General features: G+C 49.1%; 1 protein-coding gene across 1 annotated transcript; it reads right to left on the reverse strand.

Moving 5' to 3' along the window:
• Window positions 1-8,611: 8,611 nt before the first annotated feature.
• LOC309569121 (uncharacterized protein) lies at window positions 8,612-57,933 on the reverse strand (the record flags this gene model as incomplete). Its single annotated transcript, XM_082274883.1, has 20 exons — window positions 8,612-8,968; window positions 9,654-9,815; window positions 11,607-11,696; window positions 13,757-13,870; window positions 14,795-16,423; window positions 19,895-19,993; window positions 21,851-21,973; window positions 25,872-25,965; window positions 27,530-27,682; window positions 31,379-31,438; window positions 33,211-33,244; window positions 34,224-34,269; window positions 35,164-36,108; window positions 38,037-38,082; window positions 39,590-39,712; window positions 39,807-39,943; window positions 46,263-47,253; window positions 52,680-52,751; window positions 53,826-54,129; window positions 57,182-57,933. Coding segments are annotated over 20 exons (5,976 nt in total). The 3' UTR covers window positions 8,612-8,966.
• Window positions 57,934-72,089: the final 14,156 nt, after the last annotated feature.

A 72,089-nucleotide genomic window follows, 5' to 3' on the forward strand; every position in this document is an offset into this window, starting at 1 on the left:
AAGCTACAAGTATTTCACCACTTCAGATGAGCCTGATATAAACAGCGCCATCTTTAAAATGTAAAATACATGAGACTTTTTGGCAGTCTAGCCGCATACAGGACCCCAAAATCCAATAACCACCGTAAGGCTTTTGAAGGTCATTATTTCCTCATTTCACTTCCTTACTTCTGATCACAGTTTTAGAGGTGCTGAAATGCCAAGATAGCACAAATCCCCCCCAATAACCCCTTTCCAGGAAGTAGACACCCCAATGTAATTGGAAAGAGGCATGGTATTTTGCAGGTCTCATTTGTAGCCACACTTTTTTGGAAAAGAAAAGGAAAATTTATTTCTTTAATTTCCAAAACCAAGTTTGCAAAATACTCACCCTTGCCTATCGAATTACTTGGGTATTTACTTTCTGAAAAGGGGTCTTTTTTTTGGGGGGGGGGGAGTTGTGCTGTCTTGGCATATTGGGGCCTCTGAAACTGATCGGTAGTGACAAAGTGAAATGATCAATTTATGCCCTTTAAAATCCTGAAAGCGGTCATTGGTTTTCGGCATCCGTAGGCTCCCAAGAAAAAAAAAATCTCAGAAATGTGGTATCCCCATAATCAGGAGAAGCTGAGAATGCATTTTGGGGTGTAATTCCACACATACTGATGACATATGTGAATATATCACTTAAGTGACAACTTTGTGTAAAATAAATGGATTTTTGTAAAATCTTACCGTAAAATCCTTTTCTCTTAGCTCATTGACAGACGTAGTCCTCGGTGATACAGCACCTTCGGGTTATGTTGCCTCCACAGGAGTAGGACTAGACAGGAAATAAAATGCTCTGGCCACACCCTAGGGGCAGTCCCCGAGGGTATATCCTCTCTCTCTCTGCCACAGCAAATCAGTTATGTCACAAAAGCAGTGTTTAGAGAATTTAACCCAACCCAACTCAAAAACAGAGGGGCGGGTACTACGTCTGTCAATGAGCTAAGAGAAAAGGATTTTACGGTAAGATTTTACAAAAATCCATTTTTCTCTATCGCTCATTGACAGACGTAGTCCTCGGTGATACAGCACCTTCGGGAAGTCCCAGAGCAGTATCACAAATGAGGGGTGGGAAAATGGAAATCAAATCCAAATCTAGAAGGCCCAACCGGTGCCAACTAGAAGTTTACAATGCTCATCTTTAATGATGAGACTCAACAAAAAAAAATTTTCAACAGAAAAAAACCCTCGAGGTAGACCACCGGTCTCCTCAAATTGCGGCCTGCAGCACTTTGCGGCCAAAAGAGGCATCCGCCGATGCCATCACATCAATTTTATAAAATTTTGTAAAGGTATGTACCGACGACCAGGTGGCCGCCTTACATACCTGGACCACTGACGCCTGATGGCGAAAGGCCCAGGAAGTACTGAGCGCTCGAGTGGAGTGCACCCTAACAGGCTGCCTCCACCCGAGCCACCAAAGACTCCAAAACTGCTGTAAATGCATCCATACTCTGTGCACCGGCGGGTCCCGTGGCCCCCTAGAGGGAAACAGGTGGGGGTATTTGTGTGGCAGGGTCCATGATTATTCCAGTAATTTCCCGGAAAATACAATTCAAATTTGAATAAAAAAACTTTTTTTTTTTTTTTTTCAGACCCCCAGCGCCACAAAAGCCCCTCAGTGTTACCTGCTAGGGATCCCTATCGATCGAGAGAGAGAGAGAGAGAGAGAGAGATAGACCCCCAGGCTCACCACTTGATGCTCAGAGTTCACTGCAACAGGTTACAGCGCTGTGTTCACAAACAGGAAGTCTTTTGGCTGGCTGCCCAGGAAGAAAAGAAGGCGGCTCCGCCCCTCTGCACGCCTTCCGGCGCCTCCCCTAGCTCCACGAGGTGTTTGGATCACCTCAAACATGGCCGCCCCCATGCTGGAGACACGAGGCTACGCCAAAATGGCAGCCTCGTGCGATCTAGCAAACAATGGCGGCGGTTAGTACCGAATAGCGGCGTGACTGCAGAGCATCACAACACCTTCTCTACATGGGGATTTAGCCTGGTCGGCGGTACCGGCCCTGGCGGACCGCATGGCCGTTCGGAAGGCCTGCTATCGCTGGAGACTTGACTAGGAAAGCAGTCTACATGTCCGTGGCTACTGACTGGTAGGATACTTATATTATCACAGTAAGATACCCATACTGCCACTAATTACAATCTTTTTTAACAGGTTTACAATTAGATTGTCAGCTCCCAAACCAAGCCTCCTGGCTTTTTGCACATAAAATCACACTCAAAGTAGGGGGATCTGTGCCATGTTATAGGATAGAGGGGAACTCATCCTTACCATACAGAGAGGGGCCCGCGTTCACCACAAGACCCGTCAGGGGAAAAAGGGGAACATGCTACTCACCATACCGGAACCAGGCGGGCACCAACTTCTGACAGTACCCCTCTCCACCGGGGCGGGAGGGCTGTCGACCAATACGGACACCGTGACTCATGGTCCTTGGCGTTTCAGCGAGACGTTTAACTCGCGGGGTCAGTCCCTCCAGTGGGACTATGTCGCGGCCGACCCAGCGCGGAGCTATGGCCTGCACGCGCTCGTAGGCTGAACTGGGGTGACCACCGGATCTCAACATCCAGCCCGTCGCCCAGTTCAGCTTTCTTGCTTGAAGATCTCACAGGAACACTGGAGAAAAAAGCTGTCTAAAAAAAAAATTTTTAAGAAAAAAATCCTGCCAGGACCGAAGATCCCAGCAAGGTATCTAGGTCCTTACTCCTGACTAGACAGAAAAAAACTGATTTGCTGTGGCAGAGAGAGAGAGGATATACCCTCGGGGACTGCCCCTAGGGTGTGGCCAGAGCATTTTATTTCCTGTCTAGTCCTACTCCTGTGGAGGCAACATAACCCGAAGGTGCTGTATCACCGAGGACTACGTCTGTCAATGAGCGATAGAGAAAACTGGATTTTTGACTTACCGTAAAATCCTTTTCTCTTAAGCTCATTGACAGACGCAGGACTGATATCTTTATATCCGTAGGGTTATACTGCCCCCTACAGGAGTAGGACACTAGGCAGGAAAAAAGTTCTGGCCACACCTATGGGCAGTCCCAGGGGGTATATCCTCTCTCCCTGCCACAGGATGTCAGTTATGTAACAAAGCAGTGTCAGAGACTCATACCAACCCAACTCAAAATAGAGGGGCGGGTACTGCGTCTGTCAATGAGCTTGAGAAAAGGATTTTACGGTAAGTCAAAAATCCAGTTTTCTCTGTCGCTCATTGACAGACGCAGGACTGATATCTTGATATCGGTAGGGACGTCCCAAAGCAGTGCCATAAATGAGGGGTGGGATAACAGAAATAAAATCCAATCCAGAAGGCCAAAACGGAGCCGACAAGAGGACTCATCGAAACAAGCAGATGAGACCCACCTGACAAAAAACAAAACCCCCGAGGTAGACCAAAGGTCCCCTCAAACAGCAGCCTGCAAAACCTTGCGGCCAAAAGAGGCATCCGCCGATGCCAGCACATCAACCTTATAAAATTTTGTAAAGGTATGAACCGACGACCAGGAGCCGCCTTGCAAACCTGAAGCACCGACGCCTGATGGCGGAAGGCCCAGGAAGCACTAAGAGCCCGAGTAGAGTGCACCTTAACAGGGAACAGAGGAACCCGACCCTTAATAGAATAAGCCTGCACCACCGTCTGTCTGATCCATCTGGAGACAGTTGTGGCAGACGCAGGCAACCCCTTTCTAGGGCCATCCGTGATCACAAAAAGTGAATCAGCCTTACGAAAAGAGTCAGTAGTAGCCAAGTACACCCTGATCGCCCGAACCACATCCAAGGAGTGTAACGCAAACTCCCGAGGATGACTGGGCTTAGGACACAGGGAAGGTAACACAATATCCTCATTCAAGTGAAAGTCGGAAACCACCTTAGGAAGGAAGGATGGATTCGGACGAAGAACCACCTTATCCCTATGAAACACCAGATAGGGGGAACGACAGGACAACGCAGCCAGTTCGACACCCTGCGTGCAGAAGTGATAGCCACCAAAAAGGCCACCTTCTGGGATAAGGTAAGCAAGGGAATCTCCCCAATAGGAGGTTTCTGGAGAACCGACAACACCAAATTAAGATCCCAGGGCGGCAAGGGCGCACGCACCAGAGGAGCCAGGTGCCGCACCCCATGGATGAAATTCCGCACCAAAAGAATGAGTAGCCAGTGGCCTCTGGAAGAAGATCGCCAATACTTAAACCTGACCCTTGATAGTGCTCAAGGCCAGCTTCTGCTCAACACCCCGTTGCAGGAAGGCCAATATCCGAGCCACCGAGTAAGAACGTGGAGGAACCCCGAGGGACTCACACCATGCGATATAAGACTTCCATGTGCGATGATAGATCTTTCTGGAAGTCGCTTTCCTCGCTTTAATCAGAGTAGGAATAATTGAAGCAGACAAACCCTTGTCCTTCAGCACCTGGCTCTCAACAGCCAAACCGTCAAAGCCAGCGATCGTAAAGCAGGATGGAAGATCGGTCCCTGAGACAGCAGATCTTCCCTGAGAGGAAGTCGCCAAGGAGCGTCCGCGACCAGCCTGACCAAGTCAACGTACCAGGCCCGACGAGGCTAGTCCAGAGCCACAAGATGACGAATTCTCTTTGCCTCTATCCTGCGAAGAAGTTTCTGCAGCAACTTGAGAGGAGGAAAGGCATACAGCAGCTCATACTGCCCCCACGGAGCAACCAGCGCATCTGCGGTGTCCGCCAGAGGATCGCGGGAGCGGGCTACAAACCTCTGCACCTTCCTGTAGAGCCGAGATGCCAACAGATCCATGTCCGGGGTGCCCCAATGAAGGCACAACTGGTGAAACATCTCTGGATGAAGAGACCATTCCCCTTGATCCAAGGTCTGATGGCTGAGAAAGTCCGCCTGACAATTTTCCATGCCCAGAATGTGAACTGCGGAAAGAGCCGGAACAAACCGTTCCGCCCAATGAAGAATGCCGGCCACTTCTATGGCCGCCAGAACACTCTTGGTGCCCCCCTGGTGATGGACATAAGCCACGGCCGTGGCATTGTCCGACTGAATCCGAACCGGGTAGCCCCGAAGATGCTCGATCCAGTGAACCAGGCAAAACCTGATCGCTCTCAGTTCCAACACATTTATCGGCCACCTGGATTCTTTCAGGGACCAGAGCCCCTGAGCAGCCAGACTCCCTGGTCCGCTCGCTAAGCTGGATCCGATTGTCCAGGGAATCGGGATTCCCGTTCCATTTGAGAAGAATCTCCTTTTGGAGAGTCCGCGTATGAAACTGAGCCTGCGGAGACTCCGTACCGAGGAGGAGGTCGTCCAGGACCGATATGCCCCTCTGCCGCAACAGCACCAGAACTGGGGCCAAAACCTTTGTGAAAACCTGGGAAGCAGAAGCGAGACCAAAGGGTAACGCCACAAACTGATAATGGTCCTCTCCCACAGCAAAGCGCAGAAACAGATGGTGTCCTGCGTAAATGGCAACGTGACGATAGGCATCCTTTGTGTCTATGGACTCCAGAAAATCCCCCTGATGCAGGGAGGCCACCACTGTGCGAATGGACTCCACTCCTTGTTGCATCCAGTCCTGCACTGCCCCCAACAGAGCCGTTAGGCGATTCGGGGACAGTCGCATATTGGAAGGGAAGAACCGCACCGGTGGAAGCGATCGAAACTCGATCTTGTATCCCGACCGTATGACCTCCCTGGAGAGCCACGGGTCCGGGAACCGGAAAAGAAACCCCTGATATAGGTGGGGGCGCACCTTCAGGCTGAAGTGGTCTTATCCTCAGGTCTGGAAGGACCGTATTTTTGCTTACCAGACCAGGGTTTCTTGAAACCCTGGGGGGGGGGGGGGGGGGGGCTTTGGAGGGCTTCGCCTTGTCGCCCGCCCCGGAAGAGCGGAAAAACTTCTTGTGAGCTGAAAAGGAAGGTCCCTGTCTGCGACGAGGTTCCTTACCCTTATAAGCCTGTGGTAGAAAGGTGCTCTTGCCCCCAGTGAGATCCTTGATAATCTCATCCAAGGTAGCACCAAACAGGCGATCCCCCCCTGAAAAGGGAGATCAGTCAAGGCTTTTTTGGAAACCTGATCCGCCGACCAGCGCTTCAACCATAGCATGCGCCGGAGGACCACCGCCGAGATCGACACACCCCAGCAATGGAGCAGCGTCCAGTGCGGCATCACAAACTGTAGCCCCTGCACCATCTGCTCCAGCAAATCCGTCACGGCAGGTGGGAGACTTCTCCCCTCCAGGTCATGGCGTAACAGCTTGGCCCATTCGGTCAACGTCTGTGAAACCAGAGCAATAGTAAACACTGGCCTTAAGGTCGACCCTGCCAGGGAGAATATGGAACGAGACCGATTCCGCCCTACGATCAACTGGATCCCGAAAGGACAGAGAATCCTCCAATGGGATAACAGTAGCCTTATTTTTAGTCTGGAAACCGGCGGATCCACCGAAGGTGGCACCGTCCCATTTTTTAAGGAGGGACTCTTCAAACTGGTAGCGCCTAGCAATCCGTTTGGGCATCCCAGGGGGTCGTTTTGGACGGACCCACTCCTTAATGATATCGTCAAAGCATTTGGGAAAGGGAAACACCTTCGCCACCCTGGAGGGCTTGCGAGTGCCAAAGGCAACTTCCGTATGAGCTGCATCCGCAGGTGCAACCTCCAGTTTTAGGGTCTCCCGGACAGACACAATCAGTGCGTCCAGTGCCTTGCGCTATGGCGGAGGCAGAAAGGTCATCCTCACTATCAGAGGAGACGGGGCGCGAGACAGCAGCCCCAGAGGAGGATCAGAATCTGAGGCATCAGACAAGACAGGGGTAGGCAGGGGTCGCTTTTTAGCCCCCCGTCCCTGACAGGCCACCTCCACCCGGGACACAAATGACTCCAGGACTGCCGAAAGCGCATCAATGGTGAGCAGAGAATCGGAGGGCCCTGCGGCCACCTCGAGGGGATCAGGTGGGGACACATGTGCAGCAGGGTCCATGGCAACACCAGAGGAACCCGTCAGCAAAATATGACAAAATTGAAAAAAGAAGAAAAAAAAAAACTTTTGTTGCAAAATGTCACCCAGCGCTGCAGCACCCCTCAATGGTCAGAGAGCGTGCCTCGAGGCCCCCGCAGAGAGAGACCCCCAAAAGGCTCACCACACGATGCACCAGAGTTCAACAGGACTGCTCTCAGTGTTTGTCTGCATGACAAGTCCTGTGGAGCAATCTTCCCGGGTCTAGGGAGGGGCTCCGCCCCCTCACACGCCCTCAGTAACTCCCACAGCTGCCCAGCTCTGCAAACAAAACGAGCTGGGTGTACCAAGATGGCCGCTCCCATGAGGGACTCCAAACAAATGGCGGCCCCGCGCGCTGCGGTGGGAAGGGGGGTCCCCACATTCACTAACAGGGGAACAGAGGGGAGCCCAGATGTGTGGGTCAGACTGTCCCAGGGAGGGGCCCGGGTCCACCCCAGAGTCAGCCATGAGGAGCAGGGGGGAAACATTTACTCACCATACCGGAACAGAGCGGGCGCCACTCCAGACAAAAACCCCTCACCGCCCAGTGGGGGGGGGATGTCGGCCAAAAGGAGACACTGCGACTCGGCCGTCGACCAGTCATTTAACCCGCGGGCCAGTCCCCGTCCAGCGGGACTATGTCGCGGCCGACCCAGCGCGGAGCTAGGGCCTGCACGCGCTTGTAGGCCGGCTGGGGTGACCACTGGATCTCAACATCCAGCCCGTCGCCCAGATCCGGCATAATTGCTTGAAGATCTCACAGGAACAACTGGAGAAAACAGCTAACTAAAAAAAAAAGGATCTAAAAAAGCTTGCCAGGACCAGAGATCCCAGCAAGGAACTTAGGTCCTTACTCCTGACTAGGCAGAAAAAAAACTGACATCCTGTGGCAGGGAGAGAGAGGATATACCCCCTGGGACTGCCCATAGGTGTGGCCAGAACTTTTTTCCTACTCCTGTAGGGGGCAATATAACCCTACGGATATCAAGATATCAGTCCGGCGTCTGTCAATGAGCGACAGAGAAATATATTTGTAATTTTTAAAAAAACTTGACAAAAAATAAAATCTTCCATGTGCTCAACATGCCTCTCAGCAACTTCCCTGGGGTGTCTACTTTCCAAAGATTAGTAATTTGGGGGGGGGGGGGGGGGGTTACTACCCTGGCATACTAAGTATAGATTGTAGACGCTATAACTTTTGTGCAAACCAATTAATAGACACTTATTGGGAATTTTTGTTTTTTTAACCAAAGACATGTTGCAGATTACATTTTGGTTTAAATTTATGACCAATTTGAGTTTGAATATTTTGTTTATCGCAAAAAAGTAGAAAGTTTTTTTTTTTTCTCATCAAATTTTTTGGTAGTTTTGTTTATATGGCAAAAAAAAAACCCCCAGTGGTGAGCAAATATCTCTAAAAGAAAGCTCTATTTGTGTGAAAAATAAAAAAAGGACATACATTTTTTGAGTACACCGCTGCAGGACCACGCAATTATGTTAAGTAGTGCAGTGCCAAATAGCAAAAAAAGGCCTGGTCAGGAAGAGGGGGAACCTTCTGGGAGGTCAAGTGGGTAAATTCTACTGACAAAAACCACCAACAACATTTTTATTTTTTTTTGTTTATTTCTTACAACTAACAAAAAAAGACAACAAAAGGCTGTTAAAAAGTACATACAAGTGGATGGTAACAAGAGCTGAAGTACGCATCAATTTAAAAAGTTTCAATTCAGAACTTTGTCCTACATTGATTTCTTAATTACACTCACAATTTAACTACGACGGCAAAAAAAAAAAAAAAAAAGCATTTTCAGTGTTTGGTTTCTACAGTTTAAGGAAAGGTGGCTTAAACAGGAAAATACAGTTAAACGCAGGGAAAATGCATTAAAATATACTGTGATGTCATTAAGGATGCAAAATGTTTGGAGATTCTCTCTTCAAGTTCCAGTTCTTTCCGGATCTCCTGAAAGAAAAAAGAAAAATTTAGAACATTTGCTTGTTTTTATATTGTAGTTTTATTATGCTGCTTGTATTGGTGATATAGCAAAAAAGGGAATAGAAATAGCTAGTAGGGGGCCCCAAGGCTGGAGGGGGCCCAGCGCTGATCCAGTCTCATTCCCTTCATTGGGCCAACAGAAATGCCCTCATGATGAGTTTATCAGCAAGAATTAGGCTTTTCTGCTCAGAGTTAATCTTGTGTGAGAGGTTTGTAGTAGATTTTTGTGCTGCGATTTCATTTATAGCATCTATTGGTGCAGAAAAGGTATTTTACACAAAGGATCCTGGAGTAGGAGAGGTGAGTACGTAATGGGATACCTTTAAATGAGGGGCTGCAGAGTGAGGGCCTTTGGCAAGGTCCGGTTTTAGTGCTTTTACGCACAAGATCCTGGCATAGGAAATATGAGTATGCAAAGGGGGGATTATTTACATAAGGGAGGGCCAATTTTGGCATTATTACACACAGGGTCCTGGCATAAGAGAGACGAGTATGCAAACATAGGACCTACCTTTACACATGGGAGGATCACAGTGAGAGCCAATGTGAGGTTTGGTTTTAATGTTCGAATTGGGGGGAGGGTTTGTGTGAAGGTTATGTTAGGGGTCCCAGGAAATTATTCTTTAACTCACAAATAGAGATCTGCACTTACATGAAAATTTTGTGGCTCCTTGACTTGCTTGGTAACCTGTTGCGCTGGCGCCACCTCCAGGATAGGTATCTGTACTAGGGGGCGGCATCTGACTGGGCCACTGGCCTTGATACATGTTGTATGACGTTGCCATGGGTACTGGAGGCGGCAGGCTCTGAGGTTCTGCAAAAGAACGTTTTATACATTACACCTGTGCTTTCCAAATCCCTTCCAAAGACCTCAGAGGCTCCACATATATTCCTTTGCCATTACCCTGATGGGGCCGTTTACATGTATTATAATGGGATTTTTGACTTACTGTAAAACCCTTTCTCTGATATTCCTTGAAGGACACAGCTCCTGATCTTATTAACCTTTGGGTTATACTGCCCCCTACAAGAGTAGGACACTAGGCAGAAAAAGTCTGGCTACGCCTATGGGCAGTCCCAGGGGGTATAATCCCCCTCTCTACTATAGGTACTCAGTTTTGTTACAAGTAATGTCAGAAGAAAATACAACTCCACAGAGGGGTGGGTGCTGTGTCTGTCAATGAACACCAGAGAAATGGATTTTACGGTAAGTCAAAAACCCCATTTTCTCTTTCATTCGTTGACGGACACTGCTTTGGGACGTTCCAAAGTTTAAGTAGATCAGGAGCTGGGTTAAACTTGGGGAGGTGGGAAAAGCAAAAAATCCCCAAGGCTAAACAGGGGGGAGGGGGGAACGGGTACTTGTTTTTGACAGGTACCCTTCCCCACTTCTGGGATATGGCGCTGCTGTGCCGTCCCTCGGAAGTTCGACTCCCTCCGCCGCTGAGCCAATAGGAATGCGCAGCGCGCAGGGGAACGGGTCAGCAGCTACAGATATTGTAGCTGCCGACTTTTAATACTAGGACACTTACCTGTCCTGGAGTCCAGCGATGTCGGCACCGCAGCCGATTTTTTTTATTGGCTGTCGGGTGCTGTCGCCACCATTGCCGGTAAGGGAACCCGGCAGTGAAGCTTTGTGGCTTCACGGGCTGGGCCCAACTGTGCATGCGCGAAGCGCGCTGCGCATTTCTATTAGCTCGGAGGCTGAGGGAGCCGAACTTCCGAGGGACGGCACAGCGGCGCCATATCCTGGAAGTGGGGAAGGGTACCTGTCAAAAACAAAATACCCGTTTCCCCCTCCCCCCTGAAAGGTGCCAAATGTGGCACCGGAAGGTAGAGAGGAAGCAAAGGAGCAGAAGTTCCACTTTTGGGTGGAACTCCGCTTTAAGGATGATCAGTGGAAACAGGATGCACCTGAGCTCAATTCTGAGTGTCATTAGCAAAGGCTGTGAATGTACATTGGATTCTTGTGTGTTCATTTTTAATAAATTTGCAGAGATTTCTAACAAACTTCTTTTACGTTGGCATTGTGGGATATGGTTTGCAAAATTGAGGAAAATGAATTCAATGCATTTCGGAATAAGGCCGTAACATAACACGATGTGGAAAAAGTGAAGCGCTGTGATTTTCCAGATGCACTGAACTTCTAAGAATTCTGACATTCACACTGACATTCACCTATCAAGGCATTTATATATTTGCATAACTCTTCTCAAGTGACAGCTCACTGCTAGCCTCAGGGCTAAGGGCTCCTAAGAGGAGTACTGAGGCAAGGTGCTGTGATGTTTTCAAGGAAGCCATGTACAGCCCCCACTACTGGCCATCGTCACCAGCCATGATGTGTCTACACGACACAGAGAAGCTCAGTGACCTAATAATGACATTATGGGTCTAAAATTAGTAGTCCCATACTGTTCCCAATCTGACAGCCGCGCAGATGCATGGCCCTTAACACAGACTGTGTGCGTTCAGGATCCTGCAAACCCAACATTGTCAGATTTGGGGACAGTATCTGTGTCCGTGCAACCACTGCGCCACAATTGACATAATCTGCTACACACTAAAGGCAGAATAATCAATTCAAAAGAAAACCCTATCAACATACCTGGAGGCCTGCTTGTGGCCAAACTCGCGGGATATGAGGAGCCATAACTGGAACCTGAATAGCCATAATAGCCATAACTGTCCGTGTATCCTAGAACAGAGAAATATCACATTTTCAGTCAATAGAGATATCCATTTTTTTTTTTACATATATTTCTCATATTTATACATACATGTATGCAGTGCCAGGACAAGATCATCCAGTTCCGAGGGCAAAGATGGCAAATTGCGCCCCCCCCCCCCCCAATCTTTCATTATGTGCAAGCTTAGGCAGGGGTGTGTGTGTGTGTGGGGGGGGGGGGGGGGGGGGGGGAGGGGAAGAGCACAGCCTGCACCACCTCCTCCTCTTGCCACTTTCAGCGCTGGGCTGATAGAAGTAGTGATGTCACTACTCCTGCCAGCCATACAGTAGAAGGGAACTTCTACCCCATCCCTACAATACCCGCTGCGCCCGTAGCAAGCAAATGCATTGTTGAGATCAATACATTGCATTTTACAGTTCAGATGAAGCTGTAGGTGCCCCCAAGACTCCATACTCAGGAGCAAGGGGAGTGCGACAGCACAATGACGAGCATGGTGGAAACATGAGCCTTGGTTAACCACTTTACGACCAGTCACTGTGCCTCGTTCCCATCCAGCGACGTAGACCTACGTCGCTGGACTCCTCCCCTTGTGGGCGTGTGTGTGTGTGTGTGGAGATCCGCCCGCTTGTGTAAACAAAGCGGGCGGATCTCCTAAGTGACAGACAGTGACAGATTGCAGGGTTCAGCATAGCTGAACATGCGATCTGTCCCTGTGTCCCTCTGTCACCTCCCCCCACACGTTAGTAAGCACCAGGCATACATTAACCCCTCCCTCTACAATAAAATTGACCCCTTCGATGCCAGTGTCATTTTTACAGTAACAGTGCATATTTATAGCACTGATTACTGTAGTAATGTCACTGGTACCCCCAAAAGTGTCAAAAATGTCAGTCAAGGGTCCAATGTGTCCGCCGCAATGTCGCAGTCCCGCAAAAAAAAAAAAAAAAAAAAAAAAACGCAGATCGCCGCCATTACTCGTAAAAAAAAAAAAAACACCAAAAATGACAAAAATCTTTCCCTTCGTTGGTAAACGCAATAACTTTTGCGCAAACCAATCAAAATACGACTTTTGCGATTTTTTTTTACCAAACATAGGTAGCAGAAAACAAATTGGCCAAAAATGTTAAAAAATTTAGATTTTTACATTTTTTTGGGGGGGGATTTCATATAAAAAAAAATGTGAAAAATATTGTTATTTTTTCAAAATTTACGCTCTTTTTTTGTTTATAGCGCAAAAAGTAAAAATCGCACAGGTGATCAAATACCACCAAAAGAAAGCTCTGTTTGTGGGAAAAAAAAAAAAGGACGGCAATTTCATTTGGGTCCGGCATCGCACGACAGCGCAATTGTCAGTTAAAAGTCGCACAGCGCCGAATCGCAAAAAGTGGCCCAGACGTAAGACAGCAAAATCCTCCGATGGTAAAGTGGTTAAACTGCATAAAGGATATAGCTCTTTATTAAAGCACAACTCCACTTTTGTTGAGAAAAAAAAAAAAAAACATTGGGTGATCTCTGTACATTGCAGGGATTTTAAACCAACTTTGTTGCAGATTCCAACCTTTTGTTATTCTAAAGAAATCATTATTTGTGCCTCTGTGCTGAGTGGATCAAATGGGAAGGGTTTCATAATTATCTATCAGCTGTGGCAGCTACAGGGCTCTAATGAAGAAATCTGCTGGGCCTGCATCCCTTTAGATGTGTTCCTATTGGGAGTATCTCACCAAAAATGACATTGTTGCAGGGGATGCCAGAAATCTGACTTGTATCTTAGTGCAGACTTCTGGGAAAATCGGTGAGCCAATCACACAAGCAGGAAATGATGTTTCTAGGGGTGTGGTCAGTATACATTCTGTGTACAGTACACATCCAGGTGGCCATATTGCATTACAAATTCAGAAAATTAATACAGCTGCAGATTGAAAAGGAAAGGTAATTTTTAATAACATTCAATTACAATATGATTTGTGTCGCAATTGTATACGCTATATTGTTTTTTGCTATCCCCCCCCCCCACGAACGTGAGTTACCCTTTGGTTTAAACTCCCGAGTAGAGAACGCCTGAACATACCTTCATATCTTCCAGGTACAGGTCCATAGGATGAGGTTGGGGCAACAGTGGATCCAACGTTCCCATATTGGATGTTGGGATAGCTCTCGTTCTGGGTGTAACCAGTATTAGCTTCTGTAAAATAGGAAAGATTTATTAAAAAGCTTAACCTTCCAGGGTAAAACAAATGTTAAAAACCGTATTTATTGCTAGAAAATTACACATCTCTCTCCATTCTCTCCCTCCCCCTCTCCCGCAGAGTCCCTACAGAAAGAAAGGCAATAGTTGCAATTTTATGTCACACCGCGCTTGCAGTGTTTTTTTTTTTTAATGCAAATTTATTTTTAAATATACTTTTCTGAATTTTAATGCAAAAAACAAAGTACATAACCCAATTTTTTTGAAAATATAAAGGATGTTACGCCAAGTAAATAGATACTCAACATATCACACATTAAAATTGTGATCGCTCGTGGAATGGCGACAAAGCTATACCCCTAATCTCCTTAGGTGACTCTTTATAAACCGGTAACCCGTAAACATTTTTTAGAGTTACAGAGGAGGTCTAGCATTAGAATTATTGCTCTCGCTCCAATGTTCGCAGCGATACCTCACATACACATACGATGTGAACACCGCTTACGTATGCGGTCACTGGCACCCTTGGTGTCCAACCTGCAGCCCTTTGGTATGCGATATGGGGCCCTCGGCAGTCTGTAGTGGGAACATTGATTAGGGTAATGGCATTGATGTCTACTAGCCTCATGTAACATGTTCCCAGCTTCCTATTGTCTTCTGCAGCATATCCCAATAGCCCTCACAAGCAATACATATTTTGAACATTAGTGCGGCCCTTTGGTGCTGTCAGGGACTGCATTTGATGCCCCCTTTAGCACATAAGTTGACAACCACTGCACTGACAGCTCAGTCTCTGGTGGGAATGCAGCGTACAGAGTGCTCAGCATAAACACGGCCGCACATATAGGCCGCATATGTGTACGCTTGATGGGTTAATAGACCAATATACTAAAGAAGCACCTGTAAATCTGTCTGACGTACCATAGTGTGGTCTTGGTTGATTTAAAGATGGTGGTGCAATGGAATTATTAAAAGGAAGGCTTGGCTGACTGAATGATGAGCTCTGTTGATTGAAGGTGGTTCCTGACTGATTTAAGGGCAGCCTAGATTCCCTTGGTTCTGGTGGTCTTGACTCAGTTAAAGGTTGCTTTGGCTCTGGTGGTCTTGACTCACTGTAGGGTTCCCTTGGCTCCGGTGGTTTTGACTCACTGTAGGGTTGCTTTGGCTCCGGGGGCCTAGACTCACTGTAGGGCTGCCTTGGCTCCGGGGGCCTAGACTCACTGTAGGGCTGCCTTGGCTCCGGGGGCCTAGACTCACTGTAGGGCTGCCTTGGCTCTGGGGGCCTAGACTCAATGTAGGGCTGCCTTGGCTCCGGGGGCCTAGACTCACTGTAGGGCTGCCTTGGCTCCAGTGATCTTGACTCACTGAAGGGCTGCCTTGGCTGCTGTGGTCTCGACTCGCTGAAGGGCTGCCTTGGCTGCTGTGGTCTCGACTCGCTGAAGGGCTGCCTTGGCTGCTGTGGTCCCGACTCGCTGAAGGGTTGCCTTGGCTGCTGTGGTCCCGACTCGCTGAAGGGTTGCCTTGGCTGCTGTGGTCTCGACTCACTGAAGGGTTGCCTTGGCTGCTGTGGTCTCGACTCACTGAAGGGTTGCCTTGGCTGCTGTGGTCTCGACTCGCTGTAGGGTTGCCTTGGCTCCTGTGGTCTCGACTCGCTGTAGGGTTGCCTTGGCTCCTGTGGTCTCGACTCGCTGTAGGGTTGCCTTGGCTCCTGTGGTCTCGACTCGCTGTAGGGTTGCCTTGGCTGCTGTGGTCTCGACTCGCTGTAGGGTTGCCTTGGCTGCTGTGGTCTCGACTCGCTGAAGGGTTGCCTTGGCTGCTGTGGTCTCGACTCGCTGAAGGGTTGCCTTGGCTGCTGTGGTCTCGACTCACTGTATGGTTGCCTTGGCTGCTGTGGTCTCGACTCACTGTAGGGTTGCCTTGGCTCCTGTGGTCTCGACTCGCTGTAGGGTTGCCTTGATTCTGGATGTCTTGACTCACTAAAGGTTGGCCTTGGTTGTGGTGGTCTTGACTCACTGTGGGGATGCTTGGTCTCTGGGGGTCTTGAATCACTGAAGGGTGGCCTTGATTCACGAGCCAAAAGTTCCTTTGGCTCTGGTGGCCTTGACCCACTGAATGATGGTCTAGACTCCGGTTGTCTTTGCTCTGGTGGTCTTGACCCACTGAATGGTGGCCTTGACTCAGTCAGAGATGATCTCATCTCACCAAAGGCTTGCCTGGATTCAAACTGCTGTCTTGAGTCATTCATGCCTGATCTTGGCTCATTCATAGATGGTCTTGACTGATCAAAAGATGCCCTCTGATCATTCCAGGGTGGCCTGGATTCATTTGTTGGTGGTCTCGACTGATCAAAAGGTTGGTCCCATGTATTCATTGAAGATCTAGAGTCATTCATGGTTGATCGTGGCTGATTAAAAGTTGGTCTCTGTTGCCCAACTGAGATTGGTCTTGATTGATTAAAGGATGGCCTCATCTCACCGACAGAGTCTTGCCTATTACCTTGGGGGCCAAGATTTTGCTGACTTGAAGTAGGTTGTGTGCTGGAAGCAAAACCTTTAAATAAAAAAAATATCCGATATTAATATGATGTTTCTGGGTGGGGATAGCATATATAGTATTATTGCCTTTTCAGCCAGCACTAAAAGATTGTTTTACAAAACGTATACAAAAGTTCAATATCTATACTCCCTGAACCTGAAAAACAACGTGTCACCAACCTGTAATTTATCTTTATATTTCTATTAATATTCCACAGGGTCATGAAGAGGGCAAATGCTTTATCACTTGCCTTCCTTTTGAAAAATATGCAAAATCCACATATACCAGTGAGAACTCTAGCTTAACTGAAATGCCATTCTCAACTTGACACTCCACACCCAAGATGAGGGTACATGAGCAAAGTCTTTATCTCAGTGAGCACAGAACAGTTCTAAAGACCCGTTAATGGATGAAACCTTGCCCCATTGCAACCAAGAAAAAAAAAAAATCTGTTCTGGGTGGAACATGGTAAACAAAAGGTTTTAAAGTCCAACTCTGAGCAACTAAAAAAATGACCCCGGACAGTGGGGCTGTTAATCACTCTCATAGTCTAGGGCAGGGATCTCCAAACTCTGGCCCTCCAGCTGTTGAACTACACACCCCACGAGGCATTTTAAAACGCTGACATTCACAGACATGACTAGGCATGATGGGAATTGTAATTCCTGGACAACTGGAGGGCCATAGTTTGAAGACCCCTGGTCTAGGGGAAGAAAAAAAAAAAAGGCCCATTTCACACGGGCTCAAGCTTGTACGAGAGCAGGGTGAACAAAAATCTTTGAGAAAGCATTTGCAGAGCTTTCAGCGAGTGTTATTGAAGCTTTTAAATTAGCATTCGGCTCCAGGTTTGTAAGGGGGGTCACTGGTTCCTACAAACTAAGTTGTTAGACTTCCAGTACAAAATAGAAATACATTTTTCATATTACAGGTCAGGAATTATGAACTTTGAGGCCTCAAATGAACTGGTTCAATCAATCTATCTATCTCGTATTAGTAATATATCCTTATTAAAAACGGCATTACCAGGTTCAATCCTTACCTAGACACATGATGGAGATATTAGATGGACACGTATGTATCATGAGTGTATGGACAGATTTTCATATTGTTTTTATGATTATTATTAAATGAAGAACTTATCAAATAATTCTAATATCCAATATACCGAATGACTAGTAGAGGTTTCGCCCAATCAGTTAATGGTTAAGTAATGCCAACCAATGGGGATAAACTTCCTCCTTCTGGGTTCAGCTTATGGTAATTTTACTGCCCTTTTGTTTAACGCAATATAAAAAGGAACCCCAGATGTAATAGGACACACATTACGACAACATTCATTACACTAACATAACTTTGAAGGACGCCAGACGAAACTCCTCCCTAACCGGCCACCATTTTGGGAAGGCAGCCATCTTAAGGACTCTGGTAACGACCATTTTAAGCTAGCAGCCATCTTAAGTGTGGTAAATATACCTTGCCGTTTATCTGATTATTTACTATCGTTTATTTCCTTCCTTATATTTAAGGGTAACGAGATTACAGTCCCAGCCGTACTAACCATATTAGATTTTTCTCTAAAAACTAATTTTTGTTTTTATTAATATCAAGTTTAGCGCAATATTAGCGATTTAGTCGCCCATTTTGCATAGCCTATTCTCACTCCAACTGCAGCGGAGTGACTGTTGGCTGCGCAATTCGCAGACAATTGTGGTCTGATTATATAGAACACTTATGTATGGTTTCTACTATACCTGGGGAAAACGTAATCTCTCTTTTTAATGTCATCATTGAACTACATATCACATTGCATTTATTGTTTTAGGTTTGTATTTTATGTCAAAGTTGTCTCTTTGTGTCACCTCAAGTCTAACTATTTATTGTGAATACAGGTCTTGTGAATAAGTATACTTATAAATTCCCTACTGTAGTCTGTATTCACTAAGACTGGCATGTACTGTTAAAAAGAAATTAATCGATTAAAAAACTTGTTATATTAGTTCAGAATAATATTCTTGAACGTGTAAAAAACGCACAACATAGCATACAAGAGGACAGGCCCAAGACGTGAAGGTGACAGCCTTGCTATAATTGCATCTCGGCGAATGAAAAAAAAAAAAATGCCGGGATCTGGAGATCTCTGCCCACAACAAACATAAAATATACTTTCAAAAAGCTAAAGGCTAGTACAGCGCAATGTGTGGTGTTGGGTCAAATACCTTAGAAGATGCTGCTCCCCTAAAAAACACCCCTGAAAAAGGGGAATATTTTTGGTAGCGGAAAAGGTGTATAGTAGGTGGGCGCTGCTTAGCAATGTAAATATGCTTCTAGAAGGGTTATAATTGTGTACCATAAATTGCTTTATACTCAAATGAATAAGGTGCTTATATAAGCGCATAACCAGTATTTGGTAAACGTGAATACAGGTAAACAATAAACACATTTCTATCATAAAATAAATTACCCGTGATCAAAACAGTGATTAAAAAAGTGACTGGTGCTCTTTAAAGTGCTTCACAACTGCTTTATACAAAAAAGACCGCTGGTCGAATAAAAAATAACGCAGGAAAAACAAAAAATTGCACTGTGCTTTGCGATCTGCTGCAGGTGTCTATTAAAAGCCAATGATGTGCGCAAGAGCAGGTCGCAAAAGCAGGGCGTTTACCTGAACCAGACTGCATGGGTATAAACCATGTGGCTACAAAAAAAAAAAAATGTGATGTGGATGCAGTGCGATTTAAGCCTTCAAAAATGAATGGGCTTAAAAGCGGAGCTTCAATATAAAAAAAAATAAATTAAAATATATTGTAGCTGCTGACTTAACCTTTTGCTGACCGCCCACCGTAGTATTACTGCGGCAGGGCAGCTCGGCTGCGCAAAATCACATAGTACTATGTGACTGTACTCAGGGGAGCCGCACTGCTGCAGAAATATTACGGTGAGCGGTTGGCAAGCGGTTAACGTAATGTGCTAGTATGGCGATGCTAGCAAGTTCTCCTCTCCCCCTCCCTCCTTGCAATCTTCTGGGACATGTCAGAGGTCCCAGAAGATTGCCAGACCAATGGCGAGACTAAGCAGCTCGCACAGTGCACACCCAGCTGTGAAGCTGCAAGCTGTCACAGCCGGGTGCCCACACTTGCAATGCTGGCGCTGCGAAGAGTAGAGGGAGGGAAGCGGTGGTTCGGGCGGACGCATTGCTAGATCGTGGGACAGGTGGATGTATTCATTAAAAGACCCAGACCAATGGCGAGACTAAGCGGCTCGCACAGTGCGCACCCAGCTGTGAAGCTGCAAGCTGTCACAGCCGGGTGCCCACACTTGCAATGCTGGCGCTGCGAAGAGTAGAGGGAGGGAAGCGGTGGTTCGGGCGGACGCATTGCTAGATCGTGGGACAGGTGGATGTATTCATTAAAAAGACAGCAGCTACACTTTTTGTAGTAATGAGTGGAACTCTGCTTTAAGGTGACAAAAAAAGGCCAAAGTTCTTACCTTGAGGTCTGCCTGATGCTGCTCCAACCATTTGCCTTGGTTGAGGCTGCTTTCCCCCAGGGCCCTGCTGTCCCTTTGGCTGTCGGTTTCCTCCAGGTCCTAAAAAATAGAAATAAAATGTAAAGGAGGAAGTGCAAAAACTTACCATTGTGTATGTTGTATTTTTGTACTGACCCTGGGTATGCCCAATAACTGCATTTTTGACTTACCGTAAAAATGCTTTTCTCTTAAGTTCATTGACGGACGCAGTCCTCTGATCCATATCAGTAGGTTGTCTTTCGAGACAGTCCCTTTCGAGGATCCCCCAGAAGGCAATCCTTCTCACATGGGACTAGAATCCAAACTCTTTCGACTTTCGGATCCGGATGACCAGGGACTCTTGATCTGGAATCCTTCCTCCCTTTTTACTGGACAATTGTCACCGCGGATGCAAGCCTGTCCGGGTGGGGAGGAGACCTCGGCAGGTACTTTGCTTTGGGGGTATGGTTCCTGGAGGATCCATGTTACCGATCGATGTCCTGGAGCTGAGAGCAATCCGGCTTTGCCTAGTTCACTGGATCGGACACCTGCAGCTTGTCCAGTGCGCAATCAATCGGACTATGCCACCACCATACCCCCAAAGCAGAGAACCTGCCGAGGACTCCTCCCCACCTGGACAGGCTTGTATCTGCGGTCCAGTAAAAAGGGGAGGAAGGATTCCAGATCAAGACTCCCTGGAAAGTCCAGAGAGTTTGGATTCTAGTCCCATTCGAGAAAGATTGCCTTCTGGGGGATCCTCGAGAGGGATTGAGCCAAAGGGACTGTCGAGAGAGGACCTTTGATAACGTCATCTGATGAAACGCGTCGAGTCACGGCGTGCTGACATCACCCTCACGAAGCGTCCAGGAAGTACGGGCGAGCGGAGCCGTCCGGCCGGCGGTTGCTACAATTTCTCATACTCATGTCTGTTTGTAAGTGTTATTCTTTTTACTTAATACATTTTTGTGGGATTTTATGCTATGGCGTCCCCTTTTCTATTTTATGGTTGACATCCTCCCACAACACCCCGAGTACTTAGAGGCTGTATGAGGAGATCTGGATATCGATCCTATACACGATCATCCCTGCTGATTTTTACCTCTATTTGGTAAGGGTATTTTGTGTTGCTTCTGATCACACATTGCTTGCATGGTTGGGACCTTATATGAGTTTTTCACATATCACTCTGGTAAGCTGCATTCCTATCGGGGGAGGTACCTGGATCTTTCATGCAAGCTGTCAATTTTTCTTACTGCGGGTAAGAAGTACCTTGTAGGTCTGTCTTGGTGGTGGAATTTTCATCTATTTCACATATACATATTTTCACTCTCATATGAGCACTTTATCACCTGTTTTGGTGCTTTAATTTATATAGAGAGTTTTTTCCATAATTGTTGTTTTGGTTTTACGCTATGGCGATATATATTTATTTACTTCACATACAACCATCACATTGAGGGGATGTTGAGGCTGTGAAGTCCATCGTGTCCAAGTCCCTGGAAACATCTGGATTAGTTATTTTACGAATTTTACCTGTTTCTGGTAAGCGTTTCATCTACACGGTCACCCCCAATCACGTTCTCAATTTCTGGATTGATTTATGGACTCTTGTTTGGACTATTTCAGCATAATTTTTCACATATATTTTTTCACTGTTTGGCATATTTCATTTATATGGTTGATCATTTTTTAGCGCAACTTATCTATATTATATTATCGAGAGAGGATCTACTGATATGGATCAAAGGACTGCGTCCGTCAATGAACGATAGAGAAAGGCCGTTTTGTCATTATAACTTGAAATTTAAAAAAATAAAAAAACGTGTTGTCATAATTTGTCAGCGAAAGCAAGCAATTGGCCAAAGCGGATTTATTTTGAATATCAAGAATGTAGAGGATAAAAAAAAAAAAAACTTTGATTACGGAAGAGACAAGTACCTGTAGGGTGGTAAGAGTCAAACGAAAGATTCATCTGAGATTTAGGCGGAGGAACAGGTGCAGGGCTTATGGAAGAAGCACTAGGAAACAGAGGCTTCATACTGGAGCTGAGTTCAGAACGGGCTGCAAGGAAAAAAAACATTACACATGAATTGTACACAAGAGGTAGAACCTTATCCTGACAAATAAGCAGAGCAAGGGACATGTATGGCGGTCAGCAAGGACACCACCTATCCTCCCTCCACGTGTTAGCCACTTGCCAACCAGCCGCCGCAGATACACGGCGGCAGGTACCCGCAAAACAACGTACCTGTACGTCGCTTACTGGGGGCGCAGCCATTTACCAGAGTTGTCCCTCTCGCTCTGGGACGTTGTCATACGACATTGTCAAGGGTCATTGCTCTTGCGTGCTTGCAGGTAGAACACAGCACGGCTCTTTACCCATGTGATCGGCTGTGTCCAATTACAGTTGGTCACATGTAAAACACGTAAGTGCCATTTATCGGCTCTCCTCGTCTCACATTGACAGTTCTCTTTTTTTTTAGCAAAAAACAAACAAAAACCCAGTGGTGAATAAATAAAAAAACAAACGATTTTTGACACTGTAAAATCCATTTCTCTGATGTTCATTGACAGACGCAGCTCCTGATCTTCCTAAACATTGGGTTTTACTGCCCCCCTAAAGGAGTAGGGTACTAGGCAGAAAAGAAATCTAGCCACTCGCCTATGAGCAGTCCCAGGGGATATACTCCCTCTCTCGGCTATAGGTACTCCCGTTTTGTTACAAGCAGTGTCAAAATAATTACAACTCCACAGAGGGGTGGGTGCTGTGTCCATCAATGAACATCAGCGAAATGGATTTTACAGCAAATCAAAAATCCAATTTTCTCTTTCGTTCATTGACAGACGCAGCTCCTGATCTTCTTAACCATTGGGACGTTCCAAAGCAGTGTTAAACATGAGGGGTGGGAACAGCGAAAAAATTCCCAAGGCTAAACAATAGCCAACCAGGTAAACAGGAGCTCAACGAAAAAAACTGGAGCCCACCTGAAAAACAACAATACACCCTCAAAGAGGACCAGGTCCTCAACAGCAGCCTGCAAAACTTTGCAGCCAAAGGAAGCATCCACTTTATAGAACTTTGTGAAAGTGTGCACAGACGACCAGGTGGCCGCCTTGCAAACCTGCGTCACTGACGTCTGATGACGGAAGGCCCAGGAGGCACTGAGCACCCGAGTAGAGTATGCCTTGACAGGGAAAGGAGGAACCTGACCCTTGATGGAATAGGCCTAAACCACTTTCTGATCCATCTGGAAATGGTTGTAAAGGAAACGGACAACCCTTTCCGAAGCCCACCCGTGAGCACAAATAGAGAGTCCGATTTCCTAAGACTCCGTAGCTGCCAGGTACACCCTAATTGCCCGAAACACATCCCAGGCATGCAAAGCAATTTCCTTCGGATGTTTTGGCCTGGGACACAGGGAACGCAACACAATGTCTTCATTCAAATGAAAATCAGAGACAACCTTTGGAAGGAACGACAGACAGGGGCGAAGAACCACCAAGGTGAACGACAGCATATTAAGGCCAATTCCAACACCCTGCATGCAGTATCTGGAGTTTGTCCACAGGAAGGAGCACTCTGGCTAAGGCCGAGTCCAGAGTCAGACCCCAGGCTTTGTGGAAAGAACCAGAGCAGACTTCTGAAAATTCAGAATCCAGTCAAACTCCCTCAGAGTTCGTATGGTGATTGCCAGGTTTTCCACCAGAGCAGCAGGAGATTCCGCTCGCTGAAGGAGGTCGTCCAAGTAGCACAGTACCACGATCCCCCATTGGCATAGCAATGCTAGGACGGGGCTAACACTTTTGTAAAGACCTAAGGAGCGAGACCAAAGGGTAACGCCACAAACTGATAATGCTCCTCTCCCACGGCAAAGCGGAGGAAGCACTGGTGACTGGAACATAATGTGAAGGTAAGCATCCTTGATGTTGAAAAAGGCAAGAAAATCCCCTGATGCAGGGATGCCACCACCATGTGAATGGACTCCATTCTGAACTTCTGCACCCGGACAAAGCAGTTCAGCGCCTTGAGGTCAAGGATTGGATGCACCTTGTCTTCCTTCCTGGGAACTGTAAACAGGTTTGAGTAAAAACCCTGAAAACCTTCCAATGTCGCTTGAAGTAACAGGTCTTGTACCGCCCTAAACAGACGCTGTAAGCAGTCCGGGGACAGGCGCAACTTGATCTTGTAGCCAGATCGTATGACTTTGTGGACCCACTTGTCTTGTACCAGGGAAGTCCACGGGTCCCAAAACCAGCAAAGACACCCCCCCCCCCGATATGGGTGAGAGTGAAGAAGCCTTGTCCACAGGTCTGGATAAGCCCACTCTCAACTTGCCAGACCAAGTTCGCTTAGATCCACCAGAGGCGGCCCTGAACGGCTTTTATCCCTTGTCAGTCTCCCCTGAGGGACGAAAAAACATGAGCAGAGGATGACCCACATCTACGATGAAGGTCCTTGCCCTTACTAGCCTGCGGAAAAAGGGTACACCCCCCCCGCGAGACCCTTAATTATGTCATCCAGTGTAGCTTCAAACAGGCAATCTCCTTGAAAAGGAAGATCAGTTAATGCCTTTTTAGTACTATGGTCCGCAGACCAGCATTTGAGCCAAAAAATACGTTGAAGGACCACTGCTGAAACCGAGTCTAGCGATTAGGGGAGCTGTGTCCAAAGAGGCATCACAGATAAACTGCAGCCCCTGGACCAACTGGTTCGCCAGCTCAGCAAAGGCAAGGGGGAGCTGTTCCCACTCCAGGTCACCACGTGAAGGCTTAGCCCACTCTGTCAGAGTTTGCGACACCAGTGCAATAGTAAATACAGCCCTCAGTGCCAAACAAGCCAGAGTATACATATTGCGGGCCACAGCCTTCCTGTCAGCCGGGTCCTTAAAGACCGGGTACTCCTAACTGGAATCCTGGTTGCTTTGTTCAATCCGATGACCGAAGGGTCCACCACCGGTGGAACAGTCCACTTTTTAAGAAGGGACTCCTCATAGGGGTACCGCATAACATCACATAGGGACCACAAGGGGTGTTTTGGCTGTTCCCACTCTTTAGCGACAATTCTGTCAAAATAGGCGGGGAAAGGAAACACCTTTGCCACTCTGGATGGCTTGTGAGTGCCAAAGGGAATGGACGCCTTGGCCGCAGCTTCAGGTGTGTCCTCCATTTTTAAGGTCTCACGCAGAGATACAATCAGTGCATCTGTCGGCCAGGAGGAATGCTGCCGACTCGGGCCGAGACCTGGTCGTACGTGACCTTGCGAGGCGCTCAACTCGCAGGCTAGCCCCCGTCCTCTGGGGCTATGTCGCCGCCAACCTAGCGCGGAGCTGAGGTCTGCGTGCGCACGCTGGCCAGACTGGGGGGGGGGGGACACCACTGGATCTAGATTATCCAGCCCGTCACCTAGTCTGGCAGTTGATTGTAGATCTCACAGGGGAAAAAAAAAAAAAAATCAAGGAGTACGTATAGCACAGAGTATATCCCTGGGACTGCCCATAGGCGTAGCCAGACTTTTTTCTGCCTAGTGTCCTACTCCTGCAGGGGGCAGTATAACCCAATGGTTAAGATGATCAGGAGCTGTGTCCGTCAATGAACAAGAGAAATTTTGTTTGGGTACAGCATTGCATGAGGGTGCAACTGTTATTCAAAGTGTGACAGCGCTGAAAGCTGAAAATTGGCCGGGGCAGGAAGGGCCGAAGTGCCCAGGTACTGAGTGCTGTGGATAATGCACTAGGTGTTTGTACCCTTTTGTCTTACTCAGTTTACACAGCTGTAAGAGTGCCTAATGTAATAGTCACAAAGGGAATGTTGTGTGGTACTCCAATCATGCCATAATGTGTACATGCGGTGTGGCAGCTGTTATCGCAGTGGAGCACTATAGGGTAGACATTAGGGGACGGTAACTCTGTGCTGCAGTTGGCAATCTGTCCTGAAAGAAATAGAAGAGAAGTTGCGTTACCTTGTTTTCTGGGAGGCGCTCCAGGGGGAGGGGACTTTGCTCGCTCTTTTGCGCTCTGAAGTGCTTTATTAACCCCGGGTTCACTCAGAAAGGCCTACGAGACAACAAGAACAACATTACAAGAACAGATCTTTGCACATTTATAATGACATAATATATGGAATCTGTCCTGTAGCCTTAACATCAGCCATAACATTATGACCACACATGGATCATCTTATTACAGTAGCATCTGAAAGCATGTGGGATATAATAATGGGCAGCAAGTGAACATGTTGACCCTGAAGTTGGTGTTGAAGGCCGAAAACAATGGACAAGTATAAGGATTTGAGCCACTTGGACAAAGGGCCAAACTGTATTGGCTAGACCCATTGTGACCCACAGCCAAAAATCACAATGGGCAGGTGAGCATCAGAATTGACCAAACAAAAAATTCTCCTGTGCTCAGGTGGTATGTAATGGAAGGATAAGGGATCTTATGGTCTTGATATGCACCACTCAAGGTCTTGCTGCCCCTCTCAGGACCAAGGGTATCCAAAATGTACTGAAAGACGACAAAAAAAAAAAAAAAAAAAAAGACGCACCGACCTCGTGCATTACCACTAAAAAAAGGGGTATTAATCCAAAGACGACATACATTATACATGCTGGTGTCAGCAACTATATGGCTGGGCTGGCGCGTTTCGAGTGAGGACCCTGGAACAGTTCAGTAGCACTTTTTGGCTCTGAGGAAGAGGGTCCTCCCTCGAAATGCGTCAGCCCAGCCATATAGTTGCTGACACCAGCACATCAAAGAGTACAGGGGTTCCCTGGTGACCTTGGAGATGACCAGTTCCATTGTCTTTTATGGGCTATATCACTCGTTTGGGAGTATAACGTAGGTCGTCTTTGAAAGACCACAACAAAAAGGGTGCACTGACCTTGTGTATTACCACTAAAAGGAGGTTTATTAATCCAGAGCATCAGAATTGGACCACAGAGCAATGGAAGAAGGTGGCCTGGTCTGATGAATGACGTTTCTATCATGTGGGTAGCTGGGTGCGTGTGCATCACTTACCTGGGGAAGAGATGGCACCAGGATGCAATATGGGAAAAAGACAAGCCGGTGGATAAAGTGATGCTTTGGGCAACGTTCTGCTGGGAGACTTTGCCATTCATGTGGATGTTACTTCCACATGTGCCACCTACCTAAACATTGTTGCTGACCAAGTACACCCCTTCACGGAAACCAAATTACCTGATGGCAGTTGGCCTCTTTCAGAAGCCTCTTTCTTTCTTTCAAACAAAAACGTGGGTCGCATGACGCCCTAAAGAAGCTCTTGTACCTTTTTTGGGCATCATGCGACCCGCGATTTTGTTTGCGCGATGTTACCGCGATTCGGCAGGCGGAAATCGCGGCAACATCGCACAGCGTTTGGGGTGCCATTGCAAATCAACGGCAACGCACAGGCATCCCGCGATTTGCAATGATTTCCGGATCGAGGCGATTCTGCCCGCGGTCCGCTACGCTAACATGTGAACGTAGCCTAAATCAGAGCAGAACAGCAACAGGCAAAGAAACAGTAAATAGGTAGATAGAGGATATCTGTGTTTACTTATACACTTAAATTGGATTTCCTAATTCCAGACTGAAAAAAAAAAAAAAAGAAACACCTTACCTTTTTTTCCTCTTCCAATTTCTTTTTTTCCTCCAAAATCTTGATCTTTAGTTCTTCGGTGCGTTTCTTGTGCCGCACCAAGGCATTTGCAAAGCTATCAGTGACTTTCAACACGTATTGCACGTCTTCCTTCCCTTCCACCATAAAGTTTCCCTAAAGTTGGGGAGAAACAATTGTCACAGTGATGGTGTAAAATGCAGATATCAGATGGGATAGGAAGTTGTACATCGCAGTACTTTGCACTTATTATATTAGAATGACGCGTCAATATAAAAAGTATAGTAAATGCCACGCTGCCACCAATCTTTATGGAATACCCAAAGTGGTTGGTGAAATGCAATGGTGTATGACACAAGACACCTATGCTTTAAAGGCCCAACTCCACCCAATTTTTATTTTGATAGAGTGGGTAAGGAAGCAGAAAAAAAAAACCTGATGGTTTAACTTTTCATTGCTCCGTTTCCTTCAGAGAATATCTCATCTCTTCCTGTCCTTGTGACACCCAAAGACAAGAGTAAATCTCATATAAAATGGGGACACAAGAGAGCAAATGGTGACAGAGGTTATAAAGATTTAGTTTACCTTCCCAACAATGCTTCCTGTTAACTATATTTAGGGCGTAACTTGAAACATGGTATTTCCCAAAATCCTAACCCCCCCCCCCCCACTTAAATTTACCTGAACAGGGGCGGTGCTTCTCCCTGCAGCATCCTGGTATTTCCCAAAAGCTTAACGCCACCCCCCCTAAAATTAAAGTAGGGGCGGTACTTCTCCCTGCAGCAGACTGGTAGTTCCCAAAATCCTAACCCCACCCCTCCTAAAATGTACCAGAACAGGGGCGGTGCTTCTCCCTGCAGCATCCTAGTATTTTCCAAAAGCCTAACCCCACCCCTCCTAAAATTTAAACAGGGGCGGTGCTTCTTCCTGCAGCATCCTAGTATTTTCCAAAAGCCTAACCCCACCTAAAATTTAAACAGGGGCGGTGCTTCTTCCTGCAGCATCCTGGTATTTCCAAAAATGCTAACCCCACCCCCCCTAAAATTTACCTGAACAGGGCGGTGCTTCTCCCTGCAGCACCCTGGTATTTCCCAAAATCCTAACCCTACCCCCCTAAAATTTAAACAGGGGCGGTGCTTCTCCCTGCAGCATTCTGGTATTTCCCAAAAGCCTAACCCCACCCCCCCTAAAATTTAAATAGGGGCGGTGCTTCTCCCTGCAGCATCCTAGTATTTCCCAAAAGCCCAACCCCACTTCTCCTTAAATTTAAACAGGGGCGGTGCTTCTCCCTGCAGCATCCTGGTATTACCCAAAAGCCTAACCCCACTTCTCCTAAAATTTAAACAGGGGCGGTGCTTCTTCCTGCAGCATCCTGGTATTTCCCAAAATCCTAACCCTACCCCCCCGAAAATTTACCTGAACAGGGGCGGTGCTTCTCCCTGCAGCACCCTGGTATTTCCCAAAATCCTAACCCCCACCCCTAAAATTTACCTGAACAGGGGTGGTGCTTTTCACTGCAGCATCCCGTTTTTTTTATTTAGAACTGTGAATGGAAAGACTACAGGTCTCTTCCGTCACCGCAGGAAAGGAACTTGCTGATCATGCTGACATGACTGACATCACCACACCTGTAGCCCATTAACAAGTAAAATCTCCTGCGCTTAAGTGCTGTGTTAAAGGGACGGCTGTATTGCTGGCATCTAGGATCTTGCTGCCCTCTTAGGACAACGGGTATCCATATGGACTGAAAATCTAGAAAACAAGGGAAGGGCGCACCGACCTAGTGCAATATCACAAGACATTTATTGGAAAATTAAAAAGACAAGCCATACATTATACACACAAACGTATGCATATAAAAACTCCTTTTGCAATAAGGAGACCTCCAAGACAAAGATGCTTTTCGGTAAAGCAGGGAGGGACTGGAAGGCGTCTGCGGTGATGTGGCTGACGCGTTTCAAGGGAGAACCCTTTTCATCAGAGCATTGAAGCACACAGGCTACAACATAATTGATGCTCTGATGGAACAGGGTACTCCCTTGAAACGCGTCAGCCCCATCACCATGGTGCATTCTAGTCCTCCTGCTTTACCAAAAAGCATCCTGGTCCTGGAGGTCTGATTGCAAAATGAGTTTTTATATGCATATACGTAATGTATGGCATGTCTTTTAATTTTCCAATAAATGTCTTGTGATATTGCACTAGGTCGGTGCGCCCTTTTTGTTTACTTGTAGCCCATTGTTTCCTTCCTCAAGCTCCATAAACAGAAGGTTTGTACCTCCGTATGGACCACGGGCTGGGATGTAAAGCTGTCGGAGCCTGTGCATGTTGCATTGATTGCAGCTGCAATAATAATAATAAGATTGCAGCTGGAATAATCTGCAATAATAATAAATAATAAGATTGCAGCTGGAATAATCTGCAATAATAATAAGATTGCAACTGGAATAATCTGCAATAATAAATAATAATAAGATTGCAACTGGAATAATCTGCAATAATAATGCAGCTGGAATAATCTGCAATAATAATAATAATAATAATAATAATAATAAGATTGCAGCTGGAATAATCTGCAATAATAAAAATAGTAAGATTGCAGCTGGAATAATCTGCAATAATAATAATATTGCAACTGGAATAATCTGCAATAATAAATAATAATAAGATTGCAACTGGAATAATCTGCAATAATAATGCAGCTGGAATAATCTGCAATAATAATAATAATAATAAGATTGCAGCTGGAATAATCTGCAATAATAAGATTGCAGCTGGAATAATCTGCAATAATAATAATAAGATTGCAGCTGGAATCTGTAATAATAATAATAATAATAATAATAATAATAAGATTGCAGCTGGAATAATCTGCAATAATAAAAATAGTAAGATTGCAGCTGGAATAATCTGCAATAATAATAATAATATTGCAGCTGGAATAATCTGCAATAATAATAATAATATTGCAGCTGGAATAATCTGCAATAATAATAATAATATTGCAGCTGGAATAATCTGCAATAATAATAAGATTGCAGCTGGAATAATCTGCAATAATAATAATAATAATAATAATAATAAGATTGCAGCTGGAATCTGCAATAATAAAAATAATAATAATATTGCAGCTGGAATAATCTGCAATAATAATAATAAGATTGCAGCTGGAATCTGCAATAATAAAAATAATAAGATTGCAGCTGGAATAATCTGCAATAATAATAATAATATTGCAGCTGGAATAATCTGCAATAATAATAAGATTGCAGCTGGAATAATCTGCAATAATAAGATTGCAGCTGGAATAATCTGCAATAATAATAAGATTGCAGCTGGAATAGACTGCAATTATAATAATTATTAGTATTATTATTATTATCATCTCATCCGAACTGCCAGACGGATGGAAAATAGGGTTTCCACCCGTCTGGATTTGACGGACAGGATCGGATGTCAGCGGACATGTCTCCACTGACATCCGCTGCCCCATAAAGATGCATGGGGCATCCATTCAGATCCGCCTGAAAAACTGACAGGCGGATCCGTATGTGTGAAAGGGGCCCAAGGGTAAAGCAGAAGATGAAATGAGGACAGGCAGAAGGAAAAGCAGAGGAAGGGGGAAATGGAAGGAGAGAAAGAGAAAAGGGGGGAGCAATGTAGAAAAGGGGGGGGGGGGGGAGCAATGTAGAAAAGGGGGGGGAGCAATGTAGAAAAGGGGGGGGGAGCAATGTAGAAAAATAAAGGAGGAGAATTGAAACATAGGACAAAGGAAACGTAGCATATAGAATAAAGAGGGAAAGTTTTAGTAAAGGAAGAATGAAAATGATATGGAAGGGAAAAAATATTTACCAAGAAATCATAGAGCTCGTCATTGCACCAGAAGTCCTCCAGCTCACGCTTGTCAGAATCCTAGAGGGAAAAAAAGGAAAGGAAACTTTACTAAATCCCTCTACTGAAGATTAACCATCTGAAAATACCAGATTACATCCAGAATATATTCCTGGGGTCTGTGACATCTGCTACAAGAACCTGCAGTTACGAGGACAGTTAAAATTCACACAAAAAGGGAATATTATACAAAAATTTATATCAAATTAATGATCGCCTAATTAGGCTCTCATGGTTATGTTAAAAAAAATCCCCCTTGCTGGAATATTTTAGGATATAGATGGCAGCATGTGACTGCACACAATTGCTGGTTTACATTCCCACCATCCGCTACAAACCATTCCTCCAAACTACAATCCCGCTTCAGGGCTACCATAAAATACTTAGCATTATAATAATAATATATGATATTATGGCCACTTCTATTTTTTTCCTATATTGTATTATATATTATGGCCACTTTGCTATTTTTTTCCCTATTTTTTAATTAAGAGTCGGTTCACACTATGGCGACACGACTTTGGGGGGCGACTAGTGAAGTCGCTGTGCACCGCGACTTCGGCGTGACTTGCACGGACTTCACATAATGGAAGTCAATGCAAGTCGCTCCGACTTCGGTCAATAGTAGTGCAGGAACCTTTTTCTAAGTCGGAGCGACTTGAGTCGCTCCTATTAGAACGGTTCCCATAGCACAGAATGGAGCACGACTTGTCAGGCGAACAAGTCGCGGTAGTGTGAACCGGCAGTAAAGGCTAAGTACAGCTTTTAAAAAAATAAATGCATTTAAAAATCTTCATTTATTTTTTTTTTTTTTTAAGGAGCCTGCAGGAGCATTGCACCAATGATCAGCAGACCACTTGTAAAATCTCAGGTTAGTGCAGACTCAGGGAAGCGGTCTACTGGTATCTCGTACAGCATGAAGATCAATGGACTACAACAGTGCTCAGCAGAGCCCGTATAGTTTGAGAACTGCAAGCCACCAGCCAGTACTTGTAGTCTCATCATTTACAGGAAATGGTGAATAAATGAGGCGGCGGTGAGGGCGGAGCCCCGTACGGCTGCACTGCTTTCAAATTTTGACAGTGGGTGTGGGGAGAGGATCCCCCGCCTGCTGTCACAGAGAGAAGCCTGCAGATAATGGAACACGCTACAAGTTTCACCCTAAAAATGAGTGGAACATGTAACGCGTTCCAAGGGTGAACATATTCTTTAAAGCAGGACGACTAAAGCTCCTCTGTAAGAAACAAGGAGCAGACAGGCTTTAATTGCAGAAGAGACGTGCAAATAAATGCCCCTACCTGCCTCTGCTTGTCTTCAGCTCAGCTTACAGCACAGGGTAATCTCTGAGTGCTAGGATAACAAACTCCTAAACAAGATTTTATCCTGCGCTGCCCAATAAAGAGCCACTTTGAAGAATTTTAGACACATTAATGTTTAAATCTAATCTAACATTGGTTGACCTTTTAAGAAAAGCTGAACATTGTATTCGCTCTTTTTCAAAGTCAGTGGTTGTCAACTTAGTTAAAATAGGGGGCTTTAAATGTGGCACCTGCCATCCCCAGGGGGCTAAGAACCATTAGAGACTGGGGCCACATAATTATTGGCCGGTAACTAGAGATCGGCATGTGCTGGAGTACACACATACACAATATAATATATATATATATATATATATATATATATATATATATATATATATACACACATACACATACATACATACACACATATACATACACATACATATATACATACACACACACACGGTTATGTTGACAGCGGTGACTACTCACTTTATCTTTGCCACCTTCCAAAGACGGCTCTCCACTGTATAACAGAAAAAAAAAAAAAAGCTGAACATATCAAATATATTAAAAGGAGTAACTGTTCTTCGTAGTCTAATAATTATTATTCCAAATTGGTATAAGTTGAGAAAATGTATTCGTACAAGTCTGCAGATGCTGGCACATGGGGAGGGGGGGGGAAGGCTACAGATGCTGGCACATGGGGAGGGGGGGGAAGGCTACAGCTGCTGGCACATGGGGAGGGGGGGGGAAGGCTACAGCAGCTGGCACATGGGGGGGGGGGGGGGGAGGCTGCAATTGCTGGACCATGGGGAGGGGGGGAGGCTACAGCTGCTGGCACATGGGGAGGGGGGGAAAGGCTACAGCTGCTGGCACATGGGGAGGGGGGGGGGGGGAGGCTGCAGCTGCTGGCACATGGGGAGGGGGGGGGGGGGAACGGCTACAGCTGCTGGCACATGGGGAGGGGGGGGAGGCTGCAGCTGCTGGAACATGGGGAGGAGGGGGGGGGGGCTGCAGCTGCAGGCACATGGGGGGGGGGGGGGGGGAGGCTACAGCTGCTGGCACATGGGGGGGGGGGGGGAGGCTACAGCTGCTGGCACATGGGGAGGGGGGGAAAGGCTACAGCTGCTGGCACATGGGGAGGGGGGGGGGGGGGAGAAAGGCTGCAGCTACTGGAACATGTTACATGTTCTACCCTAAATACAGGTGGAATATGTTCCAAAAGGTGAACTTAATAAATATGGGTTTACGACAACTTTATGTGACAGTGGAGGTGCTTAGCATTCAATGAAAGGGAGCGGCGCTTAATCTCAACTTGGGCACGTGTGAATTCCCCATGTAGAGTTTTGGATAGGATTCTAATGGGGTGCCACAGGGGTCAATTTCAAAAACATACACAGGTAACCCTGACATCTGTAAAGCATATGAGTAATATACCGACCAAACCCAAGCTATCATATTTTAGAGGACATCCCTTCTATATATAGCTCGTATATACTCACCTCTTCGCTGGGTCTCTCCTTTCAATTGCACGAGCCACCTTTAATTCTGCCATGCAGGGAATCAAAGATAAAGAGGATTAACATGGAATGCATAACAAATCACATTGATCAAGACTCACGTAAAAAAGGTTGCGTCGCTCCCAGTAGCCACAGAGTTTTCCTCTTTTACACCAACCAAGATTACTATAAGCCTCTACACCAGGGGTCTCTTGCCAGAGGCTAAAATTAAACCCAAATAGAGAATTCCTTTGCCAATGCGTTTTCTGAGGCACGTAGCGCCAGGGCGGTCGTAATTAGCCTTGCCTCTCTCTACATGTAATGTATGTCAAGCTGCCACAAGCATATGCAAGTCGGGCATCCTGTAAACTTCCAAGGGGGACGGCGCCGTCTCCCAGAAGTGGGGAAGGGTATTGACAGTTACCCATTTCCCCCCTCCCCCTTGAAAGGCGCCAAATACGGCGCCGGAGCGGGTTAGAGGAAGCAAATGAGTGGGTGGAACTCCGCTTTCAGTCTACACGAATGTGTCTAACACAAGGCCCACTGGCCAAGCCGCCCCCAGGCCATTTCATATGGTCCTCTCACCCCTCTGCAGCTGCCACAACCCCCCCCCCTCATCTTCGCCCCCGTGTCTCAGCAGTCGGAAGCAGAGAAGACAAGAACTCCTCTGCCATATCTGCAGTGAAGGTAAGCATGATGGGAAATTTAGTTCCAAAACATCTGGGGTGCCAAGGTTCGCCATCTCTGGTCTAGCAGATACAACCGGCACTTTGAGGGAAACTATAAATTCTGATGCGGCCCACAATGAAATGGCGTGGACATCCCTGGTGTAGAGATTGCAAAAATCATAGGATGGTTACCACGATACATCTCCCCCCCCCCCCCCCCCCGACTACACTACAGCTTAAACACCCAAAGAAAGAATAAAATTCACAGACGTTACCTTTAAATGTTCTGCCTCGATCCCCCTTCGTATATGGGTTCGTCACAACAGCGCGGCGTAATGCTACCAGTTGTTGACTCATTGCAGATGGATAGACATTTTCAGCAGGTGGCCTCTTCCTAGATTCTCTCTGGCTCATTGTAGGATAGCCATCAGCAGAAGCACGGCGCATTGTTGAACGCTCTTGACTCATTCCAGTTCGGGCATCAGCAGGCGATTGGTGAAAAGCTGGCCCTTCCCGGCTCATCATAGGTCGGTCATCGCTAAAGCCACGATGCAACCCGGCTCCTTCTGGATGTTCTGAAGACTGGGCTTCCACGAAGGCACGCTGCAACAAAAACATGACATCCTCTTGACCTCTTTGGGGTTGGCTGTCACTGGCATGAGGGGGCATCATCCGATCTTGACTCATTGGGTACTGGCCATCACTGGAAAGACGGCGCATCATTACATCTTCTTGACTCATTGGGTACTGGCCATCACTCGAAAGACGGCGCATCATAGCTTCTTGACTCATTGGGTAGTGGCCATCACCAGAAAGACGCCGCATCATTGAGTCTTCGTTACTCATTGGGTATCGACCATCACTGGCCCGAAGGCGCATCATTAGCTCTTCTTGGCTCATTGGAAAGCGCTCAGAGAAAGCGCGTAGTAAACGAGCCTCTTCTGGATTCAAAGATCCTAAACCTAACTGGCGGAATCTTTCACTTTCCATAAACTGCTCCTCAAAATCACGTCGAAATGGGTCTCTTTCCATTCTCCTGGCTTGGGAAAAGCCAAATGGGGGTAATGCAGGTTCCCGGATATACCCTGGGTCACCTCGAAGACTGTTTTCCAAGGATCGCTTGCGTACACTTGGAGAGGTTCTTGCATATCGATCTCGGCGTTTTTCCCTCAAATCAGTGTCATGTCTCTTAAATAAATCGTCCAGTTTTTTTCTCCTTTCTGTTGAATTACAAAATGTACTCTTAATGCATCACAGAAGCACAGAAAGTCTACCCATACAAATGTTATTTACTTTAAAATCAAGAATTTTGACTTTAGTAGAGCAACTGTAACGCAATCCTGTCACTAAGGGCTTGTTTAACCTTGCGTCAAAATGTGGCATTGGACACGCTTTTATTTATTTTTTTAAACACTCTGAATGCCAATCAAAGCTCCTGTGATTAAATAAAATTTTTACCTTACAGTCCTGTTCACATATTGGGTTTACTTTGACTAACAATATTAACAGCGGTTACAATATAATTACTATTAAACACTTGCTGACCGCTTAAGATATAGAATATATATATATATATATATATATATACACACATATACACACACATATATAATACACGTGTACACACACACACACACAGGGGCTGCTACAGGCAAAACGTAGGGGTATGCCGCTCACCTGGTGGCAGCTAGGGGGCGAGCACGCGCCGCTGGTGGTAGCTAGGGGGCGAGCACGCGCCCCTGGTGGCAGCTAGGTAGCGAGCACGCGCCGCCTGACACCCGCGATTGCTCCCCGCTGAGAGAGAACGGTCAGCTGTTGTAAACACAGCTGACCATTCTTCTCTCTGGAATGATCACAGAGCGCCTGTGATCCTTCTATATGGGATCACAGGTCTCTATGATCATTTCACATGCCACGCCCCCCCCAGTTAGAATCACTCCCCTAGGCTTACATTTAACCCCTTGATCACCCATAATGTTAACCCCTTCCCTGCCAGTGTCATTATTACGGTGACAGTGCATATTTTTAGCACCGATTACTGTAGTAATGTCACTGGTCCAAAAGTGTCAATGTCAGTTAGGGGTCCGATCTGTCTGCCGCAATGTCGCAGTCCCACAAAGAAAAAAAAAAAGTTAAAGGAAAATCAAAATAAAAAAAAAAAAAAAAAAAAAGGAAAACATCCTTTGTAACTTTAAACCGATAACCTGTAAAAATGTTTAAATTGTCGCCTATAAAGTACCAATGTTTGGTGCCATTCCACGAGTGTGTGCAACTAAAGCATGACATGTTCAGTATCCATTTACTCAGCGTAACATCTTTCACTTTATACAAAAAAAAAAAAAAAAAAAACAAACAAAAAAAAAAACAACTAACTTTAGTTTTTCTTTATGTTTTTTTTAATTCATGAAAGTTTTCCCCCCCAAAAAAAAGGCGCTTAAAAAGTTGCTGCGCAAATACTGTGTGGCGTGAAAAATTGTAACGACCACCATTTTATTCCCTAGGGTCTCTATTTTTTTTAGCAAACATACATATATAAAAAAATAAAATAATATATATATATATATATATATATATATATATATATATATATATAGACACACACACACACATATATATATATATATATATATATATATATATATATATATATATATATATATAATATTTGGGGGTTCTGAGTAATTTTCTAGCAAAACAATGGTTTTTACATGTAGGAGGTGAGTGCCAGAATAGGCCCCGTATGGAGGAGGTTAAAAAGGTAAGACAACCCGCATTTACGGAACAAATCTGCAAACCATGAATGATCTATCTGTCATCATGCAACCAAAATATTAGGTCTGAGTGCAACAAGCAGAGCAGGTGTGCAGGCCCGGGAACTTAGAAATCTCACAGGTAGAGTCCTCAAGAACTGTGACAGTGGTCACATGATTGGAAGCCACTCCCACTGGCGTTTGATTTGTAGCCCCGACCGAGAGCCGTCAGCGACAGATTGGTGTTTGTGCCGAGTGCGCGCAACATCGGCTACCCAGCAACGCATATGTGCGCCATGTGAGCTTTAAAAGCCCACCCCACCTTTCCACCGCACGTGTTTATCGGTTTTTATTGTGGACTGACCCTTTCAATAAACAAAGACGGAAAGTGAACGTACCTTCAAATTCTTTAGGATCTGGCCATGTAAAAACTTTCTCGAGAGCCTGAAATTTATAAAACAAAAATAAAAACACAAGGTTAATCACCTAAAGATCAAAAAAACACTAATCGGAAATACCGATTAGAAGTTTGTGTCTCCAATTCTCCCACAAGACTATTAGCTGGACTCCCCAATTATTCGTTTCCCCTGAATTATAGATTAGTAGAAGCACCTCATTCACTCTTGTTTCATACATGGAACCTCACAACTGAAGACCACATATGACCAAACCGTTGGGAGACACCTGGCCATCTCACCTGCATTAGCTTTGTTGGACATCGCATTCCAAATCATGAGCATTATTATGGAGTTGGAAGTCCTTTGTATCTTGAACAATTCTGTATAATAACACCACCCATGAGTGGGGAAAAAGCCCAGTATTTTCAGGTATCGGGAGCTTGTGACTCAACTCATACGTGCCATCACTGGTGCTTGGCAGGTTGCCACTGTGGTATTTAGAGCTGTCACATGGAGGTGCCATCGTTGTACACTAGGAGGTGGACGGGCCCCACCCTTTGTACACTGGGAGGTGGACGGGCCCCACCCTTTGTACACTGGGAGGTGGACGGGGCCCACCCTTTGTACACTGGGAGGTGGACGGGGCCCACCCTTTGTACACTGGGAGGTGGACGGGCCCCACCCTTTGTACACTGGGAGGTGGACGGGCCCCACCCTTTGTACACTGGGAGGTGGACGGGCCCCACCCTTTGTACACTGGGAGGTGGACGGGCCCCACCCTTTGTACACTGGGAGGTGGACGGGCCCCACCCTTTGTACACTGGGAGGTGGACGGGCCCCACCCTTTGTACACTGGGAGGTGGACGGGCCCCACCCTTTGTACACTGGGAGGTGGACGGGCCCCACCCTTTGTACACTGGGAGGTGGACGGGCCCCACCCTTTGTACACTGGGAGGTGGACGGGCCCCACCCTTTGTACACTGGGAGGTGGACGGGTCCCACCCTTTGTACACTGGGAGGTGGACGGGTCCCACCCTTTGTACACTGGGAGGTGGACGGGTCCCACCCTTTGTACACTGGGAGGTGGACGGGTCCCACCCTTTGTACACTGGGAGGTGGACGGGTCCCACCCTTTGTACACTGGGAGGTGGACGGGTCCCACCCTTTGTACACTGGGAGGTGGACGGGTCCCACCCTTTGTACACTGGGAGGTGGACGGGTCCCATCGTTTGTACACTAGGAGGTGGACGGGTCCCATCGTTGTACACTAGGAGGTGGACGGGTCCCATCGTTGTACACTAGGAGGTGGACTGGTCCCATCGTTGTACACTAGGAGGTGGACGGGTCCCATCGTTGTACACTAGGAGGTGGACGGGTCCCATCGTTGTACACTAGGAGGTGGACGGGTCCCACCGTGGTACACTAGGAGGTGGACGGGTCCCATCGTTTGTACATTAGCAGACTGAACTACAGACCCCCAACAGAGCAGAACAAGGCTGAACCTCAATAGAAGGCATGTGGAGAGAAGAGAATGGGCCATCAGGAATATTTACCCTTACACTTTTCCTTCCAAAACATCGCTCTACAATTTGGACACATTTCGACAACCTCTTGAATTTGTTCTCTGTGTTTACTTTGTAATTTTTCCCAATGCCCTTGTCTTTGTGAAGCTGGGACTGGAAGACATAAGAAGTAGTTAAATGAGCTTTAGCCAGGATTGGGTAATTATTTTTTTTTTTTTAAACAAAGTTGCTGAAATAATATGCTTACCATGTAAAGGATCCGGTGCTCAATTGACTGGACATGATAAAATATTGTCTTTGTCTTAAACTCGCCTTTGCACAGATTGCACACATACATGCGTTGCCCAGATTCATCTGGAAGATACTCCAAAATGTACTCAAGACCTGTTTCAAAAGACATAAAAATGCACACCATTAAACACTGCAAATTCCTTTCTATCCTGGATAAATTCACTGACCTTGGTGATATCTGATTTTATCATACAACAAACAATTAAACCCCGATGACTGTGCCACTTGTGAGTCTTCAAATAATTTTATAAAACAAAGAGGAACACCGAAAAAAAAAAAAAACAAACAAAAGCACTGCATGGGCTAACTGCTCGTTTTTTTCTACACCAGCGATGGGGGAACATTGGCACCCCAGATGTTTTGGAACTACATTTCCCATGATGCTCATGCACTCTGCAGAGTAGTTGAGCATCATGGGAAATGTAGTTCCAAAACATCTGGGGTGCCAAGGTTCGTCATCACTGGGACTCTAGGGGATTGCGGAGAGGAGATATTCTTGCCTAACCTGCTGAGCGCAAGACCGGTTCCCTGCCGCTCCTGCCTCCCCACACGCTAGCGGTCTTGTGAATAACTGTTCCTGACGTCATGCACACCCATAGACTGGCTCTGGATGTGAGAATGGCCAAACAGTTCACTGCTGGATGTAGGGGGGGGGGGGGGGGGGAATCAAAGAAAACGAAGAGAAGACTCAGCCAATCTCTACCGCCATATAAATGATGTTTAGACAAAGTGCCGGTGCTCAGGCCAACCAGTCCACTGTATCTAAATCCAACAAAAAGCCAGTAAACTGTGCTGCTTCTTAAAAGATCTTTTATTGATGCACAACAGCAAATACAATGTCCATAGATGCTAACGCGTTTCGTCCTCAGCCTGCGTCAAAAGATCTTTTTAGGAAGAAGCACCGAGTTGCCGGCTTTTTTGGATTTAAAACAAGCAGTTAACCCATGCAGTGCAGGCACAGCCCCACTGTATAAGAATTTTCTTCTTTTTTCTTTTTTAAATGGAGGTTTTTGAGCCAAGGGGAAGGGGAGATCTTTAAAACTGCTGAAACGTGTTGGCTGTTCTATATGGTCTGTGAGCAAATATTAACATTTTTACCTTTTGTTTGGTGCTTTCATTAGACTTTGTACATGTGAATCGCTTATCTGAGCCCCTTGCCTTCAGGGCCAGTTCACACCATATGCAGTCCAGTGTGTTTTTTTTTTTCTGCATCAAAAAAGGCATGGAAAGTTGGTTATATGGTTTCCAATGGCATAGTTCACACCAGTGAGGTCAGTTCCAGAAAAAAAAAAAAAAAGCAGAACATCCTGTATTTTTCCTGCACTGGAACGCTGTAAAACGCATTAAAAACACACTGGAATGCACCAAAAATGCACTGGAACACATCCTTATTTAAGGAAAAAAAGGGGGGGGGATGCACTGAATTGCACGAAAAACGCACAAAAAAAGCATCAGAAATGCACTGGAACACACGTCATTTAATGCGGTAGTATACCGCTTTTTTTTTTACTTTTAACTACAGGTAAGCCTATAATAAGGCTTACCTGTAGGTACAATTAATATCTCCTAAACCTACACGGTTTAGGAGATCTTTGCTTTGCATGCAGCCGCTGACGCGTGCGGCGCCTGCGCTCTGAAGGTCCGGCGGACCTTCAGAGTTCCTTGCCGGGAATTGCCGGAAAATGACTACAGCTCGCATGCGTCATCGCGGCTCCGGCCACAGCGCCGGAGCCACCGAAGCCGAAGAGACACCGAAGGATCATGTCAGCTCCCACGGCGATGTCCGGGGGTCCGTGTCGGGGCTTCGTTCTAAGGTAAGTGTTTCACAATGAGCTGGTATGCGATGCATACTAGCTCATTATGCCTTTGTCCTGCAGGGTTTTCTTTTTCTTCGAGTTTACTACCGCTTGAAGGTTAAGAAAACAAAAAAGGGGGGGGATGCACTGGGCTTCATCAAAAAAAGGATCAAAAAACGTACTGGAACACATCCTTGTTTAAGGTTAAGAAAAAAAAAAAAGGGGGGGGGGGGGGAATGCACTGGACTGCATCAAAAATGTATGAAAAAAGCATCAAAAGAGCACTGGTATGCACAAAAAACTCACTGGAACACGTCTAAGGCTTAAATAAAAAAAAGGGGTGGGGGGGGTGGGGGAGAATGCACGAGAACGCATCAAAAATGCGTTTAAAAGCATCTGGAACGCATCTTGACTAAGTTTCTATGGTGTGAAGTGGCTCTTAAAGAGTAACTCGACTTTTGCTGAGAATTTCCCCTCTGGGTGATCTCTGTACATTGCATGGATTTTAAGAAACATTGTTGCCGATTCCTACCTTTTGTTATTCTGAAGAAATAGCCATTTGTGTTCACGTGCAAAACAAATCTGAAAAATCTTAGAATTCTTTACCAGCTGCTGCACTTGCAGGGCTCTGAGGAAAGTGGCAGTGTCTGCACCCCTTTAGATGTGATTTTTTTTTCCTTTGGAAGTAACTCCCCAAAAATGAAATTTTTGTTGCAGGTGGATGTCCAAAATCTGACTTAGTGCAGGCTTCTAGGAAAATCAGTGAGCCGATCATACAAGCAGGAAATGACATATCCGGGGGGTGTTCTATACAATATCTGTGTACAGAACACCTCCAGGTAGCCATATTTATTTGCTATCCCACCCCCCCACCACAAATGGAGTTACCCTTTAAGACAATAGAACCATTGGGCCTTATTGTGATCTAATCTGCTGATTTCATCTAGCTTCTTCCATTTGTTCCATATGGCGTAAGCAGGGCTGCTATTAGCCCCATACAGCCAAGGCGACACAGTGGGGTCCCCCGTCATACAGCCAAGGCGACACGGTGGGGTCCCCCGTCATACAGCCAAGGCGACACGGTGGGGTCCCCCGTCATACAGCCAAGGCGACACGGTTGGGTCCCCCGTCATACAGCCAAGGCGACACGGTTGGGTCCCCCGTCATACAGCCAAGGCGACACGGTTGGGTCCCCCGTCATACAGCCAAGGCGACACGGTTGGGTCCCCCGTCATACAGCCAAGGCGACACGGTTGGGTCCCCCGTCATACAGCCAAGGCGACACGGTTGGGTCCCCCGTCATACAGCCAAGGCGACACGGTTGGGTCCCCCGTCATACAGCCAAGGCGACACGGGGGCCTACCATACAGCCAAGGCGACACGGGGGCCTACCATACAGCCAAGGCGACACGGGGGGCCTACCATACAGCCAAGGCGACACGGGGGCCTACCATACAGCCAAGCTTTTTTTTTTTTTTTTAACAAAAACAAGGAATATCCAGGCGCTCCTGGGGGACCTATGTGTAGGACAGGGATCCCCAAACTAAGGCCCTCCAGATGTTGCAGAACTACACGTCTCATGAGGCATTGTAAAACTCCAACATTCACAGACATGACTGGGCATAATGGGAATTGTAGTTCCTGAAAAACTGGAGGGCCATAGTTTGAACACCCCTGGAGTAGAGGATAGATGCTGTCCAATGTGCCACAATCGATGTCCCCATGCTGCCAGCCAATCAAGCATGGGATGAGGTGCTAGGACAAATTGCAACATGTGAAGGTGCAGCATGGGAACATGATGGAAAGAATCCAGAGGATGCAGATGAGATGTCCAATGAATAAAAGGTTAGTTTATGGTTTAACCCGTGTGGCTCGGTGTTAAATTTTCAGTACCAAAAGCGGTAACCCCGAGTCACACTCCGGATTACCCCCAGAATAACACTCACCTTCCCCTGTTATCCCCTGCCGTCCTCCCCCAATGCCGGCATTTGCCTTCTGGTTCCTTTCCCTGTGAGCGTTGCGACGCAGGCGGGGGGGGGGGGGGGGGGGATTTTGACGATTCTGATGTCTCTTTCTGGCACATAGCTTGTGGAATTTGGGAAGTAAGCTATCAAATGATTCTTCAGATTTTCCAACGGAGCGATGTGCCAGAAAGACATCAGAATCGTCGCTGTCGTCACTTTCCCACGAATCGCTATCACTCAGTTCTTCAAGTAGCTCCTTTTCACTGTTGCCGTTTTCCAGTTCATCTAAAGTAACTCCTTTTTCGCTGTCGCTATTTTCCAGTTCTTCTAAAAAGTGCTTTTGCGCAAAAAACGCTTTTTGGAAGACGCCATGGTCGTTCTCTATTTTCCAGGCACAAAGAACTGGAAAAGCACAGGCAGGGCACTGGAAAAGTCACCAGGTGAAATCCTGTGGTGAAATGGGATGATACAGTGTAATCCGTTAGGATCACAGCTTTCTATCATCTCATTTGATGTATTTACTTTTTTTAAATTGCAGCCGATTCCACCCCCCCTGTGTCGCAACGCTCGCAGGGAAGGGAACCGGAAGGCAAGTGCCAGCATCGGCCCAGCACACAGGGGGGGGATGGCTGGAGGAAAACGGCGGGGGAATCACAGGGGAAGGTGAGTTTTAAAAAAATATAAAAACCGATTTCCATGCAAAACAATGTACCACTTTCAGCACAAATTCTGACAATCAGACCGCCAGGGAGGTTAAAAAGGACTACAATGTACACACCACCCTGGGTTTGGAGTCAGGCAGGGGCGCTGTCGGGGACGGAACCTGGATGGCCAGTTGCCAAACACCGCTGTGTGCTGGGATGGAGACAAGCCTCGCCGGCACGAGGATAAGCTGTCACGCTGCGAGCCCTGGTGAGGTATCCAGAAGAGAATCACTCACCTTGCAGGAAACCAGGGTGGAATGCAAGCGTACTCCGTTGCCATGACTACGAGTCTCGCGCGCATGCACTTCATCAAGACCCCCCACACCAGGGCTCGAAGCGTCGCAGTGACAGCTTATACCCGCGCCGGCCAGGCTTCTCTCCATCCCAGCACACAGTGGTGTTTGGCAACTGCCCACCCAGGCTCCATCCCCGACAGCGCCCCTGCCTGACTCCAGACCCAGGGTGGCATGCACATTGTGGTCCTTTAAATCAAAGGACCACAATGTAAATACCACCCTGGGTCTTTGAGTCAGACAGGGGCGCTGTCGGGGGTTGCCAGTTGGCAAAACACCGCTGTGTGCTGGGATAAGAGAAGCCTCACCGGCACAAAGATAAGCTGTCACTGCCATGCTCCGATCCCCTACTGCGAAACCCGGAAGAGAATCACTCGCCTTGCAGGAACCAGGGTGGAACGCAGTTGCCGTGACAACTCGTTTCATGCGCTTTATCAAGACCCAACACACCAGGGCTCGGAGCGTCGCGGTGACAGCTTGTCCGACAGGGGCGCGAGGATAAGCTGTCACTGCGACGCTCCGAGTTCTAGTGTGGTATCCGGAAGAGAATCACTCGCCTTGCAGGAACCAGGGCAGAACGTAAGCTCCCTGCGTTGCCATGACTACGCGTTTTGCGGGCATGCGCTTTATCAAGACCCCCACACCAGGGCTCGAAGCGTCGCAGTGACAGCTTGTCAGGCAGGGGCGAAGGATAAGCTGTCACTGCAACGCCCTGACCCTAGTGTGGTATCCGGAGGAGAATCACTCGCCTTGCAGGAACCAAAGCGGAAGGCAAGCGTCCACCGTTGCCGTGACTACGCGTTTTGCGCGCATGCGCTTTATCAAGACACCAGGGCTCAGAGCGTTAGTGACAGCTTATCCTCGCGCCCCTGCCTGACTCCAGACCCAGGGTGGTATGTACATTGTGGTCTTTTTTTTGTTAGACAAACCAAGATTTTATCGGACATCTCATCTGCATCCTCCTTGGATCCTTTCAGTCATGTTCCCATGCGCCGCCTACACATGTTTAACCTGATATGACGTTTTACATATTCATCAAGCACTGAATATCGGGAGCTGCTTCCGTGCACTCATCCCCCCCCATACACATGTTGCACCTCATCCCATGCTTTAATGGCTGGCAGCATAGGGACATCGATTTTATTTATCTGCATCCTCCTTGGATCCTTTCCGTCACGTTGCCATGCGCCGCCTACACATGTTGCATGGTATCTTTTTTTCAACCTAACCTATATAATTCTGTAATGCAAGAGCAAACCTTTGTGGACGCTGAATCACCCAAAATACAACCCACGTCCTCCTGACAGAGGGAGGGGGTATACGGTATATATGTGAACGCAGTAACCTTTTATCCCTACAGAAAAGGAAAAAAACACAACATTTACAAAATGTTTCACACCGGATTTACAGGATTTTCACGAATCCATTTAGAAAAAAAAAAAAAAAAAAGTGCAAATCTTGTGTGAAAGTTGTGTGAATCTTTTAAAATAATCAGCGTTACTGCCGACCTCCACTGATGCAATAAGACTCGGAAAACAGAAGAAGAGGAGGTCCAATCTTTTTGGAAAACTGGTAAATGTGGCAAACGCCCAGCAAGCTGAAAGATCAGATTGTGAAACAGTAATGCAGAAAAGACAACGCAAATTCCCCCTTACCAACGAATCCAAGGTGGATGAAAAATTTTTCCGGAAAACGCATTTTCCTAAAAGGGGGTTCTTTTTTGGGTACTTCCTTGTCTGGTTCTCCTTTGTCGGGTGTTTCCATGTCAACTGCTTCCTTGGCAGGCCCTCCCATATCATGTGCTTCCATGTCAACCACTTCCTTATCTGGGGCTTCGATACCCGAGGTTTCCATGTTGGGGGCTCCCATATCAGAGGTTTCCATGTCAGTGGTGTCCATAGACTCCCATTCATTTGCTGCTATGTTAGATGACTCATTAGGTGCTACCAAGTCAGATGTTTCTATGCCGGGTGCCTCCTTGTCGGATGACTCCACCTCAGGTGCTTCCTTATCGGATGACGCCACCTCAGGTGCTTCCTTATCGGATGACGCCACCTCGGGTGCCTCCTTATCGGATGACGCCACCTCGGGTGCCTCCTTATCGGATGACGCCACCTCGGGTTCCTCCTTAATGGATGACTCTACCTCGGGTTCTTCCTTAACGGATGACTCTACCTTGGGTTCCTCCTTAACGGATGACTCTACCATAGGTTCCTCCTTGTCGGACGACGCCACCTCGGGTGCCACCTTGTCGGATGACGCCACCTCGGGTGCCACCTTGTCGGATGACGCCACCTCGGGTGCCACCTTGTCGGATGACGCCACCTCGGGTGCCACCTTGTCGGATGACTCCATCTCAGGTGCCTCCTTATCGGATGACTCAATTTCAAGTGCCTCCTTGTCGGATTCTTTCTCGGTTACTGCCTGGTCAGGCGTTTCCCCATCTGGCGCTCCCTTGTCAGCCGTTTCCCCATCTGGCGCTCCCTTGTCAGCCGCTTTCCTGGCAGCTCTTTTGGCTTCTTTCTCTCTCTTTTTTTGTTCTCTTAGTTCTCTGTGCCACTCTGCATTCTCTTTGTCGGTTTTGTCTATTGCCTCCTGAAGCGTAGATGAATGTCTTCCCTCCCATAAACACTGCTTCTTAAATTCCTATAAAATCAATACACAAGTTGTCATAATATAATACAAACAATGAAAATGCAGATTTAATGGCACTCCAGATATTGTTCCCCCACCCCATATAGAGCAGGTGGAGGGTTAGAACTTCTGTCAGATATTTAATATTGCTGACTAAAGAGATGGAGCTCTGGATCCATGGTTTTGTTAAATAAAAAGGTACTCCCGGGACTCAATGTGGACCCTAACAATGGTCTTTTCTTGCCCTCTTTGTCTGTTAAAAAAAACATTGCTGAAATGGTTTTATCTTTTCATTTAATGCAAAACTATCAACCTGTTGAGCCTGCCAGAAATTCAGTGTTGTCAAGTGTATTCTGAAGTATTAGGACTACCAAATCATGTTGTGATGAGGACAAGGGAAAGTGTTCTGTTTAAAATAGACTTACTGTCCTAAAATGTTGTATGGGACATGTGATGGAACGAGACAGCGGACCACAACGTGTGCCCCCCCCCCCACGGGCCAGCGGACCACAACGCGTGCCCCCCCCCCCCGACGGGCCAGCGGACCACAACGCGTGCCCCTCCCCCGGCCAGCGGACCACAGCACATGCCCCTCCCCCCGCGGAGGGGCCAGAGGACCAGAGCGTGTGCCCATCACCCGCGGAGGGGCCAGAGGACCAGAGCGCGGGTCCCCCTCCCTCACTGAGTACAGCGGACCACAGCGTCCCCAACTGGGGGCCAGCGGTACAAGAGCGCTCCCCTGAGGGTGGGGGGGGGGGGGGGGTGCAGCGGACCACAGCGCGGGCCCCCCCTCCCACACCGAGGGCCAGCGGACCACAGCGTCCCCCACTTGGGGCCAGCGGTACCAGAGCACGCCCCCCGCTGAGGGGCCAGCGGACAACAGCGCGTGCCCCCCCAACGTGCTGACGGGCCAGCGGACCACAGCGCGAGCCCCTCCCCCGTCGAGGGGCCAGCGGACCACAGCGCGTGCCCCTCCCCCGTCGAGGGGCCAGCGGACCACAGCGCGTGCCCCTCCCCCGTCGAGGGGCCAGCGGACCACAGCGCGTGCCCCTCCGCCCTGCTGAGGGGCCAGCAGTACCAGAGCGCGGGCCACCCTCCCTCACTGAGGAGACAGCGGACCACAGCGCGCCCCCCCTCCCTCACTGAGGGCCAGCGAACCACAGCTTCCCCCACTTGGGGCCAGCGGTACCACAGCGCGTGGCCCCCCAACGCGCTGAGGGGCCAGCGGACCACAGCATGTGAAACCCCTCCCCCCGCTAAGGGGCCAGCGGACCACAGTACGTGAAACCCCTCCCCCCGCTGGGGGGGGGGGGGGGCAGCGGACCACAGCACGTAGCCCCCCAATGCGCTGAGGGGCCAGCGAACCACAGCACGTGAAACCCCTCCCCCCGCTGAGGGGCCAGTGGGCACTTGGGGCTAGTGGTACCAGAGCGCACCCCCCCTGCCGAGGGGCCAGCGGACCACAGCGCATGCCCCCCCGCACTGAGGGGCCAGCAGACCACAGCGTGTGCCCCCCAAAGCACTGAGGAGCCAGCAGACCACAGCGTGTGCCCCCCAAAGCACTGAGGAGCCAGCAGACCACAGCGTGTGCCCCCCCAAAGCACTGAGGAGCCAGCAGACCACAGCGCGTGCTCCCACCCCTGCACTGAGGGGTCAGCGAACCACAGCGCGTGCCCCCCTGCTGAGAACCACAGCGCCCTCCCTCTGAGGGGCTAGTGGACTACAGCACATCCCCTCGCTGAGGACCGGCGGACCACAGCGTGCCACCGGTACCAGAGCCCCCCCCCCCCCCCCGCTGAGGAGCCAGCGGACCACAGCGCATGCCGCCCCCACGCTGAGGGGCCAGCGGACCACAGAGGGTGAAACGCCTTCCCCGCTAAGGGACCAGCGGACCACAGCTTGTACCCCTCCCTCACTGAGGGGCCAGCGGACCACAGCGTGCCCCCCCCCACAGAGGGCCCCCCTGCTGGGGGGGCGAACTACTGCACATGCCCTCGCTGAGGACCAGCGGGCCCCCGGTACCAGAGCGCCCCCCCGCTGAGGGGCAAGCGGACCACAGCACGTGAAACCCCCTGCTGAGGACCAGTGGACCACAGTGTGTGCCCCCCTGCTGAGAACCACAGCGCCCTTCCTCGCTGAGGGGCTAGTGGACTACAGCGCATCCCCTCGCTAAGGACCGGCGGACCACAGCGTGCCCCTGGTACCAGAGCGCCCCCCCCCCCCCATGAGGAGCCAGCGGACCACAGCGCATGCTGCCCCCACGCTGAGGGGCCAGCGGAACAGAGTGTGAAACCCCTCCCCCGCTAAGGGACCAGCGGACCACAGCACACACCCCTCCCCCGCTGAGGGGCCAGCGGACCACAGCACACACCCCTCCCCCGCTGAGGGGCCAGCGGACCACAGCACACACCCCTCCCCCGCTGAGGGGCCAGCGGACCACAGCACACACCCCTCCCCCGCTGAGGGGCCAGCGGACCACAGCACACACCCCTCCCTCACTGAGGGGCCAGCGGACCACAGCATCCCCCCCCCCGCAGAAGACCCCCCTGCTGAGGGGGGGGGGGCGAACTACTGCACATGCCCTCGCTGAAGACCAGCGGGCCACAGCGTGCCCCAGGTACCAGAGCGGCCAGCGGACCACAGCACGTGAAACCCCCTGCTGAGGACCAGTGTGTGCCCCCCCCCGCTGAGGCGCCAGCGGACCACAGCACGCCCCCCCTCTGCTGACCACAGCGCTACCAGAGCGCCCCCCCCCCCGTGAGGGCCACAGCGCCAACACCCCTCGCTGAGGGCCAGTGTGCCCCCGGTACCATAGTGCACCCCCCCCTGTGCTGAGGGGCCAGCGAACCACAGCGTGTGAAACCCCTCCCCTCGCTAAGGGGCCAGCTGACCACAGCGCGTGAAATTCCCCGCTGAAGGACCAACGGACCACAGCGTGCCCCCGGTACCAGAGTGCGCCCCGCGCTGAGGGGCCAGTGGACCACAGCACTCCCCCCGGCTGAGGGCCACAGCACCCCTCCTTGCTGAGGGGCCAACGGACTACAGAGCACCCCCTCGCTGAGGACCAGCAGACCACAGCGTGCCCCCGCTGAGGACCACAGTGCTCCCCCACTGGGGGCCAGCGGTACCAGAGCGTGCCCTCTGCTGTGGGGCCAGCGAACCACAGCGTGCCCCACTGAGGGCCAGCGCTACCAGAGCACCACCCCAGCTGAGGGACCAGCGGTACCAGAGCGAGCCCCCCCGCTGAGGGGATAGACCACAGCGCATGCCCCACCGCCCCCGCTGAGGGGCCAGCGGACCACAGCGACCGCCCCCGCTGAGGGGCCAGCGGACCACAGCGACCGCCCCCGCTGAGGGGCCAGCGGACCACAGCGACCGCCCCCGCTGAGGGGCCAGCGGACCACAGCGACCGCCCCCGCTGAGGGGCCAGCGGACCACAGCGACCGCCCCCGCTGAGGGGCCAGCGGACCACAGCGACCGCCCCCGCTGAGGGGCCAGCGGACCACAGCGACCGCCCCCGCTGAGGGCCACAACGCCCCATCCTGTTAAAGGGCCAGTGGTACCAGAGCACGCTCCCGCTGACGGCCAGCGAACTACAGCACATGCCCTCGCTGAGGACCAGCGGGCCACAGCGTGCCCCCGGTACCAGAGCGCGCCCCCCTTCTGAGGGGCCAACGGACCACAGCACGTGCCCCCCCCCCCGCTGAGGGACCAGCAGACCAAAGCGTGTGCCCCCCCGCTGAGGGACCAGCAGACCACAGCGCGTGCAACCCCCCCCCCCAGCTGAGGGGCCAGCAGACCACAGCCCACCCTCCCTTCCTCACTGGAGGGGCCAGCAGACCGCAGCGCGTGCCCCCCCCCGCTGAGGGGCCAGCAGACCACAGCGCGTGCAACCCCCCCCCCCCCCCAGCTGAGGGGCCAGCAGACCACAGCCCACCCTCCCTTCCTCACTGGAGGGGCCAGCGGACCACAGCGCCCTACCCCTCGCTGAGGACCAGCGGACCACAATGTGCCCCCGGTACCAGAGTGCGCACCCCCCTGTGCCAGCGAACAGCAGCGCATTAAACCCCTCCCCCCGGCTAAGGGGCCAGCGGACCACAATGCGTGAAACCCCTCCCCTCGCTAAGGGGCCAGCTGATCACAATGCGTGAAACCCCCCCCCCCTCGCTAAGGGGCCAGCTGACCACAGCGTGTGAAATCCCCCGCTGAAGGGCCAGCGGACCACAGCGCCCCCCCCCCCTCGCCGCTGAGGGACTAGCGGACTACAGCACATCCCCGCTGAAGGACCAGCGGACCACAGCGTGCCCCCGGTACCAGAGTGCGCCCCATGCTGAGGGGCCAGCGGACCACAGCGCCCCCCGCTGAGGGCCACAGCACCCCTCCTCGCTGAGGGGCCAACGGACTACAGAGCACTCCCTCGCGGAGGACCAGCGGACCACAGCATGCCCCCCCACTGGGGGCCAGCGGTACCAGAGCGTGCCCCCTACTGTGGGGCCAGCGAACCACAGCGTGCCCCACTGAGGGCCAGCGGTACTAGAGCACACCCCCCGCTGAGGGGCCAGCGGTACCAGAGCGAGCCCCCCCCCCCCGCTGAGGGGATAGACCACAGCGCATGCCCCCCCCCACCGCTGATGGGCCAGCGGACCACAGCGCGTGCCCCACCCCCCGCCGCTGAGGGCCACAACGCCCCACCCTGCTAAAGGGCCAGTGGTACCAGAGCACCCCCCCCCCCGCTGACCACAGATAGTGCCCCCCGCTGAGGGGCCAGCTGACCACCTCCCTCACTGAGGGACCAGCGGACCAAAGCGCCCTCCCCACTGGGGGCCAGCAGTAACCAGAGTGCTCCAACCACTAAGGGGCCAGGGGACAAGCACCCCCACCTCGCTGAGGGGCCAGCTGACCACAGCGCGACCCCCTCCCTCGCTAAGGGGCCAGCAGACCACAACATAGTATTCTTCCCGCTATTCACTAATGTAAAGAGGGCCATTCTCCCGTTGAACAATGAAAAAAATCCTTGCACTGACCAACGCTGTAAGAAGGAATTTTTCTGCTGGCCAGTAATGTAAGGCAGCCGCGTTCTATTGGCCAACAGCACTCAAAATATTCACTGCCTGCATTTCTTCTTTGATTAGAACTATTACTTGTTTCATTAAAATGATCAGCTCCGAGTGTTGAATTTACTACATCATTCATGGTTTCTAAATCAGGGGTGAGCAATTTATATTAGAGACAAACTGGGACTGTTGGCGGTTCGAATTGATTTCTTTTTAATATTAAAGTAGACCAATCCTTTGATGTGGTGGTGGCTGCATTCGCATAAGTGCATAAGCCCTAAAAGCCATTGAAACTGCCCTGAAGAGCATTAGAAATCTTGTCTGAACTGAAGGGTAAGGGAAGTCCAAATAAAATAAAGGAAAAAAAACAAAAAGTTGACATACCATCACGTCCTTGTGTAGCTGTGACTCGAAATGTGCTTTGCGTTCACTGTTGAGCACAGGAAAAGCGCAGACCTAGAACAGCAAGGTGACAAAATGAAATGACCCTCTTCAATAAGGAGGCCACAAATGGCAGCAGTAACCAATCAGAAATCATATTTTAGTATCTTGAAATACTTTAAAAAATGAGAATGTTGTACACACTGTAAAATCCTATTCCATTGAGGAACACAGAAGTCACCACCTCCAGGTTATTCTGCCAACTATGGCAGCATGGGATACAGGCAAAACAAACCTTAAGGCCAGCCCAGGATTAACCAGACTGTCTGTTTCCATCCAATTGCCCTATAGAGGAGAGCAGGGTTCTAGTGATATTTATGTGTAAATTTAGTATCAGTTTTTTTTTTTTAATAAAGCTTGGTTGTTAGTTTATATAAAAAAAAAAAATTGCTCCCAACTTTAGCTGGCTCCTAGATTTCAGGAAAATTTGTCAAGCCCTGGATTAAACAAATCCTCCTACATAACTTGCACCCATTTATCTGCAGTCTTCTTTTCTCTACAGCCATTCAAAGTGCAGAACTTGCACAGGATCTCTTGGCTCTAAAAAGAAGGGGGCGGGGAGCTGATGTTACATCAGTGAGGAGAACCCTCTGATTGGAGGGAAAGGACACACCCCCCCTTCACACAGCTCACAGGAACAGAGCTGAGGATGTCAATCAGCTGGAGGTCCCTCCCTGTCAACAGTTTTCTCTTTGTGTCAATAAAACTGGTGAGAAGTGATTCATGCTGATAGAGGAAAGAATCAGCAGACAGAAATGACTATGTCAATACTTTGTTCATATTTCATAGTCTGAGGTTTACTACCACTTTAAAAAGGGTGAAACTCAATCCTTGAGACCATAAGCTTGGATAATGGTCTGTCTGAGCCATCTAGTGGTGTGGCGGACCTGGAGGAACGAGAGAGAATCTCACAGCCCAAACAACATCCAGGCAATAGAGCGAAAATGCCTTTTGGTGAACTGGATCTGGAAAGAGGGAAGGAAGACAGACTTCTGATTGAAGGGAAAGGCAGAAACTACCTCGGTAAGAAGGAAGTCCTGGGCCTAAACACCACCTTGTCCCTATGAAATGCCAGAAAGGGTTCCTTGCAGGGTCGGTCTGACTCCCTTGGTCGGTCTGACTCCCTTGGTCGGTCTGACTCCCTTGGTCGGTCTGACTCCCTTGGTCGGTCTGACTCCCTTGGTCGGTCTGACTCCCTTGGTCGGTCTGACTCCCTTGGTCGGTCTGACTCCCTTGGTCGGTCTGACTCCCTTGGTCGGTCTGACTCCCTTGGTCGGTCTGACTCCCTTGGTCGGTCTGACTCCCTTGGTCGGTCTGACTCCCTTGGTCGGTCTGACTCCCTTGGTCGGTCTGACTCCCTTGGTCGGTCTGACTCCCTTGGTCGCAGTGACAGCTACAAAGAAGACCGCATACTAAAGACCCCAAAAAAAAAATCAAGCGACACTAAAGCAGGATGGCAAATTGGTTCTTGGGACACGAGATCCAGATGATGTAGTGGAGCCCATGAAAGGTCCACTATAGGAGTCCAACAAGGCTGAGATCACAGTCACCTGGGCCAAACCAGAGCTATGAGGATCACTAGACTGCCCTCCATATTAAAACCGGTGAAGTAGAAAAGGGGAAAGAAAGGCAAAGACCTAGATGTACTGATCTCACAGTCACCAGAGCATCAACTTCCGCTAGAGCAGGGGTGTCAAGACTTTCTAAACAAAGGGCCAGTTTATCATCATTAAAGAGGAAGTAAACCCTCCTCTGCAACCTGTAGGTAAGCCTATGATAAGGCTTACCTATAGGTACTGTAAATCTCTCCTAAACATGTACCGTTTAGGAGATATTTACTTTGCATGCAGCCAGTGACATCACTGGCGCATGCGCTCTGAAGGAACGGGCGCTCGTGCCGGTCCTTCAGAGCCCTGTGCCGTGAACGTCGGCTCCCGCGCACATGCACGGGAGTGACGTTATCGCGGCTCCAGGCAATCAGATGGCCAGGTGGCGCAAACCCGGAAGAAGGGCGACCGAACATGTCACCCGTGAGAGGTGAGCAGGTGGCACTGCAGGGCTTCGTTCTAAGGCAAGTTCCACCCAAAAGTGGACCTTCCGCTGATCTTCTTCCTGTCCCCCATTCAGGGACACATTTGGCACCTCCCCTGCTGCCGGGCCTATTAGAAAGAGCAGCACGCTTCACGTTTGGGCGTCAGTTGTGAAGCTGAAAGGCTTCACTGCCAGTTTCCATCTTCACGAATGGCGGTGGCAGCACCTGACAGCGGATCTGAAAAAAAAAAAAAAAAAAAAAAAAAAAAAAAAAAAATCGGCTGGGGTGCTGACATCCTGGGCTCCCTTGAAATGTAAGTGTCTACATCAGGGTTTCTCAACCAGGGTTCCTCATGAGGTTGCTAGGGGTTCCTTGAGAAATGGTCAACTTCTGCCTCTCAGATAAGTTCCCAATGACACCATTGTTCCTTTTAGTTATCTGTAAGGGGGTAATTCTTCCCAATGATGAGAAGAGTAAAAGCAACTTGAACAGGCTAAGAATGCTGCTGTTAATTGCAAGACAGAGGCCTTGCAACTAGGGTAAGTCTTCCCAATGAGGAGAAGCGTAAAGGGGTAAGTCTTCCCAATGAGGAGAAGCGTAAAGGGGTAAGTCTTCCCAATGAGGAGAAGCGTAAAGGGGTAAGTCTTCCCAATGAGGAGAAGCGTAAAGGGGTAAGTCTTCCCAATGAGGAGAAGCGTAAAGGGGTAAGTCTTCCCAATGAGGAGAAGCGTAAAGGGGTAAGTCTTCCCAATGAGGAGAAGCGTAAAGGGGTAAGTCTTCCCAATGAGGAGAAGCGTAAAGGGGTAAGTCTTCCCAATGAGGAGAAGCGTAAAGGGGTAAGTCTTCCCAATGAGGAGAAGCGTAAAGGGGTAAGTCTTCCCAATGAGGAGAAGCGTAAAGGGGTAAGTCTTCCCAATGAGGAGAAGCGTAAAGGGGTAAGTCTTCCCAATGAGGAGAAGCGTAAAGGGGTAAGTCTTCCCAATGAGGAGAAGCGTAAAGGGGTAAGTCTTCCCAATGAGAAGAGAAAAGGGGTAAGTCTTCCCAATGAGGAGAAGAGTAAGGGGGTAATTCTTCCCAATGATGAGAAGAGTAAGGGGGAGTTGTAGTATTTCAAATTTTTAGCAGGGGTTCCCAGAGACCAGAACTTTCTTTGAAGGGTTCCTCTGTGCTGAAAAGGTTAAGAAAGGCTGGTCTACATATTAACAGTCAGCAGCTACAGTAATTTTTTCTCTCTTTTTCTATAAAGAGGGGAGCAGGTATCTAGTTTTGAAAGGTGCCCGCTCCAACTTCTGACCTTCCGCTCAGATTGCCTAGGCGATCTGAGATGAAATTCTCCTCTCCCTCCCTGCACTTTTCTAGGACACGCCACAGGTCCCAGACGACAGCCGACCATTCAGCAGGTACAGTGCGACTGGCGCATGCACAGTGCGCACCCAGCTGTGAAGCTGCAAGCCGTCACAGCCAAGTGCCCGCAGCTGAAATGTCAGCGCCAGGTAGAGAAGAGGGAGAGAAGCGATGGTTCAGGCGACCACATCGCTGGATGCTGGGACAGGTGACTGTTTATTAAAAGTCAGCAGCTACACTTTTTGTAGCTGCTGACTTAACAAAAACGGGATGGTCTGCTTTTGCAGAAACAATCATCATCATTTTAACCTCCAGAAAAAGGAGCTGAAGGATGCTTTAAAGGCAAAGTTTACCTTTTTGAACATGTTTTATCTGTATTTAGGGTGCAGCATGTAACACGCATGCATTCCCTCTCCTACTCGCGCCCCTCCTTGTGACAGCAGGCAGGGAATTCTCTCCCTGCAACAATTTGAAAACAGCGCCTCCATGTGGGGCTCTGCCCACACAACCGCCTCATTCCATTTCCTGTGAATTAATAGACTAAAAGTACCATCATCCCATTTGGCTTGAAGTTTTATTGAACTAGGAGAATGCTAACAAGAGCTCTTGAAGTCAATTGATCTTTCTGCTCTCAGGTTAACTGCCTGCCCGTATTAGCAGTATGGGCAAACCGCTATACTGAGAGTTTGCAGGAGCCAGACACTGCGCCCACATTTTGCTGATTGCAGGTGCAATTCTCCAGGCTTAATAAAAAATGAATACACTTTTTTACCTGCAAAAAATAAGACGAAGTGCATTTATTAATTTATTTTTAAAAGGTGAACTTTTACTTTAAAGGCTTCCAGAAATTTGCTTAAAGCTGGCTGCTAGCGCGTCGTAAAAGCATGCTGTTCAACGCGCAGCTCCCATACAAGCTGAAGCCTCTATGCAAAAGGAATGTCTTCTGCTTTATTCTTGAAAGATGCAGTTTTTATTTACAAGTCATTATTTACTAAAAATGAGACTTACTGGGCACTTGTTCGCATTGTCTCTTTTCTGAAATCCTCCCTTCCGGTTTCTTGGTGGATACCTGGATGCTTGTGGTTTTTGTAGCGTTGCTTGCTTTTGTTGAAACTTTTCTCGTCTCATTTGAGCTCTCATTCTTCGCCGCTCAGATTGTTGCTTCTTTGCCTGCACCCAAGGTTTCCAGTGATCCGAATTTCTTTTGGGCTTTCCTTGCTGTTCAGGGTTCTTCTGCTGCCCTGGCTTTCCTTGCTGTGCAGGGTTCTTCTGCTGCCCTGGCTTTCCTTGCTGTGCAGGGTTCTTCTGCTGCCCTGGCTTTCCTTGCTGTGCAGGGTTCTTCTGCTGCCCTGGCTTCTTCTGCTGTCCTGGCTCTCCCTGTTGAGTAGGTGCCCCCGACTGTCCTGGCTCTCCTTGTTGAGTAGGTGCCCCCGACTGTCCTGGCTCTCCCTGTTGAGTAGGTGCCCCCGACTGTCCTGGCTCTCCCTGTTGAGTAGGGGCCCCCGACTGTCCTGGCTCTCCCTGCTGAGTAGGTGCCCCCGACTGCCCTGGCTCTCCCTGCTGAGTAGATTCCCCTGACTGCCCTGCCATTTCTTGCTGCATGGGTTCCTCAGACTCTCCCTGCTGTGCAGATTCTACTGCCGGTCCTGGCTTCCCCTGCTGTCCAGGTTTCCTCGCTTGTCCTGGCTTCCCCTGCTGTCCAGGTTTCCTCGCTTGTCCTGGCTTCCCCTGCTGTCCAGGTTTCCTCGCTTGCCCTGGCTTTCCCTGCCCTGGCCTCCCCTGCTGTCCAGCTTTCTGTTGCTGTCCAGGTTTTCCCTGCATCCATGGTTTTTTTTTCTTCCCTCTATAAAATTTCCGGCGAACGCCTGCCGGGTTGGAATTCATCTTTATTTATGAATAAGCTAAAGCAAAAAAAAAAAAAAAAAAAAAAGTAAAAATTAGAGAAAAAAAAAAAACATAAAATGGCCACATAACATACCCGCCCCCCAATTTGCAAAACTTGATAGAGAGACACTTATGGTTTTCTTACTTCCAAGTATGTCAAAAATCCATGCAGATACCAGCGTGTGGCCTATCATTAGATGGTCATAGCTGAGCAGATCTATAAATCAAAAGAAAAACGAATTAAAGCGGAATATAAGGCACAAAAACTAAATTTAAACATATCCCTCAAAAGCTGCATAGGATATAAATTCACTTTGCGTGCGTCAAATGTCTATGCAAACCTAGATATCACCTTGTAAAAACAAAATAATCAGTGTGCTGTCCAGTGCCTGTGCTGAGAGCAGAGCTATGGGAGGGGCCCAGCAGGCTCCACCCACCATAGGCTGTCTGCAGAAAACTACAGAGGGGGGTGGAGACAAGACCAGTCACCCTGCACAAGGAGAGAAGACAGCAGTGAGCGGTCTGTATTACAGAGGAAAACTCACACTGGATTACTGCATGCACAGATCTGGAGGAAATACAGAGCACACCAAGATTTAACGAATGTACAGGACTCTTGTATTTAGACAATATGTGCTGATCTCGCAGTTACGCTTTTAAGTGGTATTCAAGTTTTTTTTTTAACCCCTTGCCGATCCCCCGCCCCCCCCCCCCACGTACATTATGGGGCGGTGGCTCCTGTGTGCAGAATCACGTACAGGTTCATCATTCTGGAACTCCGGGTCAGGGGCGCGCTTCTGCGCCGCTGGTGACCAGCTCCCGCCGGAGCCAATCAACGGGTCCGGCGAACCCGATGTCTGCCGATAACCGGCGATCGTTCCCAAGAGGTAGAACAGCGGTCTGCTCCTGTAAACAAGGCAGATCGTCGTTCTGTGACAAGTGAAGATAGAGATCCTGTGTTTCTGCCAAGTAGGAACACGGATCTCTGCCTTCCCACATTTAAAGCACCTCCCCCACAGTTAGCAAGCACTCCCTAGGGACACATTTAACCCTTGGATCGCCCCTGATGCTAACCCCTTGCCTGCCAGTGTTATTAGTACAGTGATTGCATAGTTTTAGGTAGGGCTGAACGATAGTCGATATGATATCGACTATCGTTCTGCGGGCGTGGGCGATATTCATATCGCCGAAGACACGATATTTAGCATTAGGCAAGGGGCATGGCCGGAAGACGTGCGGGACGGACGTAGCTTGTGAGAGCTCCGATACCGGGGTACAGAATCCTCAGCAATCCTATCTCCCCTATTCAGGGAGAAAAAAAAAAAAAAAACAGCTTGGGAGACCCATCGAGGCACCAGAGACACTGCCCGGTATTGTGGAGGAAAGACTCAGTTATGAGGAGCGCAGAGTTGAGGCCTACACAGGCACAGAAGCCGCGGCCTTGCCTAGATCGGAGCGCAATCGCACGCTCGTGGTTCAAGGTAAGGCCTACTCACTCCGCACTCATTCGGGACTTGCCTCCATCCCCCGGGTGCCCCCAAAACCATACACAGACCACCCAATCTTCACAAAAAGGACCCCAGTGTACTCCTATCCCTCAGCAAGCTGTGCTGACCGCCATCTTGGCTGTAGAGGGGGACACAGATCCACAGGAGACTGCAACTCTCTCACCTTGTTCAGCAATCCCCCCTTGCATAGAACTCTTAGCAGCCGCTCTACAGCATTAGGCAGGGAGAAGTCGGGACTCCGGGGGATTCTTCTACCTCCTACCACCACTGAGTCTCGACTCTCAGTGTCTTCTGCATTCCACCCAGTTAAATATCGCGATATACATCGTTGATAAATTAATATCGCAATGTACTTTTTTTTCCAATATCGTGCAGCCCTATTTTTAGGCACTGATCACTATTGGTGTCACTGGTCAACAAAAAAAGTGTCACTTAGTGTGATTTGTCTGCCGTAATGTCGTAGTCGCGCTATAAGTCGCTGATAGCCGCCATTACTAGTAAAAAAAAAAAAAAAAAAATTCCATAAAAAATACACTATAGTTGTAGACACTATAGCTTTTAGCGCAAACCAATATATATATGCTTATTAGGGTTTTTTTGCCAAAAACATGTAGCAGAATACTTACTGACCAAAATTTTTAAAGAAATGATTTTTTTTGTAATGTTTTATAGCAGAAAGTAAAATTATTTTTTCTCGTTCATTGACGGATGCAGCTCCTGATCTTAACCATTGGGACGTCCCAAAGCAGTGTTCAACATGAGTGGGAATAGCAAAAAATTCCCAAGGCTAAACAGTAGCCAACTAGGCAACAGGAGCTCAACCAAAACTGGAGCCCATCTGAAAAAAAAACAATACACCCTCAAAGAGGACCAAGTCCTCCAAACAGCAACCTGCAAAACCTTGCGGCCAAAGGAAGCATCCGCAGATACTAACACATCCACTTTAAAAAGAACTTTGTGAAAGTGTGCACCGACGACCAGGTGGCCGCCTTGCAAACCTGCATCACTGACACCAGATGATGGAAGGCCCAGGGGGCACTGAGCGCATGAGTAGAGTGCACCTTGACAAGGAAAGGAGGAACCTGACCCCTGATGGAATAGGCCTGAATCAGCGTCTGTCGGATCCATCTGGAAATGGTCGCTGAGGAAGCGTACAACCCTTTCCAAGGCCCATCCTTAAGCACAAATAGTGAGTCTGATTTTCTAAAAGACTCTGTAGCTGCCAGGTACAACCTAACTGCCCAAACCACATCCAAGGCATGCAAGGCAACTTTCCTTAGGATATTTCGGCCTGGGACACAGGAAAGGCAACACAATGTCTTCATTCAAAAATAAATCAGATAACCTGAGGAAGGAAGATGGACAGGGACGAAGAACCACCTTATCTCTGTAAATCACCAAGTAAGGTGGACAGGATAACGCTGCCAGTTCCGACACCCTGCGCGCAGAGGTGAAAGCCACCAAAAAAGCCACCTTTTGAGACAGCGTAAGCAAGGGAATCTCCCAAAGATTCTCAAAGGGAGGCTTCTGGAGGACTGAAAGCACCAAATTGAGGCCCCAAGGCGGCAACGGAGACCGAACTGGAGGAACCAAATGTTGACCACCATGAAGAAAGGTACGCACCAGGGAGTGTGTGGCCAAGGGTCATTGGAAGAAGACCGCCAAAGGAGACACCTGGCCCTTGATATTCAAGGCCAATTTCTGTTCAACCCGCAATTAAAAAGGAAGGTTAAGATCAGAGCTACTGAGAAGGAGCAAAGATGAACCCCAAAAGACTCCCACCAAGCAATGTACTTCCACGTATGATGGTAGATCTTCCTCGAAGTACATTTCCTAGCTTTTAAAAACGTAGAAATCACTGAGTCAGACAAACCTCTATCCTTCAGCACCTGGTGTTCAACAGTCAAGCCATCAAAGCCAGCGACTGTAAAACAGGATGTAATATCGGTCCTTGGGACAGCAGATCCTCCCTGAGCTTCCAAGGGACGTCCACAACCAGCCGCACCAGATCGGTGTACCAAGCCTGGGGAGGCCAGTCCAGAGCCAAGATGACCGGAATCCCTTCTGCCTGGATCCTGCGTAGAAGTCTTGACAGAAGCTTGAGAGAAGAAAAAGGCGTAGATCAGACGATACTGACAACACGGGCCACCAGCACATCATGGCGTCCGCCAGTGGATCCTGTGACCAAGCCACAAACCTCTGCACCTTTCTGTTGAGCAGAGAGGCCAACAGATCCACCTCGGGGGTGCCCCACCGAAGACACAGCTGATGAAACCCCTCCAAATGAAGGGACCACTCCCTGTGGTCCAACGTCTGCCGACTGAGGTAATCAGCCTGCCATCTTTCCACCTCATGAATGTGTACGGCAGAGAAGATTGCTCGGAGCTCCAGGACATTGAACGGTAGTCTGGACTCTTCCAACGTCCAGATCCCCTGAGCAGAAAGCTTGCCAAGGACACCTCTCCAGCCGGACAGGCTGGCATCCACAGAGACCACTGTCCAGTACAAGGAGAGGAAGGGTTTCCCCAGCCGAATCGCTGGAGAGTGAAGCCACCATATCAGGGATTCCTTTGTTCCCTGACTCAGCCAGATCTGATTGTCCAAAGACTGTGAAGTCTTGTCCCGCTTGGTCAGAATCTCCCTTTACAGAGACCTCAGATGGAACTGTTAAAACTGAACCCGCCTCGAAAGTAGATGCCATCAGTCACAGCACCCGCATGCAAGTTCGGAGAGATGACCATTTGTTGAAAAGCAGGAAGCAAAAACAGTCTGCAAGGAAGGATCACTGTGGCTACAGCCAGAGTCAGGCCCAAACAGTCCAGCTTTGTGGACGGAACCAGGGCAGACTTCTGAAAATTCGGAATCCAGTCGAACTCCCGCAGAGTTCATATTGAGATTTCCAGGTTCTCCAGAGCAGAGGGATTTGAGACCAAGGGATAACATCACAAGCTGACACCCACCCCTTGAAAGAACAGGCCTTGTACCGCCCCAAACAGACGCTGTAACCGGTCTGGGAACAAGAGCGAAACTCGATCTGGTCGCTGGACCGAATGACTTAGTGGACCCACTTGTCTTGTACCAGTGAAGTCCATGGGTTCGGAAACCAGCGAAGAAGTCTCCCCCATCCCCGATACGGGTGAGGGCGCACATTAATGCAGAAGCCCGCTCTTGGCTTGATCCGCCAGAGGCCCTGAAAGGCTTCATGGCATGGCATACGTCATGGCGCCGCTATTTGCAATGGCAAACCACAAGAAAATGGCCGCCGGTCTACACAAACATGGCCACAACAAAATGGCTCCCACCCCGATCGCCAGTGACCAGACCACCCAAACAGCCCCAGTGTATGTGGAGGGGGCAGGCTGAGGGACTCGGCAAAAACAGAGGGAAACCCGGGGGTTCGACTGTCTCAAGAAGGGGCCCACGTTCATCCCAAAACCCTCCAGAAGGGGGGGGGGGGGGGCTACTCACCATACTAGGAACCAGGTGGGCACCACTCCAGACAGATCCTCCTCTCCATTGTGACTCAGGCCGAACGCGACCTCGTGAGACGTTTAACTCTCATGGCCAGCCCCTATCCAGTGGGGCTATGTCGCGGCCAACCTAGAGCGGAGCTGAGGTCTGCGCGCACTCGCTGGCCAGACTGGGGTGACCACTGGATCTAGACTATCCAGCCCGTCGCCCAGTCCGGCAGTTGATAGTTGATCTCACAGAAAAAAATCCTGAAAAAACCCAGGAGGAAAATATTTTCTATCTAAAAATTGTTTGCCAGGACCAAAGATGCCAGAAAGGAATTAGGTCCTTAATCCTGAATAGGCAAAAAAAACCTTAAAGACTATAGCAGGGAGAGGGAGTTATACCCCCTGGGACTGCCCCTACAGCCCCATATCCTATCCCTGTCCAAAGCTTGCCGCCTCAACCTATGCATCATCTCCCTAACCAATGACACCACTAATCTCCTTACCCACCACCTTAACTACTGCAACTCCCTCCTAATTGGCTTACCTTTACATAAGCTATCCTCCCTTCAGTCCATCAATGAATGCTGCTGCCAGACTCATCCACCTTACTAACCGGTCAGCGACTGCTGCCCTTTCTGCCAGCCCCTCCACTGGCTTCCACTCATCCAACTAATTACATTCAAGATACTAACAACTTACAAAGCCCCCTAGCTGCATCACTAACCATCTCAATATACCAACCAAGTCGCTCTCTGTTCCTCCCAAGACCTCCTGCTCTCTAGCTCCCTTGTCACCTCCTCCCATGTTCGCCACCAGGACTTCTCACGAGCCTCTCATTCTCCGTAATTCCCTACCCCAATCCGTCTATCTCCAACTCTGTCCACTTTTAGACCATCCCTGCAAAACCCTCCTCCTTCAGGGGAGCCTATCCTGCCCCCACCTAACTGTACTTTTTTATTTTCTCCATTAGCTCATCCCCAACAGTTATTACCTTTTGTATCTTTTGACCCTCCCTCTTAGATTGTAAGCTCCAACGAGCAGGCCCCACTGATTCCTCCTGTATTGAAATTTGTAGTTATACTGTCTGCCTTCACATTGCACAAACTGTTGGCGATATATAAATCCTGTATAATAATATTATCCAAAAGATAACTAGTATTTGTGGCAATGAAAACTGGAATTGAAACACGTGACCACCTCATTAGGAAAAACCTTCTTGAACCCCTTCAGTCTAGATTTCGCACTCAACACGCCACAGAAACTGCTCTCCTAAAACTCAAATGCTCTACTAATGGCTAAACTAATGGAACACTATTCTGTACTCCTACTCCTGGACCTCTCTGCTGCCTTTGTTTGATAGGGCTGACCACCCTCAACTCCCCCCCAAAAAAACTCCACTCCTTTGGTCTCCATGACTGCACTCTTCGCTGGCTTTCACTCTACCCATCGCACCTTCTGCCTCAGTTCCAATTCTTCTTTCTCCTTTCCCTTTCTATTGGGGTCCACCAAGGTTCTGTTCTTGGACCTCTCCAATTTCCAATCTACACCTCCTACATGGGTCAGCTGATTGCCTCCCATGGCTTCCAATATCATTTCTATGCCGATGCCCAAATCTATTCCTCAGCTCACCCCATCACTTTTCCCACTTGTATCACTGATTTACTGTCTGGATGTCACAACCATTCATCAAAACTGAGCTCATATTTCCCATGTGCCCCTCCTTCCGACTTACTGTCAAGATCAATGGCACAACCATCAACCCCCCCCCATGCCAGAGCGTTGAGTGTAATCCTGGACTCTGAGCTCTCCTTTCAGCCTCACATCCAATCCCTGGCCAAAGCTTGATGCCTCAACATCTCCAAAATAAGCCCCTTCCCATGGCTTCCAATACCATCTGTATGCTGATGATGCCCAAATCTATCTCTCAACCCCTCAGCTGACCCCATCAGTTCCCTCACATATCACTGATTAACTGCCCGACATTCTGGATGTTGCGCCGCCCGACATATTCCGCATGCTGCGCCGCCCGACATATCCCTCATGCTGCGCCGCCCGACATATCCCGCATGCTGCGCCGCCCGACATATCCCGCATGCTGCGCCGCCCGACATATCCCGCATGCTGCGCCGCCCGACATATCCCGCATGCTGCGCCGCCCGACATATCCCGCATGCTGCGCCGCCCGACATATCCCGCATGCTGCGCCGCCCGACATATCCCGCATGCTGCGCCGCCCGACATATCCCGCATGCTGCACCACTTCCTAAATACCAAGCTTATAATGTCCCCCTCCCAGAGTTTTCGATTAAGAGTAATGGCACAATTATTAGCCCCGCCCAGCATGCCAAGGTCCTAGGTGTTATCCTGGATCCTAAACTATCTTTCGGCCCCACATCCAATTCCCCATACAAAGCTTGCCGCCTCAACCCATGCAACATCTCCAAGATAAGCCCCCTTTCCTAACTAATGACACCACAAAGCTCCTAATCCACTTCCTGGTCATCTCTCGCCTCCACTACCGCAACTCCCTCCTCATTGGCTTACCCTTACATAGACTACCCCCCCACATAGACTACCCCCCCCCCCTTCAGTCCTTCATGAATGCCGCTGCCAGACCCATCCACCTTACCAACCGTTCAGTGTCTGCTACTCCTCTCGGCCAATCCCTCCACTGGCTTCCACTCACCCAACAAATAACATTCAAGATACTAACAACAACTTACAAAGCCATTCATAACTCGGCCCCCAGCTAGCCTAGTTTAAAATTTTAACCAAATCGTTCTCTTCGTTCCTCCCAAGACCACCTGCTCTCTACCCCCCCCCCCCCCCGTGTCCCCTCCTCCCCTACGGGACTTCCCTCAAGCCTCTCCCATTCTCTGGAACTCCCTACCCCAATCTGTCTGACTGTCTCCAACTCTATCCACTTTTAGACTCTCTCTGATAACCCTCCTCTTTAGAGAACCCTATTTTGTCAACCCCCCCCCCCCCCCCCCAACAACTGTACTTTATTTTCTCCATCAGATCACACCCCACAGCTATCACCTTATGTATCACTTGACCCTCCCTCTTAAGATTGTGAGCTGTAACGAGCAGGGCCCTGGATGCCACACCACTTTCTCCCCCACCTGCCCCCTCCCCCTGACTTCTCTGTCAAAATCAATGGCCTGTCCCTGCATGCCATGGTCCTAGGTGTTATCCTGGATCCTGAACTAGCTTTCGGACCCACATCCAACCCCTGTCCAAAGCTTTCCGCCTCAACCTCTGCAACATCTTCAAAATACACCCCCAAAGCTCCCAATCCACTCCCTGGGGATCTCTCGCCTCGACTACTGCAACTCCCTCCTTTACTTTTACATAGACTACCCCCCCCTTCAGCCCACGCTGCTGCCAGACCCATCCACCTTACCAACCGTTCAGCGACTGCTATTCCTCTCTACCAATCCCTCCAATGGCTTCACCCAACGTATTACATTCAAGATAGTACAGACTATTGATCGACCGATATCGTTATTTTACCGCCGATACCGATATTTTGGTCATCAGATATCGGTATTTTCGGACATTGAAAATAGTTCCACCCATTTTAATAAGTTTAGTAGATGTATGCAATCACCTTTAAAAATACTTTTACCAATGGAAACTTTTTTTTTTTGCAAGGAAATGCCTTTTCTTCTTTATTCATCCGCACTACCGGGTCCGGCCGCTTATAGGCGATTACGTCACTCGGCTATGTATCCCAGCAGCCCTTGCGAATCGCCTAGCGACGAAATCTTGCATTATTACACCGGCACCAGCTGTACTCGGATGTATTGCTTTGAGTGAGCTCTACGGGATTTATTTTGCATGGAGTCTGCGCTCTGCCCCGCCTCCTCTCAGTGAGCTCTACGGGATGAATTGCTTTGAGTCCGTGCTCCGCCCCGCCTCCTCTCAGTGAGCTCTACGGGATTTATTTTGCATTGAGTCCGTGCTCCGCCCCGCCTCATCTCAGTGAGCTCTATGGGATGTATTGCTTTGAGTCCGTGCTCCGCCTCCGCCCCCTCTCAGTGAGCTCTACGGGATTTATTTTGCATTGAGTCCGTGCTCTGCCCCGCCTCCTCTGTGAGCTCTGCAGGATGCATTGCATTGAGTCCGTGCTCTGCCCCACCTCCTCTCAGTGAGCTCTACGGGATGCATTGCATTGAGTCCGTGCTCTGCCCTGCCTCCTCTCAGTCCGCGCTCACTGAGAGGAGGCGGGGCGGAGCGCGGACTCAAAGCAATACATCTGAGTACAGCTGGTGCCGGTGTAATAATGCAAGATTTCGTCACTAGGCAATTCGCAAGGGCTGCTGGGATACATCCCAGCAGCCCTTGCGAATCACCGAGTGACATAATCGCCTATAGGTGGCCAGACCCGGTAGTGCGGATAAATAAAGAAGAAAAAAAGAGATTTCCTTGCAAAAAAAAAAAAAGTTTCCATTGGTAAAAGTATTTTTAAAGGGGATTGCGTACATCTAAACTTATTAAAATGGGTGGAACTCCACTTTAATGCCTACAGGTACTGTTGAGGGATCTGGGGGTCTAAAAGACCCCAAACCCCTCCTCTGCACTTAAAAGCATTCACGTTTTGAACGCTGTAAGTTTTTCGAATTTGGCGCCGAGTACCCGGAAGTGATGTCATAACATCACTTTTGGGTACTTTGCGGCGCCAAATTCAAAGAAACGGAGTCCTGGTCAGACGGCGGCGGTGCAGATGGAGACCCGGTCAGACGGCGGCGAAGGTAGGATGCCAGGGTCTCCCGGTGGGACAAGAGACCCGGGCGAGCTGTGGAAGGCGGCGGGAGAGGGGGACGCCCCCTCCTGCTCATTGGAATGACAGCCGAGCGGCTTCTTAGCCGCATCGGTTGTCATTACAAAACAGCCGACCGTCGGCTATGGACGCCGGTACCGGGGTGATACCTCTAGCTGCTGTCATCACTCCGGTACAGCACTTTCCCGAAATATCAGCACTACCGGTCACCTTGCTGGCCGATTCCGATATATTGGGGAAAGTGCACACCAGCCCTCGGTATATCGGTATGTATTGCTGTGCAAGCAAGGTTTGATGCTAAAGCTTCAGTGGAGACTCCTTTTTCCCAGGAGAACTCTTACAGGCGTGAATTTCCCTTCCTAGGAGCAATTGTGTATTTAAGTTTTGTGCTACCCTAGGCCTGAATAAACATATGCACCCCCTAACTTAAATATGACCCTCTGGTGGGTGTCACCCGGAAGCAGTCCGCACCCCCATAGCAATGCCACTGCTGGCGCGCAAGCCAGCAGGGACTATTTTCGTCCGGGTGACTGTTTTTTTCCATGCAGGGGGGCTTTTTTGCCGCCCCCCTGCAAAGTGCCGGCCTAGGTCAAGATACAGTGCTGCCTAGGGGTAGATTTCCTCTCACTTCCTGTTGTCTCCCTCCGTTTGTAAGTAAGGAAGAGTTGGAGGTTTGTAACCCTGGGACCACCTGCATCCACAACTGAGCCCCCAGCTACATCACTAACCTAGTCTCAAAATTCCAAACCAAAATTTTTCTTTGTTTCGCCCCCTGCTCTCTAGCTCCCTTGTCTCCTCTAGGACTTCTCCTGAGCCTCTCCCATCCTCTGGAACTCCCTATCCCAATCTGTCCGACTATCTCCTATCTGTCTAGTAACCTCTTCCCATGCTAGTCTCCAGGACTTCTCCCATCCTCTGGAACTCCCTACCCCCAATCTGTCCGTATATCTCCTAGCTCCCTAGTAACCTCTTCCCATGCTAGCCTTCAGGAACTTCTCCCATCCTCTGGAACTCCCTACCCCCAATCTGTCCGACCATCTCCTACTCTACCCATTTTTAAACAATCCCTCCCTCTTCAGAGAAGCCTACACTGCCCCCACCTAATAACTGTACTATTTTTTTTTTTCTCTATCAGATCATCCAGCGCCCAGGGCAAGGATGTCAAACTGCGCCCCCTTAAGGTTAAGGCGCCCCCCCCCCATTCCTGCAATAAACCATCACATCCAGGGCAACCTCCTGCTCTCTAGCTCCCTTGTCTCCTCCAGGACTTCTCCTGAGCCTCTCCCATCCTCTGGAACTCCCTACCCCCAATCTGACCTACTATCTCCTAGCTCCCTAGTAACCTCTTCCCATGCTGGCCTCCAGGACTTCTCCCATCCTCTGGAACTCCCTACCCCCAATCTGACCGACCATCTCCTAGCAGCCTAGTAACCTCTTCCCATGCTAGCCTCCAGGACTTCTCCCATCCTCTGGAACTCCCTACCCCCAATCTGTCTGACTATCTCCTAGCAACCTCTTCCCATGCTAGCCTCCAGGACTTCTCCCACCATCCTCTGGAACTCCCTACCCCCAATCTGTCCGACTATCTCCTACTCTATCCATTTGTAGACAATCCCTCCCTCTTCAGAGAAGCCCACACTGCCCCCACCTAATAACTGTACTTTTATTTTCGCTATCAGATCATCCAGTGCCCAGGGCAAGGATGTCAAACTGCGCCCCCCCCCCCCCATTTCTGCAATAAACCATCACGTCCAGGACAACCTCCTGCTCTTTAGTTCCCTCTTCTCCTCCAGGACTTCTCCTGAGCCTGTCCCATCCTCTGGAACTCCCTACCCCCAATCTGACCTACTATCTCCTAGCTCCCTAGTAACCTCTTCCCATGCTGGCCTCCAGGACTTCTCCCATCCTCTGGAACTCCCTACCCCCAATCTGACCGACCATCTCCTAGCAGCCTAGTAACCTCTTCCCATGCTAGCCTCCAGGACTTCTCCCATCCTCTGGAACTCCCTACCCCCAATCTGTCTGACTATCTCCTAGCAACCTCTTCCCATGCTAGCCTCCAGGACTTCTCCCACCATCCTCTGGAACTCCCTACCCCCAATCTGTCCGACTATCTCCTACTCTATCCATTTGTAGACAATCCCTCCCTCTTCAGAGAAGCCCACACTGCCCCCACCTAATAACTGTACTTTTATTTTCGCTATCAGATCATCCAGTGCCCAGGGCAAGGATGTCAAACTGCGCCCCCCCCCCCATTCCTGCAATAAACCATCACGTCCAGGACAACCTCCTGCTCTTTAGTTCCCTCTTCTCCTCCAGGACTTCTCCTGAGCCTCTCCCATCCTCTGGAACTCCCTACCCCCAATCTGACCTACTATCTCCTAGCTCCCTAGTAACCTCTTCCCATGCTGGCCTCCAGGACTTCTCCCATCCTCTGGAACTCCCTACCCCCAATCTGTCCGACCATCTCCTAGCAGCCTAGTAACCTCTTCCCATGCCAGCATCCAGGACTTCTCCCATCCACTGGAACTCCCTACCCCCAATCTGTCCGACCATCTCCTAGCAGCCTAGTAACCTCTTCCCATGCTGGCCTCCAGGACTTCTCCCATCCTCTGGAACTCCCTACCCCCAATCTGTCCGACCATCTCCTAGCAGCCTAGTAACCTCTTCCCATGCCAGCATCCAGGACTTCTCCCATCCACTGGAACTCCCTACCCCCAATCTGTCCGACCATCTCCTAGCAGCCTAGTAACCTCTTCCCATGCTGGCCTCCAGGACTTCTCCCATCCTCTGGAACTCCCTACCCCCAATCTGTCAGACCATCTCCTAGCAGCCTAGTAACCTCTTCCCATGCTAGCATCCAGGACTTGTCCCATCCTCTGGAACTCCCTACCCCCAATCTGTCCGACTATCTACTACTCTATCCCTTTTTAGACAATCCCAGAAAACCCACCCTTTTCAGAGAAGCCCCCACTGCCCCCACCTAATAACTGTACTTTTATTTTCTCTATCAGACCATCCAGTGGCGGGACAAGGTCACGCAGCGCCCTGGGGCAAGGATTGCAAACTGCGCCCCCCCCCCTTCCCTTAGGGTCAGGGTCAAGCCCCCCCCCCCCCTCCATTGCATCCAAGGCAACCGACTCTCCTGCCCACCCCTTGTCCCGACCCTGAGATCTCCCAGTTATCTTTGGTATTGCTTAATCCTCCCTTTAAGATTGTAAGCTCTGACCAGAAGGGCCCCCAGATTTCTCCTGTATTGAATTGTACTGCAACTGTACGGTCTGCCCTCAAGTCCTATATAAAAACCATGCATAATACTAATATAAATCATGCATAAAAATATAAACCATGCATAATAATTTTCCAATGATAACTAGTACGTGTGGCAATTAAAACTATGTAAATACAAAAAAAAAAAAACACGTGTTGTAGCTTAGTGAATTAATCCTGAGGCCCCCCCAAATGTATTAGTAATGGTTGCCCCCCAAATGTATTAGTAATGGTTGAACTCTACATTCAGCCCAGCCACGTGTATGGGGGAGGGGGGTCGGGCTGCTCCCGTGTACTGCGCTCCGGAATAGGCAGGAGACTTCAATATCACCCACTGCCAGTCATGTGACCACCACCAACCCGCATTCCCCCCACCAACCCAACACAAACAGGCAAAATACATCCTCCCCAATCTACCCACCGAACCCTTTCACTTACCCAGGCCGCCGAATTGTGACTTTCCCTCCTTGCTGCCCGAGCACACAATATCCCCTCGTACTCGAACTTCACAGGCCACTTCCTGTCCCACGTTGCGGCGCCATTTTGCCTGAGCCGCTTCCAACGACCGCCTATGCAAACTAGACTTCGGGAAAATGGCCGCTGTAGCGTGAAACATCAGTACCGGAAGGAGACAGTTTTGTAGCAGAGATTATGGCGCCTTCGGGATACGAGGTAGTTCCGGGTCAGGCGGCTTTAGCCATCGCTAAAATGTATTTTATGAATATATGACGGGAAATGTTTTACTTTACGGCGCTACACCCTGGAATAGGCCGCAATGAATGAAATAAATTTTGTGTCACTGTCAGTCATGTGACCGCCCGCGGCCTACATGCCAGTGAGAGAATATGGAGACGCCTATAACCCCAAAACCCTCCCCGTTTTCTTTAATCACCAAAGGCACAAATGCAGCTAAAATGTGACTTCTCCTCCTTGCTCACATCCCGAGAGATTAACCACCACCTTTACTGTCCTACGCCACAGCACCATGTTGGCTGAGCTGCTTCCCTAAACATCATTACAGCTAAGACTAAGAGAAAATGGCCGCCGTGGCGACAAAGGTCAATGCCAGGA

The sequence above is a fragment of the Pelophylax lessonae genome, assembly GCF_965119305.1.
Source record: "Pelophylax lessonae genome assembly, chromosome: 13".
NCBI lineage: Eukaryota > Metazoa > Chordata > Amphibia > Anura > Ranidae > Pelophylax > Pelophylax lessonae.